Source organism: Ascaphus truei, chromosome 3 (genome assembly GCF_040206685.1).
Source record: "Ascaphus truei isolate aAscTru1 chromosome 3, aAscTru1.hap1, whole genome shotgun sequence".
Taxonomy (NCBI): domain Eukaryota; kingdom Metazoa; phylum Chordata; class Amphibia; order Anura; family Ascaphidae; genus Ascaphus; species Ascaphus truei.
The window spans coordinates 340,570,678-340,642,766 of NC_134485.1; the positions used below are offsets into that span (position 1 = coordinate 340,570,678).

Below are 72,089 nucleotides of genomic sequence, written 5' to 3' on the forward strand. Positions count from 1 at the left end.
AAATATATATATATATGTACAAATGAGTAATCGAGCACGTATCTAGGATTAAGAAGGGGGAAGAAGAGGGGGGAACATTTTAGTACTTGTTGCGATGACGCTGCAAAGATTACAGTCATCAATCCTTGCACCTGGAGACAAATCTCAATCAAAAAAGAAAAGAAAAAAGTATATGGGCATGTATGAATTGTTCCTCTCTCTCTCTTTACACAAACGCTGCAATATCTAAATCAACATTCAGACCGTGGGGGGTTGTATTGTATTGTATTGAATGTCTTTATTTATATAGCGCCATTAATGTACATAACGCTTCACAGCAGTAATACATGTGGTAATCAAATAAATAACAGATAATATAAATAACAGATCATGGGAATAAGTGCTTTAGACATTAAGGAAGAGGAGTCCCTGCTCCGAGGAGCTTACTGTCTAATTGGTAGGTAGGGAGAACGTACAGAGACAGTAGGAGGGAGTTCTGGTAAGTGCGTCTGCAGGGGGCCAAGCTTTATGTATCATGTGTTCAGAATAGCCACAGTGCTATTCATATGCTTCTTTAAGCAAGTGTGTTTTAAGGTGGGTCTTAAAGGTGGATAGAGAGGGTGCTAGTCGGGTACTGAGGGGGAGGGCATTTCAGAGGTGTGGGGCAGTCAGTGAAAAAGGGTTAAGGCGGGAGAGGGCTTTAGTGTCAGGAATCGGCGTTCTCCTCGCTTCCCACACAAAGCACTCCCTCTCCGCAAGGAGTCCCTGGACACACAAAATAATCCTGCCTTACCGGTCTCCACGGCTCCTCGCCCCTGCCGCCGTCGCAGGATCACTCCCCTCGGCGATAATCTCTGCTCAGCGCCGGGCGCGCCCACGCCCTCCTACACGCACGCCAGCCCCAGACGTTATGCATTCTCAGTTTACAGAGCACACGCCTAACAGAGCACTTTTAACCACTGCTTCTGCAGCGAGGCGTCGCCCCCAAGCATCACACAGTTCAAGGCAAATCAATGATTACACTCAGGAGAGAGGTGTTACAGCCCAGCTATCAGGGAGGACTCCTTGCAGTCCTCCAGGCCTGCCTCCTTTTCCCATTGGCCTGCCCAGCTTTATTATGCCTGTGCTTCCCATCACTCGTCGCTCGACATAGTTCTGTATGGAAGCATTTGACTATTCTCTCAGTAAATCCTCAGGTATTGACGCGGATTGGACGACTACCCCCTCTGGCTCTCGACTTTGGCTCTACTTGGACTTCGTGACTTCTGGCATCCCTGACCTTGGCAACGGCAATAACTACTCCTTCTCTACTACCGGTACCGGCAAGTATTGTCTTCACTACTATACCTGGCCTGGCAACAATAACACCACACTCCGGACACGCTCCCTTTGCTGCGGGTGCGTGTATCCCTACGTCCCACCTCAGCACAGGGGACGGGTCTGGTCTGCGGGCAGCACCGGCATAACATTATGTCGAGCCCACAAGACGCAGACCAAACCGAACTACAGCAGTTTCTCTCTAATCTGCTTCAGCATAACCAGGCCATGGCGGATCAAATTGTGGCACTTACACGCCAGGTCGCAGTACTCTCAGACAGGGTACCGACCGCGACCCCGCCAGATGTAAGCCCCCACTCCGCAAGCGCAGTTAGCAGCTCAGATGTATGCAGGTGAACCGCAAGATTGTAGGGGTTTCCTAAACCAGTATGAGGTGCAGTTTGAAATGGCTCCCCATCTCTACAATACTAATCGCAAGAAAGTAGCCTACATTTATATCCTCCTCACTGGCAGCGCCCTGGCTTGGGCTTCCCCGGTTTGGGAGCGACGTTCTGACCTTACCCAAGATTACCCAGCATTTAAAGCCGAGTTTCAACGGGTATTCGATTCCCCCGCTCGTTGGGAGATGGCATCTGTTTCTCTCCTCCAGATCACGCAGGGACGGCGAACGGTGACGCAGTATGCTGTGGAATTCCGCACTCTAGCAGCTGAGACTAACTGGGGACAAGAGGCTCTCGTCTCCGTATTCTGGCAAGGCCTGGCACATCCCATCAAGGACGAACTCTCTCGCCAATCCAGGCCAGATCAACTGGAGGTCCTGATTGATTTGGCCATCCGAGTGGATCAACGCATTCAGGTACGCCGCTCAGAGCGTCAGCGCGCTCGCTTCCATAACTTTCAAGTTCCGTTTTCCAGTACTTTCAGCAGCACTCCTGCTCCCTCCAGTGCTACCACACCTCTTCGTCCTGCACTGGATTTGCCAGAGCCAATGCAATTGGGGGTACAACGCATCCGCACACCGATACGGCAGTTCCGCCACGCCGGGGGATTGTGTTTCTACTGCGGATCCATGGAACATTGGGTTCGGGAGTGTCCATTGTGTCCAGGAAATGGGAACACCCAGTGAGTACAGAGGGGCTCTCTCTGGGTGTAATGTCTCCCCGTCCCCTTCTTAAAGGTGAACTCCCTAAGAAACTTACATTTCCAGTCTTCCTTTCAGGCGATAAGTTCAAGACTTCTACCGCCGCTTTCATTGACTCAAGAGCTGGAGGAAACTTCGTGGATCTAGAATTCGGCAGGGTTAAACGCATACCACTAGTGAGAAAGAAGGTTCCCATTGCACTCGTTGGTATCGATGGACGTCCTCTTACCCCGGCCCACATCTCCTTAGAGACGGCTCCCTTGCTTCTGTCTTCACATCTACACAAGGAGACCTTAGTTCTCGATGCCATTCACGCTCCTGGGATACCCATCACCCTTGGTCTTCCTTGGCTACAGCTTAACAATCCTCTCATTGACTGGACTTCCTCCGCTCCCATTTCCTGGAGGCCGAGGTCAGGCGAGACTCATCAACTGCTGGCCAATACCTCTGTTCCCGAAGTTATTCTACCTTCCGTTTACCATCAATTCCGGGACGTTTTCAATAAGGTACAGTCAGACCTCTTGCCGCCACACAGGACTTACGATTGTCCAATCGATCTAGTTCCTGGTTAGGAGAATCTCAAGAAAGGCTTTATTCGTCACTCCAATTCCCCAGCAGTGGCTGGGTTTTTCTTCGTCAAGAAAAAGGATGGGTCGTTGAGGCCTTGCATCGACTACAGGGGTTTAAACCACATCACTATTAAAAATCGTTACCCCCTTCCCCTTATTACCGAACTGTTCGATAAATTACAGGGGGCCAAGATTTTTTCCAAGTTGGATCTACGTGGTGCCTATAACCTGGTGCGCATCAGGAAGGGGGATGAATGGAAGACGGCCTTCAACACGCGTAGTGGACACTACGAATATCTGGTAATGCTTTTCGGCTTATGTAATGCTCCCGCTGTCTTCCAGGATTTCATCAACGACGTCTTTCGTAAGGTACTCAATATTTTTGTTATTGTATACTTGGATGATATCCTGATTTTTTCCAAAGATCTCCAGGACCATATACGCCACACTTCCTACGTCCTTTCCCGTCTCCGTGAACACCATTTATACGCTAAACTGGAGAAGTGCACCTTTCATACGACTTCTACTCCGTTTCTGGGGTATATAATTTCAGATGAGGGGTTTATGATGGACTCCGGTAAACTTCAAGCGGTCACTGAATGGCCAAGACCCAATTCTCTCAAGGCCATACAACGTTTTTTAGGCTGCGCTAATTATTATCGTAAGTTTATACGGAGTTTTTCCACCATTGTGGCACCCCTTACTGCGCTCACGAAAAAAGGAGCTGATCCTTCTGCTTGGTCATCCGAGGCCATCTCCTCCTTCGAGACACTCAAGGAAGCCTTTATATCCGCACCTATTCTCCGGCATCCCGACATTGAACTTCCCTTTGTACTGGAGGTCGACACTTCTGATTGCGGCGCTGGTGCCGTTCTGTCTCAGAGACCCACGTCCCAAGATAAGTTACATCCCTGTGCATTTTTTTCCAAGAAATTCTCGTCTGCTGAGAGGAACTATGACGTGGGTAATAGGGAACTTCTGGCCGTGAAGATGGCTCTTCAAGAGTGGAGACACCTGCTGGAGGGGTCGAAAGAGCCGTTTACTATTCTCACGGACCACAAGAACCTTCTTTACATAGAGAATGCTCGACGCCTTGGTCCACAACAGGCTCGTTGGGCTCTTTTTTTTTCTCGATTCGGTTTTCACCTGTCCTATATCCCCGGGACCAAGAACGTAAAGGCAGACGCACTCTCCCGAATACATTCTTCTGAGGAGAGGCCAGAGGAATCGTTGGAGACTATCCTTCCACATGAGAGGATTCTCGCCACGTCTACTTTCAAGAATCTTGACAAGATTTTGCACTCCCAGAGACGCATTCCCAAGGACTTGGTCGTTCCCGACAACAAACTCTTTGTACCATCCAAATTTGTTCCAGAAGTCCTGTCTTGGGGTCACTCCTCTAAATCTGCAGGTCATCCAGGTTTTAAGAAGGTTACTGATCTCATTCGTCGGAATTTCTGGTGGCCAAGGATGTCTCAAGATATTCTGGAATTTACCCGCGCATGCCCCACGTGCGCTCAAAGCAAGACTCTCCGTCAAAAGCCTCAGGGTTTTCTGTTACCCCTTCCAGTTCCCGACCGCCCCTGGTCCCACATTTCTATGGACTTCATCGTGGAGTTGCCCAGGTCCAGAGGAATGAACACTATCTTGGTGGTCGTGGACAGGTTCTCGAAGATGTCCCATTTCATTCCATTTAAAGGATTACCCACCTCCCCCGCCCTTGCTGATATCTTTACGGAGCAGATTTTCCGGATTCATGGGATTCCTTCGTCCATTGTTTCTGACAGAGGTTCTCAGTTCGTATTCAAATTTTGGAGAGCTTTCACGAAGAGATTGGACATCTCTTCTTCCTTCTCTTCCGCCTATCATACTAAGTCCAATGGACAAACTGAGAGAATCAATCAATCCCTGGAGAAGTACCTGAGATGTTTTATATCCGATTTCCAGGATGATTGGGCTCAACTCCTCTCTTGGGCAGAGTATGCCGTCAATTCTGCAAAAAACGAGTCCACCCGGGAGTCTCCCTTCTTTATAAATTATGGGTTCCACCCTCCCTGTCTTCCCATCCCCAACATTCCTTCTGGAGTACCAGCCGTAGATGAACGCATTTCTTCCCTCCAAACCGCATGGTCCAGGATTCAGTCTACCCTTCTCAACTCCTCCCGCAGATCGAAACTACAGGCCGATCGTCGTCGTCGTTCGGCGCCCAGGTACAAACCAGGGGATTTGGTATGGCTCTCCTCTAGGAATATCCACCTCAAGGTACCATCTCCTAAACTGGCACCTAAGTTCCTCGGTCCCTTCCCTATTTGTGAACAAATCAATCCTGTGGCATTCCGGCTCCAACTACCACCCAGTATGAAGATTCCCAATGTCTTCCATGTATCCCTCTTAAAACCATTTATCTCCAGTCACTTCTTTCCGTATCAGACTCGTAGACCGGATCCCATTACTGTACAAAATAACGAGGAATACGAAGTTCACTCTCTTTTGGATTCTCGCCTATCCAGGGGTCAGCTTCACTTCTTGGTGCAGTGGAAGGGCTTTGGCCCTGAAGAGAGATCCTGGGTACCTTCAAAGGACATTCATGCCCCGGCCCTTCTTAAGTCCTTCAGGAAAAAGTTTCCAGAGAAACCGTTCTTGGACCGTCCTGAGGCATTCCTGAAGAGGGGGGTACTGTCAGGAATCGGCGTTCTCCTCGCTTCCCACACAAAGCACTCCCTCTCCACAAGGAGTCCCTGGACACACAAAATAATCCTGCCTTACCGGTCTCCACGGCTCCTCGCCCCTGCCGCCGTCGCAGGATCACTCCCCTCGGCGATTCCTCTGCTCAGCGCCGGGCGCGCCCACGCCCTCCTACACGCACGCCAGCCCCAGACATTATGTGCATGCATTCTCAGTTTACAGAGCACACGCCTAACAGAGCACTTTTAACCACTGCTTCTGCAGCGAGGCATCGCCCCAAAGCATCACACAGTTCAAGGCAAATCAATGATTACACTCAGCTGGGCTGTAACACCTCTCTCCTATCAGGGAGGACTCCTTGCAGTCCTCCAGGCCTGCCTCCTTTTCCCATTGGCCTGCCCAGCTTTATTATGCCTGTGCTTCCCATCACTCGTCGCTCGACATAGTTCTGTATGGAAGCATTTGACTATTCTCTCAGTAATTCCTCAGGTATTGACGCGGATTGGACGACTACCCCCTCTGGCTCTCGACTTTGGCTCTACTTGGACTTCGTGACTTCTGGCATCCCTGACCTTGGCAACGGCAATAACTACTCCTTCTCTACTACCGGTACCGGCAAGTATTGTCTTCACTACTAGACCTGGCCTGGCAACAATAACACCACACTCCAGACACGCTCCCTTCGCTGCGGGTGCATGTAACCCTACGTCCCACCTCAGCACAGGGGACGGGTCTGGTCTGTGGGCAGCACCGGCGTAACAATTAGATACAAAGGGGGTAGAAAGAAGACATCCTTGAGAAGAACGCAAGAGTCTGGATGGTGCATAACGAGAAATTAGTGCTGAGATGTAAGGAGGGGCAGAAGAGTGTAAAGCTTTAAAAGTGAGGAGTGTGGGATTTGATCGGAAGCCAGGAGAGGGATTTCATGAGGGGAGATGCTGAGACAGATCTCGGAAAGAGTAGAGTGATTCTGGCAGCAGCGTTTAGGATAGATTGTAGGGGAGACAGGTGAGAGGCAGGAAGGCCGGACAGCAGGAGGTTACAGTAATCAAGACGGGAGAGAATGAGGGCCTGAGCAAGAGTTTTAGCAGTCGAGCAACAGAGGAAAGGGCGTATCTTTGTTATATTGCGGAGGAAAAAGCGACAGGTTTTAGAAATGTTTTGAATGTGAGGGGCGAATGTGAGAGAGGAGTTCAGTGTGACCCCAAAGCAGCGTGCTTGGGCTACTCGGTGAATGATCGTAGTTCCAACAGTAATGTGGAAGGAGGTAGTAGGGCCAGGTTTGGGAGGAAGTATGAGGAGCTCTGTTTTAGCCATGTTGAGTTTAAGGCGGCGGAGGGCCATCCAGGATGATATAGCAGAGAGACATTCAGAAACTTTGGTTTGTACAGCAGGTGTAAGGTCGGTGTTGAGAAATATATTTGTGTGTCGTCAGCATAGAGGTGATAATTAAACCCAAAAGATGTTATTAGGTCACCTAGAGTGTATACAGAGAAAAGAGAAGAGGTCCCAGGACAGAGCCCTGGGGTACCCCCACAGAGAGATCAATAGAGAAGGAGGAGGTGTTAGCAGAAAAGACACTGAAAGTACGATGGGAGAGGTAGGATGAGATCCAGGATAGAGCTTTGTTCCGAATGCCAAGAGTATGGAGGATGTGAAGGAGAAGAGGGTGGTCCACGGTGTCAAATGCTGCAGAGAGGTCGAGTAATATGAGCAGAGTGTAATGACCTCTGTCTTTGGCAGCATGGAGGTCGTCAGTTATTTTAGTGAGGGCTGTTTCCGTGGAGTGAGCAGTGCAGAAGCCAGATTGTAGAGGGTCTAGGAGAGAATAGGTGTTGAGAAAATGGAGCAAGCGAATTTTGTTTTCAGAAGGTTAGCTTATATATAAAGTTATATAACTTTCTCTTAAATAACAGCTGCCATCACCCTAGATGGATAAAGAATATACCTTATGGCCAACTTCGTCGCATTAGGCGTAACTGCACGGAGGTAGAGGTGTTTAATGAACAAGCTAACCTTCTGAAAACAAAATTCAAGGAGAGGGATTACCAGCCAGAGATCATTGAGGAAGCTTTATTGAGGACATTGGAGTTAACAAAGGAAGACCTTATGAAGACAAAAGCTAAGATTAGGAATACAGAGTATATAGTACCGTTTATTACACGCTATAACCGTGAAGCTTGTAAAATAAGCAACATCCTGAAAAAACATTGGCATGTTCTATGCAAGGACATAGTATTACGGGACAATTTACCAGAAGCCCCGCGTGTAATCTTTAAAAGGGCTGAGAACATCAAAACACAACTGGTACCAAGCGTGTATAGGAAGGAGATTAAAACATCGAGTACCAACTGGTTGCCTAAACCAGCAGGCTTTTTTAACTGTTTTAACTGTGAGGCCTGTAAACATGCAGCAAAGGACAAATTGAATTTTAGATCTAATGTTACCAAGAAATCTTTTAAAACAAAACAATTTATTGACTGCCAAACGACCTTTGTCGTGTATCTCCTGGAGTGCCCGTGTGGTCTCCAGTATGTGGGCCGGACCTCAAGAAGTCTAAGAGTCCGCATATTGGAACACATAGGCAACATCAGGAGAAAATTGACCACTCACAGTGTCCCCCTACACGTTAGTCAAATGCATGGAGGTGACCCCTCAGGATTATCATACAGGGGAGTGGAACTGGTTGTAGAGAATTGGAGGGGGGGGGGGGGAATAGACTCAGATGTCTCCGACAAAGGGAGACGTTCTGGATCTACCAGCTGAAAACATTAACCCCCCACGGTCTGAATGTTGATTTAGATATTGCAGCGTTTGTGTAAAGAGAGAGAGAGGAACAATTCATACATGCCCATATACACCTGTACTTTTTTCTTTTCTTTTTTGATTGAGATTTGTCTCCAGGTGCAAGGATTGATGACTGTAATCTTTGCAGCGTCATCACAACAAGTACTAACATTTTCCCCTCTTCTTCCCCCTTCTTTATCCTAGATACGTGCTCGATTACTCATTTGTACATATATATATATATATTTTTGCTGTTAATTGTGTTTTACGGTCAAAAGTACAGCATGTAGATGTTTCAGGGTTCATTTCTTTTCTAGAATGGTCTGAATGTCATTAAAATGTTTTTAAAATATTTTTAACTAAGTTGAGTTTTAGTAACTGTTTGTATTATTAGGTTTTAACTGTTCAGATTATTATGTTTTTTGGAATTTGTAATGTATTAATTTTGTAATGTCCAAAGAATGCATAGGTTTGAATAATAGGTTTGACTATTTAGGATTAAAAGTTTATAGGTTTTTTATAACTTTTAATAATTTTTTGTGAACTTGTAGAGGGATATAAAGCCCCCTAAACAAGTTATTTTTAGAATATGAATTTTTCCATAATTAGAGATGTACCATGAAGGTGATAATGTCTGAACCATCATTATGATGGATATGAATTGACTAAAACTGGAGCGTTTAACAATTAACATGAGAAGTGGCATCATTTAAGTCATAGAACATACTTTAGAGTGGGAAGCAGCCCCATTGTGTACTGGTTGGGCAGTATGACCACCAGTGCAAACGGGATGATTATATGCAATAATCTCCCCTAATTACCATTAATATGCTTTACAAGGGTCTATATAAACTGCTAAGACCCCTTCCACCATACTTTTTGAGCCTGAGGAAGCCGTTTTCACGGCGAAACGCGTTGCTCTAATTCACTGTATGTTTTTAGACCACGGAGGCTTCCGTAGCTAGTGGAAGCAGTCCAAGTCACAGCTGAGCCGGATAGGAGTTACCATCTCTCCCCACTCCGGACGCGGAGAGCAGGCTGCCTGTGAAGTGATCTGTGACCCATGCTGCGGTGGCGGGCTAGGGATCCGTTGTATTTGTGAGTGTATTTGTGGTTGCCTTCTATTTGTCCTTTATTTGTAATAAACGCATTTTTTACTTTAGCGCTGACAACCTGCTGATATCTTGCCTCACTTACCCCTAACTGCTGTACTGGAGAGGAAAGTGCTTTAACGTGAGCACTGTGAAGGGGAATTCCCATGAGAAAACCTTACCGGTCAACAACTACCTGTGCCCTGTTTTTGGAACCGGCCTGGATGGGTTAACAGTCTGTACCCTACAGAAACCATTCTATACCCTTGTTTACACTCGGCCGTGTATGTACTATATTATTATTATTATTGCCATATATACTACCACTCCTCATCTGACCACCAATTTGGAAGGGCCAGATTCAACCTTACAAGATACCAATATATATTTTTACTCACACAGGGCCGTGTGAGTATTTTATTATTATCTTGTCCCCCGTTCCCCTCAGAGGCCTTTTTGGCCCCTTGCAAATTGTACACTATTGTCAACTGTGTATGTGTTTTAACCCCTTGCTTCCCCTGTTTCTTCTGTTTAAGGTGGTATACATCCCCATTATTAATTGCCAGATTCTGCCCGGGTTATTCCCCGACTTACCCCAAGGGCTGCGGGGAGAACGCGTCGTTCTTACACATGTGGTGGTCTTGCCAGAGAACCCAATGTCTCTGGAAGTGGCTAAATGGTCCCAGAGGATCTTGGGCACGTCCATCAGGCCAGATCCATACTCAATAGGCCTATGCAGACTTTGTCTAGAGTGGAGAATAAGTTACTCACTATATATATATATATATATATATATATATATATATATATATATATATATATATATATATATACATACATATATATATATACAGCCACTAGATGCGAGATGGCCTTTATATGGAAATAAGAGAGAATACCGTCCATATCAAATATCAAACAGAGAATCTGGTTTATTTGCGAAATGGATGACAGGTTTTCTGAATGATTCTTGCGCAAAATTCCAGAGGGTGTGGCAACCCTGGTTAAAATACATAGGTGGCTCTACACTGACCTTGAACACAGTCATGCTTTGATTGAAGACTGTAGGGTGTTACTATATTGTTGACAAAGCTAATCTGCAGTAATTTCTCTCTACACACTAGTTATTATGTATATTCAACCGACTCCTGGTCCTCCCTTTCTTTTGTATCCCCAATCCCTTCCCTCATCATTGTAAATTTGAAAATGTCAATAAAAATATGTTGAAAATAAAACCCAGAAAGTTTGTCAAGTAGCGCACTAGCTGACTGGGCGGGGTTTTATAACCAAACTAAGTTGGCCGCCAGCCTCATGGACTGTACTAGTTCATACCGGCCCAGAGTCTAAACCTAACTCCTCTGTGCACCCCTACAGGTCTGAGAAGAGTACTGCGGGAGGGAATCATGACACAGGATTAAGCACTTGATCCACCCTCAGAGGATCGAACAACGCTTGTCCATGCCCTCGAGTCTTCACACTTTAACTACTGCAATTCATTCTACCCGAGTCTTTCAGAAAAAGAGCTGAACAGAAACGAAGAGGTTGTGACACCACCAAAAATTAAGGTCCTACTTTGATGTTTAGGTAATGTTGCTTTTCCTGGTCTGTATACATTAGTGAAAGTATAGATAGTATTCTTTATCGTACCTTTTGTCAAAATGTATCTGCCCTCTGGGTCCGCTTTTAGGTCTTTTATCACAAAGGGGAGGTTCTTACTTCACAAAATGCCAACATTTTTTTTTTTTTTTTTTTTTTTAAACATTAGCCAAGTTTGTGTAAACCTGTGATAATCTTATCATTTGCGAATTTTGGCATGTCCGACTTTTAAAAATTAGTTTATTGCACAGAAAACATCTTTCCGCCGCATCTTTTACATTTTATAAACTACAACCTCCTTTTTCTAGAAGAGTTGGCCCCCTTTATGTTAAGGGAAATCAGTTTAAATTACATATAAAGACATTGAGCAAAATAAGTTAGGATTCTACAGTGGCCCATTTTTGGTACCCCGAGACCAATAATGAAGGGAGTGTTATTGTTATGATCTGGCATATTATAACTGTGAGTCCATACGTTAAAAAAAAAAAAAAATGCAAAAAATATAAAAGTACAACTAAAAGCAAAAACTACATTGTGGGTTGTTTTTATAACCATCTATCACGAGAGCCTCCATTCCCTAATACTACAGCGAAAAAGGGAAAGATTTAAAGTGGATAGGACCCAGCAAACTTTTCAGCAAAAAAGTTTCGTTTCCAAACTATATAATCTGCTGGGTAAAGTAATGATTCTCCTCCAAAGCAGCTCCAATACACTAAAATAGATTTTAGTGTAACTTAATTTACATAGGGATCTGTTGCCAAATAGGTGTCCCAAGTGAAAAAAACTCATATAAACACTTAGATCATGATGTCTAATAAAAAAATCAACATTAGGTAATTAACCTAGATAACTGTGAGCTTGAGGGGCAACCTCATCATACGTGGTGGACAGTTCTCCCCACGCTTAAGCCCCACCCAGCAAAGCCTGAGTTAGAAGGTTTAACTCTGTTTATAGCAGACTAACACAGGTCAACTAGGTCCATTCACGCGAGTGTCTGCCGAAAGGAGGTGTTATCCCCCAACCCTTACCCCTGATCGGCCATGGTCTTGGTAGCACCCAACTGACCTGGTTTGGATAGATGGCTGGATATCCCTCTCCCAAGACTTGGGTTACCAGTTGGTACGAAAGTGGCCTGAAGGGGTAGGTGGGTGAGTAGGCCAACCCATTCCTCCCCTAAAATACACTGTGTGAGGATGTGAGGCCCCTGGGAAGGCAGCACTCATCTTGGCGGCATTAATTTAGGCATCTATAGCAGTAACCATATACATTACATACCATTGATTTACTCTTAACCCTGCGGAGCACATGCAGTGTCTTTGTAGGCTGTCAGGGGGAGGGAGAAGAGGTCAGGAAGTACCTTCATTCGCTTCGAAGCCCCTGCTGCTCAATCTGGGATTCCGGCTGTCTCAACCCCTCCACGGGAGGGCACCCCCCTTAGCAGAGCTGGGACACAGCCCCGTTCTTTGTCTACTAGGTTTCATCTTTCTCTGCAAGGTAGTGGGCCCACTCTGCTATGGGACAACCCGCCGGTCGGTTCTCCTGCAACATCGGCGGCAAGTCGACTCTCCCAGAGCGGAGGTGCATCTCCCAGGGCCATCAGGACACGTATCCTTCCCTGGAAAGTGGCGATGAAGTTAAAGGAGAGTCCTCATATGTATTTCAGTCCGCATTTTTGTAGGTAGTCAGTGACTAGTTTTGTTTTTCAGCTGCTGCATGGGCCATATGGGTAGGGAGGGTTCTAGGATTGGAATGCGATTTGAATAGATCTTAGGTAAGGTATTGAGATACTTAGGCATCAAGGTAAAAAGAGAAATAAAGTGCATTTTAATAGAGCACAAGAGTAAAGAGACACCAGAGGAAATTGTTGCGGACTTTACGTTTCAAATGACATATTAAAGTATCAGAGTTGCTATAATAATTTTTGGACAAAATTTGCGTGCTAAAAGTGGGAAAACCAGGGATTCTAGGTATCAAAAATGTATTGGCAGAATGAGCAGATAGCTCCGAGACTCTCCCGGAACTTACTACAGATGTAGCAGGATACCGTTTCACCCTGCGCGTCACTTGGAGTTGGTAGACAGCGGCCAGCGCGATCACAGCCCAGTGCAGGGAGAATGGGGGTCCTTGCTTCTAAATGGGACTGTAACAGGGGAGTTATCCCTGTTCAGGTAATGTGCCTCTAATCCAGCAGTGTGGTGGTTAACTGCTGGTAGTCAATTAACAAACACCACCTGCCTGATTGCTTAGAAAAGCCTGTATTTTGAGACAGGAAGTGAGACTCCTTAGCTCACACCTGAGCTGAACTTGGAGACAGAGCAGAGATTCCTTAGTCCACAACTGGGCTGAACCAAGGAAGGGCAGATGTCTTGAGCGACAAGCTGACCACAAGACAAAGGGGACAAGATTCTAACCTGGAGCCTGACATTTCCTGTGCACACAAGGGTGCGGTTCCAAGAGAGCAGAGAAGCTTCCCCTACAGCAGCCCAGCTAACAGATAAGACTTTCATTTATAAGACTTTTTATATCTGTTAATTTCATGCTATATGTTTGGGGCTGGGAGACATGCTTATCTAAAGGGAGTGGTGGATTGCATAGTATTTCACTAGAAATACTGCCAAGTGAATAGAAGCTTTGTTTTCCCCTTGTTTGGATGGTTTCCTGATGTTAAGGAAACAGGCGAAATAAAAGCCTTATTTAATTTCACCATAACCAGTCTCCCTTGCATACCTCTGTGAGCGTCCGCCTACAGGGACCCACTGCGTTAATTCTACCAGGCTGTACCAGTCTGGAAGAGCTGCTCAGAGAGTGCAGAGAGAAGTGGTCTCTCTCTATGTCTACCCCACACAGCTCTTTCAAATTTAATTTTTATTTGTAGTACATACAGTAGGATTGAAGCAGAGGGACTCCGGAGCTGAATCACATTACTTTCAGATCTGGGGTGCCTACATCTCCTGCAAGTTTAAATGTCCCAGGCACGTGTTGGTATAATTTGCTAAAAAAGGAGATGTTGATTTATTTTCCATATGTGGGTTTCCTGAAAGAGAACCATGTCTCCATGTAATATTTTAACTTCTTTGTGGGCCGTGAAGGGATAGGGTAGGCTGAAATAAAGGCCTCAGGCCTTCAACTACTCCAGTCAGGGCATTATTGGCTAGTAATGCCCTGTTCTTTGGGGATTATTACTCAATTATTGTGCTAATTACGGAGACCAAATTTCTGGATTTGAGGTGGAAGCACAAACATTCAGTTCTAATGCGTATTGCAAACCATTGTACAATATTTTAAAGTGTTTTAACAGTCAATATCTCAATGAACCACTAGCAAAAAGGCAGCTGAAATGGAACTCCCCCCTAAAATGAATCAAGCTTGATATGTGAATAATATATCCGAGAGCAAAAATTAAAAAACACGATTAACTTTATTTCTACCTATTAAAGCCATCAATCTTACATTTACAAACCATACAAGATTTTTCTTTTTTACCATAAACAGAAATAAGGATAATATAAAAAAAAAAGTCCCCAAACATTTCTGGTGTGATTGGTTTAACAATGGCAGTAAACATCTACTTTTTGTAGAACGCCTAAAAGTAATGAAAAAAAAAAAACATAAAAATACTAACGAGCCCAAAGGGATATTTCCAAAATTACACATACAAGCATGAATGCACTACAAGCATAAACATGAAAATGAATATAAAAATAGAAACAAAGATACAAATAATGTAGGCACAAATAAACACACAGGAAAAAAAATACTTCAAATGTTCTTGGCAAGAATTAATGTACAGTATGGGAAAGACCTTAAATGCTGCTCCTATATGGCGAGTGGTCTTCCTACCACCGCAAAGAAATGTGCAACTGCAAAGAAAAGAAGCGCACGTTTGTGAGGGTCCATTTTGGAGTTTTGTGTGTTGATTTATACATTATAAAGACATACTTCACCATAGGAGCTTGTTTTCTGTGCTTTTCTTTACAGTTATCTATATATCTATATATATATCTACAGTGTTCGACAAACCTATACATTTGCTCGCCCCGGGCGAGTGGATTTAACCCCCGGACGAGTAAATATTGGCCCAAGCAGCACACGTTTGGTACTAGGTGGCGAGTAGATTTTTTTGTGTGGCGAGTAGATTTTTTGGTGATTTGTCAACCACTGTATATCTATATATATATAAATATATATATATAGATATATATATATAAAAATAATAATAATGTATATATGAAAAACTAAATTCGTGCAACAATCACCTTACTAGGCCCACATGCACTAAAGGGAGATACATTTTAGCACACTCTAAGGCTAAGGCCCCGTTGCACGCGGCGGCAGCACGCCTTGCGTCCTGGAGGCGCGTGCACGGCGCTTCACAGCGATCTGCAAGGAGCTGTTTTCAGGTGCGGGGGGTGTGTGGCCAAAACGGGTTGGCTGGGCGTGGCAATGACTTAGTATTACTGGCGAAAAACAGAAAGTACATTGAAATTATCACAAATTACCACACCGGTATAGCTGAGAGAATGCATGATACAGAAGGACACGTGCAGGCATACCCCGGTTTAAGGACACTCATTTTAAGTACACTCGCGAATAAGGACATATCGCCCAATAGGCAAACGGCAGCTCACGCATGCGCCTGTCAGCACATCCTGAACAGCAATACCGGCTCCCTACCTGTACCGAAGCGGTGCGCAAGCGGGGAGACTATAGAGCCTGGTACAAATGCGTTATTTACATCAGTTACGCACGTATATGACGATTGCAGTATAGTACATGCAACGATAAGTGAAGAAAAGGTAGTGCTTCACTTTAAGTAAATTTTCGCTTTACATACATGCTCCGGTCCCATTGCGTACGTTAATGCGGGGTATGCCTGTAATTAACCCGCCCCCTTATACAAAAAGGAATGTCCGAGATTCTGTAAAACTATCCACAGAGGAGATTTTGAAGTCTTCAACTGTGTAGAGCGTAACCGAGACCCGTTTTTACAAGGGAACATCAGTGCATGCATTTATTTTACAGAAAGAAGTTAAACAGTTAATCATCCATGTGATCTTTACATGTGATAGTGTCGTCATCCCCCTCGCCCTGATTGCAATTATGCGGGAAGGAATTTGGCTCTGGCGATCTCCCCTCTTCATTGGCTCCCTGCCACACCACGTGACTCGTCGCCGCATGGGATCACAATCCTGTTGTAGCCCCTGCTGGCTGATGCGTCACAGTGCGCAGTGAGCCTGGGAGCGAGGAGGGACCAGGGACAGCCAGGTAGAAGGCAAGGGGCTGCCGACTGCAGCAGGGACCTAGCCTAACTCTCATTCAAATGAATGGGAGTTAAGACATGCTAAAGCTCAGCACCCTTCAGTGAAGATGGGCCAGTAAGTAACTAAAAATAAAAGACCTTTCAAAACCCTTATCTGCTCTTGCTGAGTCACAACATCCTACTTTATTTAATTCCTCAAGATTAAAGTGGTGATGGTAAACTTAGATCTTAGCGCTACCACATCTGAGGCATTAAAGAGTTCTTCACATGCCAAGTTCATTACGGCAAAAATGCAAAGGTTAATTTAAAAAGAGGGATATGAAGCCTTTTTGGCCAATTCTAAAACAACACTATGAATGGAAAACGGAAAATATTTAGGAATGTTTTCGTATGAGAACCACAGCAGCCCAAAAATTAAACTGCGTTATTTTCAGCTCCGGGTACCAACTGGTTCCAAAGATACTTACATTTAAATGGTTTAGCCCCCTCTAAAAAAATCCCTCGGAGGAGGTCTCACCAACAAAAGTCAAGAAAAATGCAAACAGCGCACTGGGGATCAGTGATTGAATTTTTTTAAAAACATTTAATATAAAAACAAGAATTCACTATATTCACATAGGACCACAATATTTATAAAAGCATCTACGGATTGGCATAGCTTGGGTCGAATCTCATGCCCGTGGCTGTTCCACAGATCTGCAAATAATAATTCTTATCAAATAAAAAATTACTATGCGTTAATATTGTATTGGTTGGGTTTCTTGTGCTGTTGCATTTGTGTGGTGTGTTTAGAATACCCATATGTGTGCTCACATGCTTTAGTGCACTATTAGGGGTGACTAATAAGTAGAGTGGGTTTATATATTTTTAATTTTTGTCATGTGGCGCTACTTTGTTTGTACATATATCATACACATTTTAAGTCATGGTGGGTGAAAAAGGCGACAAAAACCCTCCACCGTTAGCATATAGCCAAAAAAGAATATCACTTGTGAGCACATTAACATGTCTTAAACAATTATCACCTAGCATACAGTGCTCCCACTGCAGCAATGGATTCTGGAAAATGATATGCAAATGAGCACACAATGTGTCACCTTTTGCCTGAAATATCCATTCACATGGAACCTATATAAGCAAATGCAATGCTGTTCACACAGCTTTTAAGCACAGCATGGGATTACTTTACAGAGCTAGTCAAACCACTCACAGACATGTTTCAACCTTGATGGGTGTCATCAGTGTGAGTTTGGTTGTACTAGCTTTGCAATTTTCAAGCTGGGTAGGTTTACCATACACATGTTAAGTTATGGTGGGTGAAAAAGGCGACAATAAACCTCCACTGTAGGCATATAGCCAATAAAGAATATCACTTGTGGGCACATTCACATGTCTTAGACAGGTCTGAACCCCTGCCTTTCAACCAAGTGATATTCTTCTTGGCTTATGATGCTTTGGCCAAAGGATCCAACTAAATAACTAAGAAAATATTATTATTGAAGTATTTAACTTTATACTTATTACCATATATGTTTTGTCAATTGGATGTAGCATTGGGCACCCCTGTCTTTTGCGGTACAGTATACATTTGTCACGCTCACTACCACTCTTTTTGACAGAAATATATATTCATGATGTGGTGGGTGTTGGAGTTTGAGCTTTATGGGAATATGTGTGATATATATATATATATATATATATATATATATATATATATATATACACACACACACACACACACACACAACCGAGAAAGCAAGAAACAGCACTCAAAAGGTAAGTCAAACAACTGTAATAGTAAAATACAAAAGCAACACTTAAATCCAACTTTTCGGCCCCCTTGCACCCCCACGTGACACCCGACATCGTAGCTTAGTGTCATTGATTCCCCCAAGTATACATTAGTTCTCCTGTAACCAGCTGCCCACACATCTGGAAGCATTGTTTTTATTCCCATATATTTCTCTCACTGGTATTCCCCCACTTGTTTTGTTTATAGGGAAATTCCATGTCGTTGAGGGCACTCGCGCTTATAGTGCTGAGCCGGCGAATCCCGACTGGCTGCGCTGGGGTACGTGCATGCGCGATGTTCACCACAATTGATTTCCATGGCAACTGGCCGCTTAGCTCGCGCTACCTGGCAACGGAGGATGCCATCATTCCCTACTAGAGAAGGACACCCTCCTCCCACAAGCATGCGCACAAGGACTGTATGTTATATAACGTTGACTTACCTCTGCCAATCAAGATGGCCGCCGCGCACCTGTGATTTGCTTGCTGCCTTGGATCTCCTTGAATGCTCAATTAGCTCCCTCGAATTGTTTTCACTTACCTTTTGAGTGCTGTCTTGCTTTCTCGCCTGGAAAGCATTGGTTGTCTTATTGATACTTATGGAACATGCACCTTGATTTACATTATTTGCTTGGAGTGCCAGCTGTTTTTGTGTGTGTGTGTGTGTGTGTGTGTGTGTGTGTACACATACACAATACTTTATACGGTATATATTTAATGCACTGTATTTTGCAAGTGTAGGTTCGTATATTTTGTGCTTTGTGGCCTTTTGGCCATCTTATTTAAGCATCTAGTTTATTGATTTTATAAATATCATTGTGTTTTTAAAATTGGGTTTCATTTGGTTCTATGTGGGACATAGTGAATTCTTGTTTTTATATTAAATGAGTAAATTGTTTCAATCACTGATCCCCGGTGCGCTGTTTGCATTTTTCTTGTCATTTGGCATATGAATATTTTCAAAAGCCATACCTGAAAAGAAGTAGTAGTTTAAAAGTTAAAAAACAAGTCGTAACTCTGTTCCCAATGCCCCAACACAAAAAAAGGGTAACAACCGACCTGTGCCTGGTACATCAAAAGTGTAAAGGAATTCCATGCTATCAGCATTGTAAAACCCTACCCATTCCTCATCCATGTTCAAAAACACCCCAATCCTCACAGGCGGTTCCACATCATTCAACACAGTATCTGGATTAGTTAATGCGAGATAGTTATCCATACCAAGTAAGCCTATCGCCCATATACCACCCTTTGGCTCAACTTTAAAAGATCCTTTCCTTTGTACAGACTGCATAGCAACTCCGACGGACCAATATGCCCCACGACCCACTTCTACCTCCCAATAGCGTTTCCCTGATTTGTATCCTGTGTTACCCAAGACAAAGGGTTTCATATTAAATCTCTCTGGATATGGGATTAGATCTCTTGGATGTGTCTCATATTTGATGATTTTCTTGTTGCCAGAGATCGACAGATTCGGATTAGCAGTTCTATGGTTCACGGTGACAGAGACTAAAGAAGAAAGAAAAAAACTGTTATATTTTCTACAGATTAGGTCTCTCTAAACATCTAAATCCAACTCCCTTTCCAGACTTTACCAGTGAACTGCATCAGGTAATCCCTGGTACTTGAATCCAAGTTTCCAGAGTGTATACCCTTCGTGGGCATGGGAGATTGTAACACTTGCGCATGACTGAAAGAAAAAGGTAAGTAAACTGGTGAATACAGAGAGCAAAATGGTACATAGCGTTTATTTTCCACCACCACAGTCAGAACATCCATGACCTAGATATTTTTTCTCCTTTACCATAGCTTTCTTCTGACTACATAATTTACACGGTTAATTCACCAATGGTTTTTTTTTGGTGATCCCAGGTCTCCTTTCCAATACTAAAATGTTATCCTTCATAATGTGTGACCTCTTTCTATAAGTCTTTACTTCTATTCATGACAAAGGCACATTTTCCTCCTAGTTATCCTCCGACCCAGTATACTGTATTGTTTTCTGCCGTTCTCATTTATTTCAACTTTAAGTGTCTGAGCCAAAAAACAAATTACCTTCTCACTGTTCCACTTGGTTTCTGTGGAAGAAAAAGAAAAATCTTATGTTTTAAATATAAAAAAATAAAGGAATACAGGCAGTCCTCGTTTTACAACGCTTCGTTTTACAATGAATGGCTTATCCAACACTATGCAATGCATATCTATATTCTTTTTTACAACGCCAAAATGGCTTATCCAACGCTCTTATGATGCTTTGCAACGTTGTGTGTGCGCAGTCTTGTGGATTCGGCCCCATCTGTCGCCCCCCCCCCCTCCCTCCCATCGGGCCATCTGTCGCCCCCCCCTCACTTCCATCGGGCCATCTGTCGCCCTCTCATCGGGCCATCTGTCCCCACCTCCCTCCCATCTGACCATCTGTGCCCCCCCCTCCCATCGGGGCATCCGCCCCCCCCACCCCAATCTCTCCCGGCCTCCGTGACCCCGCGTGACAGCTCGGATCAGCCCGTCGTGAGAAGATGGTCTCCTCCTTCACCATCTTCAGCCACTGAGCTGAGGCTGCCGCTGCCCTCATGTCCCGGCCGCATCACTAGCCCCCCCACTCCTCTCTCCCGTGTCAGGATCCTTCACTGCCACCCGGTGACCCGCGTGACAGCCGCCGAGGGCGACACCCGGGCTGCCGGTTCCTCGCCTGTCACAGAGACCGGAGACCACAGCGATCCACGGTGAGTAAGGGGGGGGGGAGAGAGTGTGTTTGTGTGTGTGTGTTGGTGTGTGTGTGTAGGGGGGAGTGTGTGTGTGTGTGTAGGGGGGAGTGTGTGTGTGTGTGTGTGTGTGGGGGAGGGGGGAGAGAGAGACCACAAGTAGTCAGTCACCCACCCAGTCAGTCACCTACCTACCCAACCACACACCCACCCACCCAGTCACCTACCTACCCAACCACCCAGTCAGTCAGTCACCCACCCAACAAGTCAGTCACCTACCCACCCACCCAAGTCAGTCACCTACCCACCCACCCACGTCAGTCACCTACCAACCCACCCAACAAGTCAGTCACCTACCAAGTCTGTCAGTCAGTCAGTCACCTACCCAGTCTGTCAGTCCGTCAGTCAGTCACCTACCCAGTCAGTTAGTCACCTACCCAGTCAGTCAGTCACCTACCCACCCAGTCAGTCACCTACCCAGTCAGTCAGTCAAGTCAGTCACCTACCCAGTCAGTCAGTCTCCCTCTCTCCCCCACTCTCTCCCTCACTCTCTCCCCACCCTCTCCCCCACTCTCTCCCTCTCCCCCACACTCTATCCCTCTCTCCCCCACACTCTCTCCCTCTCTCCCCCACACTCTCTCCCTCTCTCCCCCACACTCTCTCCCTCTCTCCCCCACACTCTCTCCCTCTCTCCCTCTCTCCCCACACTTTCTCCCTCTCTCCTCCACTCTCTCCCTCTCTCCTCCACTCTCTCTCCCCCCCCACTCTCTCCCTCTCCCCCACTTTCTCCCACACTCTCTCCCCCAGTCTCTCCCTCTCCCCCCCACACGCTCCCTCTCCCCCTCTCTCCCCCAGTCTCTCCCCCACACTCTCCCTCTCCCCCAGTCTCTCCCCCAGTCTCCCTCTCTCCCCCACTCCCCCACTCTCTCCCTCTCTTCCCCACTCTCTCCCTCTCCCACACTCTCTCCCCCAGTCTCTCCCTCTCCCCCCCACACGCTCCCTCTCCCCCTCTCTCCCCCAGTCTCTCCCCCACACTCTCCCTCTCCCCCAGTCTCTCCCCCAGTCTCCCTCTCTCCCCCACTCTCTCCCTCTCTCCCTCTCACCCCCACTCTCTCCCTCTCACCCCCACTCTCTCCCTCTCACCCCCACTCTCTCCCTCTCTCCCCCACTCTCTCCCCCACTCTCTCCCTCTCCCGCGCTCTCCCCCACTCTCTCTCCCCCACTCTCTCCCTCTCACCCCCACTCTCTCCCTCTCACCCCCACTCTCCCTCTCTCCCCCTCCCTCTCTTCTCTCTCCCCCTCCCTCTCTCCCCCTCTCTCCCCCACTCTCTCCCTCTCACTCCCACTCTCTCCCTCTCACCCCCACTCTCTCCCTCTCCCCCCCACTCTCTCCCTCTCTCCCCCTCCCTCTCTCCCCCCCAGTCTCTCTTCTCTCTCCCCCTCCCTCTCTCCCCCACTCTCTCCCTCTCTCTCCCCCACTCTTTCCCTCTCTCCCCCACTCTCTCCCCCCCACTCTCTCCCTCTCTCCCCCCCACTCTCCCTCTCTCCCCCCCACTCTCTCTCTCTCGCCCCCACACTCTGGATCTGGATATCTTATTTACCCTATATATCTTAACTGCCCTATACTACACCGAAATAACCTATACTGCTGTCTTCCAGATCTGACTCAAGCTTCACACGGAAGACATCAGAAGACAGGTAGGGAACACTTCCCCTCCAATGTATAACATTGCGGGAATGATGGTACCTGGACATTGAGGGACTGCGGATCAGGTAAGATTCCAGGCGGGATTGCTGCTTCAGATATTGTGAAGTGGGGACGTCCAGACACTGGTTATGGGGTTCAGGAAACTAGTCATTCACACCTGGCTTTTATTTCTAGATCCGACATTTACACAAACACACACACACACGTAACAAGAACTAATTGTAGTATAATGTAATACAATAAATACATTTATGTCAAAAACGTATGTTGTTATGACTAGGAATTTATTAAATGTATTTTAATTATATATTTTATTTTAAAGCGGGGTTGGAGGCGGGACTAGGGTTGGGGGCGGGACTAGGGGTGGGGTTGGGGGCGGGAGGGACTAGGTGGCGAGTAGATTTTTTGGTTGGGCGAGTAGATTTTTGGGTGATTTGTCGAACACTGTATATATATATATATATATATATATATATATATATATATATATATATATATATATATATATATATATATATATATATATATATATATATATATAAGCATTGGCTTGAGGATTGGCTTGTGTAATACGAGCTTGAGACAAAAGGTGGCACTGAGTGCTCATTTGCATGTCATTTCCCAGAATCCCTTGCTGCAGTGGAAGAGCTGTATGCTGGGTGACAATGGGGAAAGACAGGGTTGCAGACCTGTCTAAGACATGCAAATAAACATACAGTAATATTTACAGTTGCTTTATGCTTTACTGTGGAGGCTTTTTGTCACTTTTTTTACCCACCATAACCTTAATGACAGTGGTGATTACCTAGTCTAGTCTCAAACCTGCTCTAGCCATTAAGACCAGCCTCACACTGATGATACCCATCAAGGTTGAAACATGTATGTGAGTAGGTCTAATGGCTTTGCATCTCATCCCAGCCTCTGTTTAAACGCTGTGTTTAAAACAGCATGCATTGGCTTGAGGATTGGCTTGTGTAATACGAGCTTGAGACAAAAGGTGGCACTGAGTGCTCATTTGCATGTCATTTCCCAGAATCCCTTGCTGCAGTGGAAGAGCTGTATGCTGGGTGACAATGGGGAAAGACAGGGTTGCAGACCTGTCTAAGACATGCAAATGAACATACAGTAATATTTACAGTTGCTATATATATATATATATATATATATATATATATATATATATATATATATATATATATATATATACACACACACATACATACATATAAAAGAAAGAACCCCGAATCCACAAGACTGCACGATATAGGTAACCAATAGACTGACAGAGACATATATTCTGAGTAAGTATGTCAGTGGTGCTAAATAGGGCCAATTAATATTTGAACAAAAAAAGAAGCCCAAAAGGATAGCACTCAGGTATACCAAAAGCAATTTCAAAACTACATTTTATTAGTTGGATGTCACAAAACAAAATAAAAGATAGCACAGAATTTTAAAACATGGCATGGATCCTCTGTGCGCAAACCTGAGCAATAAGCTGACTAACATGTCTGTCTATCTAATAGAGACACTGTAGGAAGCCCGGCTGATGAATATATAATATCTCAGGCTATAAATACAGTTCCCAGAGAAAAATGAAAAATCTCCTGGAAAAACTCCCCGAAGAAGACCGTTTTAGTCGAAACGCGTTGGAGTGGGAGTCTGTGGAGGGGAACCCCTGCCTCTTTCCAGTACAGGAGGCTCTTGCCATTCGTATTTTGGTCCTTAACATCTACGCTTATTTGGTGATGTATCTGCAGCTTTAAATATTGTGATGCAATGTTCTTATTCCTCACTCTGCAATCACCTTAGGCATCATTGCCTTTACTTTACATTCATTGCTTCAACATAGACAATCTTTTACGTCTTGTGCACAAGTCTGCAGTTTGTGTAACTAGACAGATACATGCCTGCAATAAAGCCACCATTGTTTGTGTGTCTATATATCCTGGGTGTTTATGTTGATAACCCTTGGTGATTATTTTGACCTTTTTATGTGCTTTTGCCTCATGGAATACATGTATTGGTAGTTGTGAGTCCCCCTCCTCTTTTAATCCTTCTCCCCTTGTTTTTATCTCTATACTAATAAATTTTGTTTTGTTATCATTCTCTTGGAATGCCCGTGTGCTTTACTACAAGGATGCTTTTCTGTTGCGTTATAATATATATATATATATATATATTATATAATATATTATTTATTATGTTATATATAATACAGTATATACACTATATAATTTATGTGTGCGCTGCATATCTTATTGCCTGCGTAAAATATTTGGTGTTTTTTAGTGTTAAAAATGCCTTCAGGAACGGAACCTTTAATTTAAATAGTGTTCCTATGGGAAAACGTGTTTCGCTTTACAACATCTCGCTATCCAACGCCATTTTGAGTAACGCATTGTGTCGGATATCCGAGGACTGCCTGTATTTAAAATATATTCCAGCCTGGTCATTAAGAAAGCACATTAACCTTTTTGTTGCCATTATCAAAAAATCACATGCCAGTTTTGTGATGTATCCTAGTAACCCATATACCATTATTTATTTTTCACACAATATAAAAACGGTCAATTTGTCTACATTAAAGAAAATATAACATTCAATGCATTTCCTTTTTATTTAGTTAATGTAACATTAGACAGATTTTGACGCACTGCAAATTTCTAATGTAATTACAGTAACTAAACAATGATGCACCCAGACACGGCTTATATTTTCAGAAAGACAACCAGCGTATCTTGTGATGGATAACTTTGAACTGTCATACAAAGGCTGGCTATGTACCGTCCATTAGCCCAGTCTAGGACCATTACATTGAAATATTTGTCAGATCTTGTTGCTCCAGATTAGGGGTGCACTTTGACGTCATACAAATATGAGCATACCTTAAATGAGTGAGAGCGCAAGTAAAAAGGTGCCTGTGGGACCTTGTGAAATAGAAAGTGTTCAAACAATGTAAATGTACATTTATATGCCACTTGTGTTTAGGGAGTTGATTTTCATAAGACCTCATGAACAATGACTTACTGAAATATGGAAATACACTTGATTGATGAGGACTTTGCCCTCCATCAATCATGGATGACCATATAAATTTTGTAGGAACAAAATTGTGTTTTTGAGCCCTTAAATTTGAAAATCTGATCATTTCACCACCTCCTTTGGCACATAGCACACTTAGTGCAATGAGGAGGGGAGGAGGGAGGAGAGGGGAGCGGGTTATCTCATTGCTATGAGCAGATATACAAGTTACCCAAATCAAACTAAGGAATGACCCTTTATTTATTTTGGGGATTACCCTGGCAACATCATCCGTGTAATCTTTACATGTGATAGTGTTGTCGCCCCCCTCGCCCTGATTTTTTATGAATTGGGTACTGTCCATGATCACCACTTGATCATAGGAGGTATAATTACCCGCTTCTCCCCCTCCCCCAAATAAAAATCAAGGTGTGGCATAATCCCTTTTGATTTTGGGGGTGTATCGACAAAAACTGTATACACACACATTTAGAAAAAAAAAAGAGAGAACAGCGCACAACCATAGTGCATTACCACAAAATTGGATTTATTATAAAAAGTAGAGGGGAAGACAATGCCCACTTACAAGATGGATTAAAATAGAAATCACAAAGGTTTCTTTATAACTGTGTGGCGGTAACACTTCAAAATGCCCACCACCAGCTGAGGGAACCTCCGGATAGATTTTCTTAATAAGGTTCTTTCATTCTGCCCTAGTGCTACTTCTGATTCTATTGGAGTCTTTGTGGACCTCAGTAGATTTGTCCGTAAACTCACATTAAAAATACATTTTCTTTTGAAAATTAAAAATATGAATAATGATATATTACCTATTTTTCAAACTGGTACAAGTGTTCTGCCGGACACTTCTACTTCATTATGGACAGAATCAGATGTAGATCAGTATTCTCTGCATGAGACTTCATCAATGGGTTCTCAATTAACACCTGCAGACCTAGGAACTGAGATTTGTTCCATTATTAAGACCCCATTTAAACCCTGGTCTTGTTCTTTCCCATATCAGTCCAAAGGAAGCGTCATTGAAACATTTTACTCCTTAGTCCACAGAGATTTACCAAAACTGTGTTCAGAACCTAAAACACAATAATAACTCATCTCGGGCGAAATTATTGCCCTTCAGGAACTTAAAGAGTGGAAATCTCATGATAAGACAAGCTGACAAGGGCGGAGACATTGTCTTACAGGATAAGAATGTTTTTATTATGGAGGCTGATTGTCTACTATCTGAGCTAGTATCATATATTACACGCCCACGGGATCCGACTAAGGAATACCAGGCCGATCTACACTGTCTCTTGAGCAATGCATTGTCTAGTCATTTGATCCCTGAGGTTGAGTTTACATTTTCACATATTCGGGACACCTTGCTCGTCATCGATGCCATCTCAGATATTGTTTGGAAATCATCTTATGTATGGGCCACGTGACGTACAGTCACTGTATACCTGAATTGCACATGACATGGGCTTGTTAGCGGTTCAACATTATTTTGATCATGACACTAAAATGGCCGACACTCAAGGTGCTTTTATTTTATTGATCAAATGTATTCTCACTCATAACTATTTTTTGTTCCAGTCACAGTATTATTTACAGATCTGTGGAATGGTCAGGGACACCAGGTTCGCCCCCCAGTTATGCCAACACGAAGGCTCAGGTATCCCTGCTCCCTGCCAGTGAAACAGCCGATCCAGTCTGGATCCTGACTGCAGAGACGCCAGTGTGACCGCTCTCCGGTTCCAGTAATCATCTCCCCGCTATTACAGCCGAATATCTGACGCAAGAGGAGTTTTGCCAGGTGCTGGGTCATTACCATCTGGAGATCTACGTTCATAACCCACAGAAGGGGATAGCATTCTACATGGCAGGGACTGCAGCGTCGGAGCAGTGGGGCTGCTTGTGTCCCCCCCCCCCTTCTACTCACCCCTCTGCCGCAGGTTCCCGGTCGGTAAATCGTGAGTAAGGATGGCGACATGACTGTGCTTTTATGAGTTAGCCAGTTGCCACAGAAGTTACACTTTCATTGCTATATATTATCAACAGGGGGTGAGGAATTACGTTGTTATATTTTACACTGAGTCTCTAGCCAAAAAATGTATGCTGTTCATGTGAGCTCCGAGTTTTTGGCTGACAACAGTCCTGCTGCTTTTTGAGTTATGCAAACGTATTTATGTTTTTTGGGGAGGAAAGCTTTGTCTGGACCAACAACCCCCTGGGGCTGAACCTGTTGTACTATGGCCATTTCATAGATGATATTTTGATTATTTGGGACTCAGAGTTTGGAAATATTTTGGATTTGCACATTTTAATCGTAATAATTTTGGCCTGCTGTTCACTTCAGTTGTAGATCCTGTGAGGATAGCGTTTTTAGAATTGAAAATAAAAATTGATTCTGATTTGACAGATACAAACGGATGTTCAAATCAAATAAGTATCTGTCACTAGTTACATTCACGCCAAAAGCAGCCACCATCTTAAGTGGTTATCCAATATTCCATGTAGCCAGTTCAGCAGGTTGAGTCACAACTGCTCAGCTGAGCTGGACTTTGTGATGCAGTCAGAATTACTCAATGAGAGGTTCCTTTCTAAGGGTTATGACAAGACCGTAGTAGAGGATTCCTTTCTTAGAGCAGCGGGGTCAGATAGGGCCGATCTTTACATAGTTTCTAAAAATAAACGGACCGGTACTTTTAAGGACAAAAGGACGCACAGTGTTTTCTACCAAATATAGTGATTCCTCTCGATCTTTGGAGGCTAGTATTAGGAAACATTGGGCGGTTCTTTTAGGCGATCCAGTTCTGGTAGATAATTTGGAAGACAGACCTACAATTGTCTATAGAAGGGCCAATAGTACCAAGAATGTACTTGCTCCGACTAAGATTAGAACAGAATCCAAATTGACTTTCAAACCAGAGGGTAACTTTAAGTGTGGTTGAGGAAGATTTATTACATGTTCTTTTATGAATTGTAAGAAAGCATTTTCTGCTTCCCTCCTTGGCAGTCCCTCTTATAAAGTTAAGTGATTTGTGAACTGCCTGACCACCCATGTCGTGTACTTACTGACCTGTGGTTGTGGCCTACATTATGTGGGGAGGACCACCAGGCCACCAAGTACACGCTTTTTGTAACACAGACGGAACATTATTAATGGCGTCACCAACCTTATGTATCAAAATATTTTCAAATGGTTTATGATAAACGATGGTCTAAAAATAATGGGATTGGAGGTGATACAACCCTCCATGTTAGAAGGTGAACGTTTCAAACTTCTTTCCATGAAAGAAAGTTACTGGATTTTCAAATTAATTTGTTTGGTACCGTTTGGTCTCAAAGAGAACTTAGACATTAGTACTATAGTTTAGTCTTTTTTGTTCACATTTGTAGTTTCCATATTTCCAGCAGTGAGTAATTTATCCCCATTTTCCGATTTCCTTCCCCCTTTTCTTTCCTCCCCTTTCTATTTCCCATTCCATTCCCATATTCCCCTCCCCTCTCCCCCACCATTTTCTTTCCCCCCTCTTTTTTCCCTTCCTTCCCCTCCTCCTTTTCCTTAACATTCATTTTTTTTAGTTTAGCCTATAGATCAGATATCTCTCAATGTTTATTCTATTCTTTTGATCTGGTTATATTAACCTTTAATCTCACGTTTGAGATTTAATTCTTGTCATTTTATTGTTTATCGTATTTTATTAACCATGGTCAATTGTGTATATATATACACATTTTTTTTGCATTAGTATCGCGTTGTATGCTCCATTAATTATGCTCACTGTGTCTTATTTTAATATTTGTATTTTTATTATTTATTTCTATCTTCATTTGTGTCCCAAATTGCCTTTTAATATTGATATTTTTAAGTACTTTATATACTAAAAGCATCTGCGGTAACCAATTAGATTGGCGTTACAAACTGCTGACCAATGATATTCCAATAGAATTGCCTATAAAATGTTAGTATTGTAGGACATCTGGCTACCCCTGACGAAGTCAGCTGATGCTGACAAAACGCGTTGGGAGTGACGTCATTACGCTATACTGAGGCGCGACTTGTGTATCGAAGGGATTCTTCTCTGAATATGCTGCTTGTGAGCCGGAGAGGAACGGGTTGATCTGCACCACCATTGCTTTTTACACCGGGCATTGCTGCTGTTGGTGCTGGTGTCGGAGGACTCTTGCTGCCCGCAGTGGCATGCACTCAGGCAGGTGATGTCTTGGGCTACGATCCGGAGGTTCAGGCATTTGAAGCGTTATCGCCACACAGTTATAAAGAAACATTTATGTGATTTCTATTATAATGCATCTTGTAAGTGGGCATGGTCTTCCTCTCTACTTTTTATAATAAATCCAATTTTTGTGGTAATGCACAAGGGTTGTGCGCTGTTCTTTTGTTTTTTTTCCACGCAGATTCTTCTTGGGGAGTGATTCTTCCCGGATACAGCAGCCCCCATACCTGCGTTTGTGGCTTAATAATACCATTTGTGTATTGGACTGTCTACATTTTTTGCACCTCCTGGACTGGACTTGTAACTATATTTGATTATAATTTTTTTGATTATTTATCAACTATATGATTGCATCAGTTGTGTGTGTATAAAATATGAGAGAGAGAGAGAGAGAGAGAGAGAGAGAGAGAGAATGTTATTGGGGTTTGGGGGAGGTGGGAGAGACCCTACCAGCATAGCTGCCCCCAATAGCTCCACCAGTCCCTAACCTGCTCCTGTGTTCTGTAGTGTCCAGTGGGGAGGTATCCACTTTGCAACCTCCTGCTCTTGGTTTGATACTTTCAGTAGCCACGCCCCTGGCCATCCATACACCCCCTGCTGAGAAATGCTTTGAAGATCGGTCTCCTGTGTACAGAAAGTTGTCACAGGGTCTATATTTTACACCCAAGTCTCCAGACATTGTCCTTATCTCGACTCTACCAGCCATATACCCTAGGCCTGCAAAAAGGTGTTAACATACTGTACAATAAACCCTCTCTTTGTACTTTTCACACCCAACTTCAATCAAGCCCTTTTGAAGCCCACACAGATTCCCGACAAGAAAGACCACAAATTTTGTATTTTAAACTCAAACTATAGCTCATTAACCCCTTAAGCACCAGAGAGATTAAAATACCTAATATCTCATGATATTGTCATTTACAAGACGTCCTAAGGGCAGTCTTAGTGTTAAGAATTAGTAAGCAAGTGCATCTCAGTCAGTCAGCAACTCTCACCTGATGTATTTGCCATGTTGAGGGGAAACCATTTTTTTCAATATCTACTATGAGTTTCTGGAGAGAGGACAGTTTCTCATTCAGTCTGGTCATGTTCTCATTTCTTCTCTGCATGATAGTTTTCTCCATCTCACCCAAACGATCAGTGAGGGCTCTCTGACGATCTGCCAAAAGCTGCTGCAGGGCCTCAAATTCTGACGTCAATAATCTGCGCTTTTGTACAACTTTATTCTGCAAAAAACAGCAACAGTATAATAGCATTTTAATGTTAAAGAAAAAATAACATGATATAAAATCAGAACAACCTACACAAAAAAAAAAAACCCAACAACCGAGCACTACACAAAGACCACATTATGTCTGGGGCTTGCACTGTAGCTGTTTATGCCAGATGTGTCCAGTATGTGAACGGGGGCTTGAAAATGCAGTTTCAGACAAAGGGAAGGACATTTTGCTCAGAATATATATATATATATATAAATATATATATATATATATATATATAAATATAAATATATATATATATATATATATATATAAATATAAATATATATAAATAAATAAATATATATATATATATATTAGTATTTATTACTGCTTATATATTATTGGCACATCCATACCTGGAGCAGTTGAGATTTTTCTTCTTCCTCATTTTTTCCCCGAACTATATCTGCAACCTCCTTTTTTAGCAAGTCAAGTCGATTTCCAAGCTTAGCCTAAAAAAAACAATACAAGGAACTATTGTTTATAAGTACCGCACTACTAGTCACCTGAATACCAAATACATAAGACAAGATTTAATTCATCACACTACAGAAATTCCCTTTTCAAATCCCATATCTATACATACATATAAGTGGATGCCACTCTTGCCTGTACTGGTATAATCTGCAAGTAGGTGCTGGTGGAATGTCCAGAGGCTGTCCTCACAGCCTCAGAATAAACAACGTAGGCTGTGGCCTGTTCCATCACACAAAGCAAGTGAAAACATTGCCAAGATTTATTGGGGGAGAAAAAAAAAAAAAAGGCCACAACCCTTCTTCATGTGTGTTGCCAACGAACAGGTCTCCCCATAACAAGGTATGACATTATTTGTTGTGTTCCAGTACAAGATGGGTTAATGTACAACAAGATATGAGGATAGTCCGAGCAAGACATAGGGGCTAAAAAGGGCTTAGGAAAAATCACAAAAGTAGCAGTAAATTTGCAGAGAAGCAGAATGTTCATCTCTGAAGTGTCTCTTGCCCGTTACCAAAGACATCGTTTAGGGACGAGTTATGGACATTAAATACAAGAAAAGGAAAATATTCCCATGTACACATTACGACACAGAGATCCAGGGAAAAAGTAGGTGCTGACAAAGAAGACACAAGGAATGCAGAGACAGACAAAGCCTGAGTGGAGAATACATGTGCAGAGTGGTTGTGAATGTTGTAGGGTACAGTTTTAATATTACTTGTGCTCTGAAAGTAATTCTTTGTCTAGACCTGGGAGCTCCTTAAAGGTGGCCAGCTCTTACACACACAACCAAGCCACCTTGTACTGTATTACCTTGTACTGTTACTATGTCAAATAAACAATTTGCGGTTAGCAAACCTTTACTACGTTCAAGAAACTTCTCTGTGTCAGACTCTCTTTTTCTAGCAATCACCAATAAGTCTCAGTAAATGTCTTGGTTGACTTACTCACCTAGTCTACTAGTGTGCAATGGAAAAGGCTAGAGTCTATGTTGTTTAGAACAAAGACCTGGATTGAATAAGTGCAGCATGCAGAGAAGCATCAATTTAATATAAACTAAGCCTTTGGCTTCATTGTTTATTTCCCTTTACACAGTAGTAAAACGTTGTGCATGCTGAATTCTTACCGTAATTGAAACGGTTACCCTTAGATAGTAATGGGAGATCACATTTCTGTATCAAAGAAATAGAACTAATAAGTCAGGGACGAAACAGCTAAGCGATCTGACCAAACACAAAGACAACCATAAAATGGAAAAAAGGGATGTAGATTAACAAAATTAGTTTTAAACAAGTGTTTATACTGTTTCCAACTAATTTTTGAACGGCAAGCCGCTACTCGTTTGGTCACCTAACACTTTCTGTTCTGTTTTAGAGGTTGACAGCATCCTTTTCCAACAAGATGAAAACCTCTTGATGTGAGATCTCTGGTCACAAGGCCATCCCTTGCTGGTGCGGCCAAACCCCCTGACACGTGACTATCCCCTTAATGTCACCCCCATGGGCTTTGCTACCACTACGCATTGAGTCGTGGAGAACACTGCTGTCTAACAGAATGGCAAGTGACAAATATTTCTGTCCCATTAGGTAAAGTACCATCAGAAAAGTGCAAATTAAGTGCATATATAGTGAAAAACAACAGGCATCGATGTGGACTTCACATTCCACTGTACAAAAAATGGAACAATCATTTTCTATCACTCCACAGGTATAATGATTTTTTTCTTCCTATTTTGTAGAGATATGAGACATCCATATTGATGGATTCATTTACATATTGCAATTACTTGATGGAACAGACATTTTGGGAATATGTTATTTTGATATACAAAAACGTATTGGAGTGCACTATAGCACCTTAATCCATGCCTTACTATACTTTAATAGTTCGTTCTTAAACTTCGATATCTTTTACCCGTTGAGGCAATATACACATACATTAACCAAACCTACAATATGTCTTATTGATCTAGTTTGGAATAAGGGACTGGGCTACAATTTCGAATCTGAATTGTAAATTTCAGTATTTTTGTAATCAAAGGATTTTTATATAACATAGTGGTATCGACTGCCCTCAAAGCTATAAAGAAAGAATGAGGTTAGGTTGTCATTCTTGTTCGTTTCCATTTCTTCTCCTTCACCTTAAATTCGTTGGTCGATTCTTCAACTGGTATCACAGTATGGGTCCTGTGATCCACTGACTCCCGGCATATCAAGCAGATCTCTTTCTTATCCACCTGACAATAGAGTTTCATTGGTTCTTGGTGCTTTTCACACTTCCTCCTCTTATCGCCTTCACTTTTACGATCTGCCTGGAGACGATTTGAAATGTCCACCATATTCTCCAGAACACGGTTGGATCTCAGAAACATCCATTTGGAGGTATTCCGACACTGGGGACAGGGGAAATGATTACGAAGCCCTCTCCAAGTGCGGGAGATGCAGGTCTGGCAAAAACTGTGCCCACACTCGATAGAAACAGGTTCTTTGAAGTAGTCAAGGCAGATAGCACATGTCAGTTCTTCCTGCATGTCTAAAATAGGATTGCTTTTTGCCACAGCCATACTGTAAGAAAAGGGAGAAAAAAGACAATTAGCTCTTCAGGAAGCACAAGTGAAATAATTTATGGAGTACATTTCTGTATGTAAATAAATAGAGTGCGTGGCAGAGCAGAATCTATGAGTAAAATACCTGCAAAGCTGCGGTCTTTATACCAATACGATTTTCTACATAGTGCTAACAATCATTGTTGAATTTGCAAACATAATATTTTCCAGTGCAAAAAATAAATCAATTTAAGGTACCCGTGGACATGACGTATAAAAAAAAAAAAAAAAAAAAAGAAAAAAAACAAGTAGCAGTCGCACGGTTTGGAATTGATTTCTCTTGATGTATTTTGGGTATTACCCAAAGAGACAGGAAAAGGAATGAATGAGTCTGAAAACAAACAAAAAGTCTGTGACATCACACGGGTGAAGAAATTAATTAGGACAGTGGGGCAGGACATATCCCAAGAAGAAATTATCATTGTTGAACAAAGACGAAAAGATGGAGGAGGAAACCAGAAAATATGTTGGAGCAACGTGACCTACAAAATATTGGTAAATACATTTCTTACTGTTATGCATCTTTCTGAGATCCATGACAGCACACAAAATTGGTTTATTCTCCTCCTCCCTGCGTGGTAGAGCGCCTTTGCCAAAGCATTTTAAAAGCTCCTCCCAGAGATCCCCAGTCATACGTTTAGCCTAGCTGCAATGGCTTTCCTCAAACTATCACAACATAAAGCACAAAAACTGTCCTCAAAAAGAACTCTTCGGGACAGGAAAAATTGTGTACGGTTATGGGACTCAGAGAAAGATAAATAATGGTAAGAAATATATACCTTTCTTAATCGACCCCCATGACAGTACACACGGTGGGAATGTAACAAGCAGTTCAAATTAAGGGTGGGAAGAGTCTTGAATGATGGCTTGCCAAACTTTTCTTCCTAGCCTCCTCCGAGGCCAACACATCAAACTTATAATGCCTAATAAACGTATTCCGTAAAGTACATGTAGCAGCTTTAGATATGTATCTTCTAATTAGGCAAGGGCAACATTGGCCCATGGAGTAGCAATAGTATGGAGTAGAATGGGCTTTAATCACTAATGGACAATCCAAGTGACTAAAACTTTATAGACTTTATAGATACACAGCTTGATCAATCTAGCAATGGAAAAAACAGAGGCAGGGAGCATCTTCTGTTACGGAGAACAGTACAATCGTTCTGAACTCCTATAAATCTGAGATTTAACAACGTAATGAGATAAGGTTCCAAATACATCTAAGCAATTAAAATATTCCTCTTTTGTACCCCTGCGACAGAATCAGGGAATAATTATATGCTGGTTCATATTGAAGGTTTATACTACCTTCGGACAGAACTAAAAATACAGGTTTCATAACTATTTTATGCTGGTGAACCCCGAAATAAGGTGCCTTACAAGATAAGGCCTGAAATGCTTCAATTCATCTGGCTGAATTATTAGCTGTAAGGAATACTGCTTTGAGGGTAAGCCATTTAACCAAAAGCTGAATTAATAATTTGAAAGGAGCAGAAGATAGAGCTTCCAAAGCAATATTTAAGTCCCAAGCTGGTAATAAGGGTCGAAGTCGCGTCTTGAGTTTTTAGACTGTTTTGAGGAAACAAAAAACGCCTCTCACTAGCTAAAGAGGTATTGAAGAAAAACGCCTAAGGTTGTAACTAGGACTTTAAGTGAATTAAGGCCAAGGCCTTTATGATATCCATTCAGCAAAATATCTAGTGCATGAGATTTGGCTTCCGCTGTATCTACAATTTGAGAGACACTCCAGTTGGATAAAATATTCCATACCCTATGGAAGGGGTGCGCAAACTGGGGGGTGTGAGATTTTTCTGGGGGGGGGGCGCAGCAGTTAGAGGCACCGCGTTCTTCCCCAATGCATTTAAATTAAATGCTGGGGGAATCGCATGAGACCTCTGCAAGTTCCCTAACCTTGATTTAGACGGCTGGTGTAGCGCGTCGCCATGGCGTCAAATGACGCCACGGGGTCACGTGATGTCACGACCTGCAGCGTCCTTTGACGCTTGATACAAGGTGAGCGGGGGACGGGGCGTGAGCAGTGAGGAAGAGCCGGCATGGGGGCGCAGTTTGCACACCCCTGCCCTATGGTATATTTTAGACGTAGATTGCTTTCTAGCGCAGTGCACAGTCTAGACTACCCTACCTGACAATCCCTTGTTCTTGAAATACCACCTCTCAAACTCCATGTCGTCAAGGCAAGGAATGCTGGATTTGGATGCCTTATTGGGCCCGGTGTGAAGAGATCCGGTAGGAGAGGTAAGCTCCAAAGTGTTTCTATGGACATCTTTAGAAGATCAACAAACCATGGATTTTCTGACCACAATGGGGCTATAACGATTACCTCTACCGTCTCTCCCCTGATCTTTGTCAGAACTCTCTGGATTATTTGGCAGAGCAGGAAAAATATTCCAATGTATTGACAATGCTTCTGCAAAAAGTTGCTCTCAAAATCTCAAACCAACAACAAAAGACCTGGAGTTTTGCATCTTCTCCTGTTGTCGAGGTCGATTGCCAGGATCCTCCAAATGGAGGTCATTTGATTGAACACCTCTTGTTTTAGAGACAACTCTCCTGGGTCCATCTTGTGATGTCTTAAGAAGTCCACAGAGATATTTTGATTACCCCAATATACCACTATGGTAACATGTCCCTAGCATGTACTGCCTGATTTTTTCTGTCCAAGTGTACTTGCGATACTTACTTTACCTGCAATGAGCTAATATAATCCCTTTTAATGCACTATGAATTGTGCACTGTTCCCTTCCCCCCCATTAGTATTTGCGATGCTGGGCCATCTCTACTGAACAGCTGCAGACTCGTGTATTTTCACCAGATTTCTTCTTGATTCGATACACTTTATCACTTTTTGATACTCTTCATGACACTGGTCTATTCATGTTTAATATTTAGTTTATAAATACTTAAGATTGGCTATTGAATACTATTGAGTATTGATATTTGATTGATACTTTATCAACAATATACACTATATTTCTTTGATCACAATTTGGTGCGCATTTATCTTTTTATTCATCCCCGATATATGCGATGCTTTGAGAAAAACATTTTCTGCCCAAGATAGAATATTTGACATTTCTTTGAATGCTCGTAAACTCTTTGTGCCTCCTTTATTGTTTATGTAAGCCCCTGTCGTGGCATTGTCTAAAATGACAGAGAACTGTTCCGTGAAGGAGAGGAGAGAAATGTATTATTACCTTAAAAATTCCCTGATATCTCAAGGACATTTATTGGGAGTAGGCGCTCTACCACAAACCCCTTTCCTTGGGAAAAGGTGTTTTCCAACAATCCACCCAAACCTCTTGAAAATTGGTACAGAGGGTGTGCCAAGTTCTGATCTGTAGGGCTATGCCCTACATGAGACTCAGAAGAGTTTCCCACCATCTCAAAGGAAAGATAGACGATTCTGCGGATCTTTGTCCCAATTTTTTTTTTTTTAATTGGTCTGAAGTGCTCCGATATGGAATTGCACCCATGTCACTGCTTCTATGGCCATGGTGAAGAAACCCAGCAACCTTGTACACAGGCCGGCTGAAATACAGTGGCTCTGACACAGCTCTATTGCTGCCTTGGACATCTTGAGGTCTTTTTCCAGAGGCAAGAAAACTTTGCCCATGCTGGTATTTAACTGCATTCCTCGAAACCTTAGGTTCCTTGAAGAGGATAGCGAACTCTTCTCCATATTTATGAGCCATCCAGAAATGTGGAGTTCTTGTCTTCCAGACTTAGTGGAGCCTGTCCAGTAGGTGGCAATGAGTTGACTGTGGAAAGCGGCGGAATGTCGTCGCATTTTCCATTGGTCAATTTATATGTCCCGCTCACGGGGCATCCCGAGCCGGCTTGACACGCCTCCTCCTCTGACGTCAGCCAAGAGATGAGCCCGTTTCTATTGGCTAGTGGGATAGGGTTCCCACGCTCTGATTGGTCGCTCCTCCTACCTCCATGTTAAGGATAGCTTAGCGGAGTGTATGTCAGGAGATGGTCGAGGCAGAGAACCAGACCTTCCAGTGACTTGTGTCGATGAAGCTAAGGCAGGCTTTTCAAAGTTGCACTGTTACAAATTGCAGAGCAGCCAGCTTCGTTTTGAAGCTAGGAAAGTCTGTTTCGCAGAGACTAAATCCTGTCTTTTGCGACCAAGTTCACAAATCGAATGTAACGGTTGCAGCTAGGACTTCAAGATGAAAAGAGGACCAGGAAAGCCAGGTGGATATCCCGATCAGGGTCATCCCACCGAAGTGGGCGCCCTGTGTCACGGGAGACCAGGTACTTACACATTTAAAACCGGGATCATATCATTGAGCAAAGCCAATAAGTAAAATAAATTGTAATTTATTCCGTAGAAACAGGCAAACACACATTGAATTACAATAGGCAGAAGAAGATACACTTACTGGGGGTCTGGGGTTGACAAACTGACTTTCCTAGTTGAAATAAAGTCTTTAACAGTCCAGTGCTGAAGTGGGGACTTAGAAAATATTCCGGTTTAAAAAGTCCTGCAGCCTTTTTCCTTGCAATCTCCGCAAGGCGTCTCTGGGTCCGGTCAGACCCGTTCTTGCCCTTATGGCAAATTGGCCTTCTGGAATCTCTTGGGAACACAAAAGAGAACAACAGCAGATAGACTTCTGGGATGGCGACTAGCTGTCTTACTATGTGAAGGTGAAAGAAACGGCGCTAACTCTATTAGTGTACACTTAAGCTATATAGTGAATTTTTAACAAAATCAATTGATTTATTCAACAATATTAATTTGCTCAAATGACGTGCAAATAATATTAAAAAGTTCAAACCCCCTGCTCAAACCCGGCGGGTGGGGACTGGGGTTCACTAGTCCCACAAATCGTCACTCTCCAGTTGTAATCCAGGGGGAGCATGGAGGGAAATAGAACAAAAAGACAAAAAACAATCTAAGTGTAGACAGTTTTTAAAGTTGTGTAAAATTCTATGTTTTGTCTTGGCTCGTATGTGATGCCTACTTACAAGATGTAAGTTAAAATCAAGCGGTTTTGACACACAATGGTCTCTGCTAGAAATGTTGTTCTCCACTCAGTGATGGGGTCTCCAATTCTCAGCTCAGCAACAATGTATATGTAAAAGAAATGATACCATAGTGCAGACCAGTACAATATAAAACTCGACTTTATAGGGATAAAAAATGAACACTTACAATAAAAACAAGTAATTTAAGCATGTATCACAATCATTGTGATCAAGGAGAGAAGAGTTTGTTAGCTTCAGGCTCACCCGCCTCCTCCGATGTGACTTAGTGTAGTTCACCTCTCTCTGGGACCGTGTGTCTCCGGCGGTGGACGGCGTCTTTCCGGGCTGTCTCCCCTCGTGGGCTCCCTCTTCTGTGGGTTGTTAGACTCCCATTTAGCAGATGTTCGCAAGTACTGCACTTGGAGCTGCCTCTCGGGTGGATGATTCTGCATCTCTCTCCGCCGGTGCGTCACTTCCGCTCCGTCCCGATACGTCACTTCCGGGCGCGGCTAGGTGAGTATCTGTATGGCAATCTCTCCTCTCTCCTCTCAGGACGGCTACCACTCTACGTGTTTCGCCAAAAAGGGTGTGTGGCTTCCTCAGGAGTGTACCGCCCCTTACTCTAAGGTGTCTTTATATATCCTCCACAATTGGTATTTAATCCTAAACACTTGTAAAAACCACATGGTCTGCACTAATTGCCATCTGTACATCTATATACATGGTGGAGCGCTTTTAATAGGAATCAAATCCTCTGTCTAATTGTTACGGTTTAACCTGTTCCTATCTGTATAGAAACGTGGAATGAGATGATAGGAAAATGTAATCCTATTGCTATTTTGATATGGATAATCCTGTTACATAAAGGGTAATAAAGTGAACTCAAATTTTGTCCACATTATGGAACTCATTAGATAGAAGCAATATGATGTTTTGCGGGTCAATTTTGATTAGATCTGACTTGATCATAATTGTACCTTGCAGGGAATAGGTTTCAACGCATGATTCAAATGTCAAAAAAGGGGGCAGAACAAGGGGAAAAAAGGGGAAAAAAATCTCATTTATGAACCCTAGGGACCTCAGATATGTTATTATTATTAAAATATTTTTACCTCACAATTATCAATGTGAGATATATACAAAAATTACATGGGAGCTCCATCATATATATAAATTCATATAATTTCATTGCATATTATACATTTATATTCAAGAGGGGTTGGTTGTATATTCAATATTCATATTTACAGTATAGACATGGAAGTAAAGACATGGAAGTAAATGCATAACCTTTGGTTGTATATTCGATATACCAAAGGTTATGCATTTCCCACCAGTTTATTTACTTCCATGTCTATACTGTAAATATGAATATTGAATATACAACCAACCCCTCTTGAATATAAATGTATAATATGCAATGAAATTATATGAATTTATATATATATGATGGAGCTCCCGTGTAATTTTTGTATATATCTCACATTGATAATTGTGAGGTAAAAATATTTTAATAATAATAACATATCTGAGGTCCCTAGGGTTCATAAATTAGATTTTTCCCCTTTTTTCCCCTTGTTCTGCCCCCTTTTTTGACATTTGAATCATGCGTTGAAACCTATTCCCTGCAAGGTACAATTATGATCAAGTCAGATCTAATCAAAATTGACCCGCAAAACATCATATTGCTTCTATCTAATGAGTTCCATAATGTGGACAAAATTCGAGTTCACTTTATTACCCTTTATGTAACAGGATTATCCATATCAAAATAGCAATAGGATTAAATTTTACTATCATCTCATTCCACGTTTCTATACAGATAGGAACAGGTTAAACCGTAACAATTAGACAGAGGATTTGATTCCTATTAAAAGCGCTCCACCATGTATATAGATGTACAGATGGCAATTAGTGCAGACCATGTGTTTTTTACAAGTGTTTAGGATTAAATACCAATTGTGGAGGACATATAAAGACACCTTAGAGTAAGGGGCGGTACACTCCTGAGGAAGCCACACACCCTTTTTGGCGAAACGCGTAGAGTGGTAGCCGTCCTGAGAGGAGAGAGGAGAGATTGCCATACAGATACTCACCTAGCCGCGCCCGGAAGTGACGTATCGGGACGGAGCGGAAGTGACGCACCGGCGGAGAGAGAGGCAGAATCATCCACCCGAGAGGCAGCTCCAAGTGCAGTACTTGCGAACATCTGCTAAATGGGAGTCTAACAACCCACAGAAGAGGGAGCCCACGAGGGGAGACAGCCCGGAAAGACGCCGTCCACCGCCGGAGACACACGGTCCCAGAGAGAGGTGAACTACACTAAGTCACATCGGAGGAGGCGGGTGAGCCTGAAGCTAACAAACTCTTCTCTCCTTGATCACAATGATTGTGATACATGCTTAAATTACTTGTTTTTATTGTAAGTGTTCATTTTTTAACCCTATAAAGTCGAGTTTTATATTGTACTGGTCTGCACTATGGTATCATTTCTTTTACATATACATTGTTGCTGAGCTGAGAATTGGAGACCCCATCACTGAGTGGAGAACAACATTTCTAGCAGAGACCATTGTGTGTCAAAACCGCTTGATTTTAACTTACATCTTGTAAGTAGGCATCACATACGAGCCAAGACAAAACATAGAATTTTACACAACTTTAAAAACTGTCTACACTTAGATTGTTTTTTGTCTTTTTGTTCTATTTCCCTCCATGCTCCCCCTGGATTACAACTGGAGAGTGACTAGCTGTTTTATACACTTTGGGACAGGCAGTCCCACAGCTTGTCCTCCAACCTGTGGCATGTGAATTTAATCTCCAACCACTCTCACACTTTGCCAGGTTTGTGAAAGCTGGCACCTTTGGCTTTAGAACAGTGAAAGAGCATGTGCACAAAATGCCATCTTTCCTCATTTACTATTCAAAGCCCCCTGCAGGCTGGGTGCCTCTAAGTCTAGGAAAAGTGACAACTGGCCAGGATAGCCTGTATTTCATCAGGCCACTGGCACTACACACCCCTAGCATCTGGTGTCACTTTGATCTAGTGACCTAGGCGTAGACTGGGCGGCTCCACACTATTAGCCATAAGCCCCTGCCTGAGTTAATGCATAAAGTTTAAACATATTTTAAAAACACAGCTGCTTAATAAAATATACTTTTATACTCTTCTTTATTAAAATGTGCTAAGTCTAATTGGTGTGGGAGATAGTTTTCACTGTTTTTTCCCCACTAGCCATATCGCTGACACTCAAACTTATTTTAATAAAAACCTGCTCAGCCGTATCTTAATAAAACCCTCTCAGTTGTATTAATGACTGTAGCACCCTGAACCCCTATACCAGTGTTAGGGTGACGACTAACATGCTTGATATACTTTATTAAATATATCCTAAGTCTTTTTTGTGTGCGGAATGGAAGGGAAACTAAACTGTTTTCCTTCTCCAGCCTCATCCCTGACACTCTGCGAACACACTTATTTTAATAAAAAACCCTCTGCCTTATTTTGGGGCTTGAGTAAACCCTAAACTCCTTATACCAGAGTTAGGGTGACTTGGGTAAGAACTGGGCAGCCCCTCCCGTTATATTAGGGACCCTTTGACTTTTTCAGTGACCCTTTTCCACCATGTGCCTCCTTTTATCTTTTCTGGTCTGTGCTGAAGCAGGACCTCCTAGTGGTGAATCGCAAGAACGCTTTTCATGGTAGGGTTTTGACCAGATCACTGCGCTTCAATGTAGCCGGGAATCTAACCTGAATCCTGGGTACATTTTTGGGGTCTCCAGTAACTTTGGAACCCCGCTAAATAGACACAATCTGAAAGAAGTTTCTCCGTCAAACGCACAGGCTAGAAATCGCATGGTCCCAGCACCCCAGGAAAGGCATAACACAGAAAAATCTTTGTCGCATAATTTGCACACAGTCACACATGCACAATACATGGGTCCAAGAGCTGACACTCTAGGACCCCCAGGTGGGCTTAACCTGTATTATAAAGCCGGGTTGCCCCCTTCCTGTCACACCCTGCACCCAGAAAAGCCTAGATTTTCCCCCAAGACAGTGTACTTTTAACTGTATATTGTGCCATTCTTCTTGTTGCACGTGGGTTTACCAAAATAAACTACATTTTGTTTCTACTACCGTGTTTTGCCTAATGCATGATGCCGGTACAAATATAAAAGGTGTTAAAAGTTCCTGGTCTTCTGTGACACTGCTTACTGCTAGAGCCTTGGTGAACGTTCTTAGCGCTGTAGCTAGTCCGAAGAGACGTTCAACAAACTTGTAATGAGTTTTTATTACTTAAAAATCATAAGTACTTCAGATGGGATACTCTTATAGGGATATGTAGACATGCGTCCTTTAGATCTATTGATGCCAGGATGATTCCGGATTGAAGAGTGTTGAGTATGGATCTTAGGGATTCCAGCTTCAAGGGACTGACCCTTAAAAAATTGGTTGACGAATTTAAAATCTAGTATGGGCCGGAACCCACCTGAGGCCTTGGGAATCACAAAAAGGTTGGAATAAAACCTCTTCCCTTCTTGGACCCGAGGAACAATAGGAATAATGCGTTGCTGGCACATTCTATGAATCACTTCCACCTATGCTAGCCTTTTGTCGTGTCGTTTGGGACAAGTTGAGATAAGAAAATAATTATTTTGAGGAATTTTGTTGAATTTTAAGACAGCCATTTTTCATGATCTGCAGAACCCATGCATCCCATTACTCTCTTCTGACGCACCTATTTTCATACTGGGAGACTTTACCATAGCTATTGACAATCCCATTGCCATCTCAGCTACCCATGTTCTCTCTCTAACCTCCTTCTATGTTCTCTGCCAGTTGACCACCTTTCCTCCTCACTGAATTGGCCACTCCTTTAACCTGGTTTCCTCCTGGTTCTGCTCTGTATTTAATTCCTCTATCATGCCTTTGTCTCTCTGAGCATCACCGTCTAACTTTTAACCTCACTCTACCCGCCACACACACACACCAATTTTCAACATCCCTACAAGCGATAAATAAAGCTTTTATTAACATTACTTAAAACATATTACTGATTGTGAGTGTAACAGTAATTAAAATAATTATGTGAGACGAACTGCCTATAATCCTTACTAAATAAATAAACACTCAGACATAGTGTACTACTTGTCGGGTGGTAAGGAATAGGAGGCAGATGCAGCACTGGTGAAAATAACCAACTAAGACCAGAACCACAAATCTAAAATGCACCAATAAATAGCATTTGTTTGAAAACCATGGGAGAATGATTGATTAGATCTAATGAGGTGCATTAAATAGTAACCAAAAGCTAGATGTAACCTCTATACCCAAACTGGGAGAAGTGTATACCAGGAACAAAGTACTGCCTTAATTATCCGAGTGTGATGTTTAATACTATAACAAAACTATTGGATTGTTGATATATAATACAACACCAAGTATACATAGGTTCAGATGCATGTATGTGTGATCATACTCAGAGTCACACATACAACTATAGTGCAGCATGGGCTTAAGTAAATCACCCATACAGTCCACTACAAGGTAGTACCAAGTAATAAGCTCCAAGGTATATTATAATATATTCTGTGATGGTTAAGTAAATATTCTGGTCAGCTGCAGTAACATCTAACTAAACTAAAACAGCTCCATGTTGGAGACTCATAACATCACTACGTGCCCAACGCACGTTTCCCTCCAGCTACGGAGCTTCCTCAGAGACATTTTTGCAAATGAGGGGAAGCGAAGCTATTTATAGGCAGACATCTCCATGGCAACGCGATATGAGAGTAGCGCATGCGCGGGCTGATAGAGCTTATTACTCTCAAATACTTACACTGCGCATGCGCTCGTTTCAATTCTAAAAGGATCGCAACATATATTTATTTGTATGTCCAAAGAGTGCCCTCCCAAAGCATATTACAGTCCATCTATAGATTCCATATCCCGTACAGCAGAGGCAGACTTACCTCCTCCGTGGTGCACGCAATGCATCAAGACCTCTCTGATAGCTACTGCCCTCAACCTTGCCAAGCAAACCCACTTCTCTTCACTCATACAAATGTTGTCCTGCAACCCTTATGCCTATTCGCCACCTTTAACACCCTCCAATGCACAACTACACTTACATACCCCTCAACCCTCACAGCCCGCGACATTGATTTAATCTTGTCTAAAGTAGGTGGCAATCAGACATTACATCTCCATGTCAAGCTCCACACACAACACATCTCTTATTGAACACCTAAATTCACGCTCAGCTCATTTCCCACTGTGATCGAGGATTAGGTCTCCGCACTCCTCTCATCATCTCGCCCTACAACCAACCTGCCCCCTTGATCCTATTCCCTCACATCGCCTCAGTACCCTCTCTGGCACACTAAGCCCCACCCTAACTCACCTTTTGAACCTCTCACACCTTCGGCACATTTCCATCTTCAAACAAGCACTCATCACGCCTTTTCTATACAAACCCTCACTTGACTCAACCTCCCCCTTTAATTATCGCCTTCTCTTGTTTCTCCTTTGCCTCCAAGCTACTTGAGTGACTGGTCTACAACTGCCTGACTCCCTTTCTCTCCCCCAACTCCCTGATTGACTCTTTGCAATCTGGTTTCCATTCTCTGCACTCCACTGCGACAGCAAAAAAAAAAGTGGACAATGACATACTCAGCTAAATTTAAAGGTCACTTTTCCCTACTAATTCTCCTGGATCTCTCTACTTCCTTCGACACTGTTGATAATCTCCTCTTGAACATTCTTCATTCCATTAGCCTCAGCGACACAGCCTTCTCGTGGCTCACGTCCTACCTTTCCAACTGCTCCTTCCATGTTTCCTTCTCTGGTGTTTCACCCTCTTTTTCTTTAGGAGCCCCACGAGGCTCTGTCATTAGTCCACTTCTCACTGTACACCTCATCTCTTGGTGATCTTCATTCCTCACAAATTCCTGCTGTCTCCAATCCTTAAATATAACCAAAATACTCCCTTTTCTCACTCATGATGCAAATACAATCCTAATCCTCTAATTTATCATGTCCCGCCTTGATGACAGCAACTTTCTCTTTTGTAGCATTCCCCTTGTCCGCCTATCCAACTCCAATCCATCAAAAATGTGCCTTCCAGACTAATCTACCTCATTCACCGCTCCACTACGCATATCCTACACTGGCTTCCTATAACCTCTAGAATTAATTCAACTGCGGTGTGGCTGGACTAGGGTTGGGGAACACACGTATTCAGTAATATCGAGATAACCTCCCGCAGTTAAAATATGGGAGATTACCATTATGGGATGCCCCTCCCTCTCTTACTCCTGGGGCACCTAACCCATTCCTCTGTCCCCCCTGGAACCCTTAAACCCCCTGCCATTCCTGCATTCCACCATTTCTCATCAATACGGCTTCCTTCACTTTAACATCCCCCTCATCCAATCATTCACACTTTAAAAAAAAAAGTTATTTACTAAAATAGATTTTTTTCAAAAATTCTTAAAAATGTTACCGATTTTTCGACAATTAAAAATTCTTGAAAATCTGTTTGAATAAATGTTTAATATTTTCATAAATGGTGAGTGATGTGATGAGGGGAATGTTAGGGTGATGGGAGCAGTGTAGGTGAGGAAAGGTGAAGTGCAGACATGGAAAGGGTTCGGGAATTAAGGGCCCTACTATAAGCGTATGCGACGGATTCAATCCATTTGTTTTGAAGCGACGTCGCGTCGCTGTCACTATAAGCACGCGTCAGTTGCATAGGCGATCTAGGGCCACAGAATCTGGAGAACATGCGACAGGGAGGCGTGCCCGTGGCATCACGTGAGTGGTTCGCGCTCATTGCCTGAACGAACTACTCACGTGACCCGGCCGTCGTGTGACAAAATGAAATTTTGTCGCGCAGAAAAATCATCCGCACCGTCGCGCTCTATGGCTGTCCTCATTGATGAATGCCCTTTTGTTCTCGTCGCCTGAGCAGTCGCACCAAGTATGGATGCAGTCTAACAGAGGCGTCATCAGACTGCTTTATCCAGGATGCATTTTTAGACCTTCTCAGAGGACGTTGCCGGTATACGTGCCAAAGCACAGTGACCGGATAGAGGCTGGATTAGACCTTACCAGAGGGTGTTGCTTGTATACGTGCCGTAGCGGAGTGAGCAGGTTATCCAGGATGAATTTGCAGACCTTTTCATAGGGTGTTGCTAGTATACACGCTATAGTGGAGTGACCGAATAGTAGGGAGTCCACCCCTGCAACCGCAGGGGCCTGTTAAGACTTCTAAGTTCTTCTTGTATCACTGGAGACTATAAGAATATGAGAAAACCTCGCTCAAAGCCTCTAGGTGAGGTGAGAGGTGAGAGTGTGTACTAAGAGGAGTACACAGAGAGTCCCAAATGGTGGCGCACTGCAGACCAAGATCAAGTTATAACATGGTCAAAATTTACAACTAGATGTGTTGAAATCCTCAAAGAGGTAGTAGCGGAGCACAGCGGAGTGGATGCAGGGGCTGAACACCAGGTAGATAAAAATCCTTTATTCCACGATCAACATCATGGTAGTGGATAGATAGACAAACTTCTCTTCTCAAACAGAGAAGTTTGTCTATCTATCCACTACCATGATGTTGATCGTGGAATAAAGGATTTTTATCTACCTGGTGTTCAGCCCCTGCATCCACTCCGCTGTGCTCCGCTCCTACCTCTTTGAGGATTTCAACATATGCTGATCATTAGCGTGACGCACGCTGAAGGAACATCCACTTCCACAACCGTGAGTACCCCAGCCTGTTCATTACGGCTGGGGGCTAATCCTTATGCACCCATATGCTTCCTAGGGGACTATACACTGTTCTCAGGTAGTCAGACATTTATCACTGACTTCACCTGGAGATACAGGTCCTGCAGACATAGGAAGGGGTTAATCTTATGGATTAAACGGTGTACATGCTATAGAAGATTGTTCCCTCCTGGATGTTAGAACACTATTTTGATACATTATCTGCATATAATTTTGCAAAGATTCCCACCTAGCTGAGCACGGTATTCGGGAGTTTATCTCCTATCTATCACTTACAACTAGATGTGTACAGTTAAAATATTTTATTGAAAACAATTTTTATCTTTATAAAAATACATATACATATATATATATACATATATATATATATATATATATATATACATGTAGAGGTATCAGTACCGTGTTAGCCGAGCTTCAATAATCAAAAAAATAAATAGATGATACCGTTCTGTGGCTAACGAAATGCTTTTATTTGTGCGAGCTTTCGAGATACACTGATCTCTTCTTCCGGCGATGTTACAATGAATGAAGCAAAAGGTAAACTTAAAAACAGTGTCTCTTGGAATGTTATCTGTGCTGTTCCTTCCCCTGGTGTGGATGTGTTTTATGGCTAGAGGTGTCAAAAGGTTACTGTGAATATATATATATATATACATACCTCCTAGTTCAAAAGAACAGGGTATATACAGATGCCCCGAAAAGGGATTTATGTTTATTTCAAAGAGATATCGTTCCTGGTACTAGTCTTTTATGTACATCATCCTTATATATAGTGTAGATGTGATATCAGGGTACTGATGTTGGGAGAAATTCCCTGTGGGTAAATCGTTTGTACCACAACAGTGTTACTGTTAACCTGTAAAATAAATCTACTCAGTGGTGTATGGTACACTGTGCAGTGATTTCAGTCTTATTCATTAACTGCGTTGCTGATTCATAAAAGACTAGTACCAGCAACGATATCTCTTTGAAATAAAACATAAATCCCTTTTAGGGGCATCTGTATATACCCTGTTCTTTTGAACTAGGAGGTATATATAATATTTTAACTGTACACATCTAGTTATAAATTTTGACCATGTTATAACTTGGTCTTGGTATGCAGTGCGCCACCATTTGGGACTCTCTGTGTACTCCTCTTAGTACACACTCAGTTTTATTTTGTATCACTGGAGAGAAATGTCTACACACATCGGGATCTCTGGTGGGAGGAGCATTTTAAATGCTTTGGCAAAAGGAGTTCACGCCTTCCTACCACACAGGAAGGTGGGGCATAAACCCCATTGTGTGTACTGTCATGCAGGACGATAGAGAAAAATATATAAAGTTAGGTCTGGAAATAATTGGACACTGACAATTTTGGCTCTGTACGCCACCACAATGGATTTGAAATGAAACAACCGAGATGCAATAGAAGTGCACTTTCAGCTTTTATTCAAGGGGTTGAACAAAAATATCGTATGAAACGTTTAGGAATTGCAACCATTTTCATACACAGTCCCCTTATTTCAGGGGCTCAAATTAACACAATCATAAATAAAATGTTCATTTTTAATACGTTGTCGAGAATCCTTTGCAGGCAATGACTGCTTGAAGTCTGTAACGTATGGACATCACCAAACGCTGGGTTTCCTCCTTTGTGATGCTTTACCAGGCCTTTACTGCAGCTGTCTTCAGTTGTTGTTTGATCGTGGGTCTTTCTGCCTTAAGTTTTGTCTTCAGCAAGTGAAATGCATGCTCGATCGGGTTGAGATCAGGTGATTGACACGTCCATTGCAGAATATTCAACTTCTTTGACTTAAAAAAACTCCTGGGTTGCTTTCGCAGTATGTTTTGGGTCATTGTCCATCTGTAAAGTGAAGCACCGTCCAATCAACTTCGCTGAATTTGGCCGAATCTGAGCAGACAATATATCCCTATACACTTCAGAATTCATCCAGCTGCTTCTGTCTTCTGTCATATCATCAATATACACTAGTGACCCAGTGCCATTGGAAGCCATGCATGCCCATGCCATCACACTGCCTCCACCATGTTTTACAGATGATGAGGTATGCTTCGGATCATGAGCCGTTCCAAGCCTTCTCCATACTTTTTTCTTCCGATCATTCTGGTGCAGGTTGATCTTAGTTTCATTTTTCCAACGAATGCTGTTCCAGAACTGGGTTGGCTTTTTTGATATTGTTTGGCAAAGTCTAATCTGGTCTTTCTATTCTTGAGGCTTATGAATGGTTTGCACCTTGTGGTGAACACTCTGTATTTGCTCTCGTGAAGTCTTCTCATTATGGTGGACTTGGATAATGATATGCCTACCTCCTGGAGAGTGTTCTTCACTTGGCTGGATGTTGTGAATGGGTTTTCTTTACCATGGAAAGGATCCTACAATCATCCACCACTGTTGTCTTCCGTGGACGTCTAGGCCTTTTTGTGTTGCAGAGTTCACCAGTGCGTTCTTTTTTTCCTCAGAATGTACCAAACGGTTGATTTGGCCACTCCTAATGTTCCTGCTATCTCTCTGATGGATTTTCTTTTTTTTGCAGCCTAAGGATGCCCTATTTCACTTGCATTGAGAGCTCCTTTGACTGCATGTTCTGGGTTCACAGCAACAGCTTCCAAATGCGAAGGCCACACCTGGAATCAACTCCAGTCCTTTTACCTGCTTAATTGATGATGAAATAACGAAGGAATAGGCCACACCTGTCCATGAAACAGCTTGAGTCAATTGTCCAATTACTTTTAGACCCTTGAAAAAGAGGGGGCTAAATATTAAAGAAATGTAATTCCTACAATTTGGATGTGAATACCCTCAAATTAAATCTGATAGACTGCACGTTAAGCCCATATTCATTATTTAACTGTAACTTGAATTTATTTTGGTACACAGCCGAAATAACAAAACTTGTATCAGTGTCCAATTATTTCCGGACCTAACTGTAACATCCTCTTCTTTTTTTAAGACTTCATTAGAAATGCTAAATTAGGCATTCATCACTTAAACTTCATCCTATTGACGTCTAGTGGGAAAATAAACGCCATCTTAATTTCAGTAATAGCCTCAAAAATAGACTTCTCCAGATTGCAATATCACAAAAAAAAAACCGGAAGAAAATATCACATTAAAAAGCACAAGGAATACTGTCAAATGGCTACAGTATCTGGGACTGCACATTTAATTGTCTAATAAATAAACTGCCATCCTTATATAGGTTCAATTGCCCTTATACTAACATTACTTATTTGCTCCTGCTGAAACATAAATGTGTTTCTACTTATGTCTGGCTGATGGGCAGCATGATTATTGAAAACAAAGCAACTAATGTAGAAATGTACAGATTAACAATTTGCTGATAGACTTTAGTTTTATTACAAACAGCAAGGATGTAGAGGAGCACAGCAGCGTTTCCCAGCAGCATACCAGCTAGTAGATCGCCAAAAAATGAGGGTAACTCCAAACAGGGATAAGTATTAAAAAGGGATTTAATGGTGAGTTACAAGAAACAAACAATGGTAGGAACGCACCTACGCGTTTCGTCCGTAAAGGACTTTCTCAAGGTGACTTTCTTTAGTTTTATTACAAATTAAGAATTTGCAAAGCATTAATTTACTATGAAGACATTGAAAATTTAGATTGTTTTTATAATTGTGTCAATTATCCACATTTAAAGCAGCAGTCCGGACCAATAGCCTTTTTTCCATTTAAAAAAAAAATAAACTTTTAGAAATTTCTTCTTGCCTTTTCCAACACTGTCTATTACTAAAATCCAATGTGCAATGTGCCTGAGAGAAACAATTCGGGGCAGAAAACAAACATATGACCAGTGCAGAAAACCTGCCAAGGAGCAGTTCTGATAACTATCAAGTGAGTTATCATATCTGGAGACATTAAAGTGATCAATCACTGTAACTAAACTGCAAAAGTCAGGCTGTATGTAGGAGGTAGCCCGATTGAAATTGAAGCGGAGCCCCCTCGCCTTATAGGCTGCGCTTATAGTGCCGGTGATGGCGACAGCGACATTGCGTCAAAACAAATGCATCGTCGCCGTCGCGTGCGCTTATAGTAAGCGCGGCGGCTTGGACGGGATCACTGGAACTCATCTCAATTTGATTTTTTCAGCGGACGTAGCCTGACGTCACCGGTACTATAAGCGTAGCCTAAACGTTTCCTACATCCTGGCACCAGTCGCACCTTGTTCAACTTTGCGAGTCAAATTTCTTGGTCATTTGAATTTTTTTAAACAGCCGATGAGTGTTGTAAATGGTGTCTGTAGAAAAGTTCAATCACCTCAAACAGTCATACGTATTTTCTATTTTGGAGATTAAAGCAGCAGTCCCCCTTATACGACTTTCTTTTCTGGAGGTTTGGGAACCATGGGGATCTGAGAGCTGAAACTATTTTCAGCCCCGGGCAGACCCCGATTTCCAATATACTCAAATCATAAAGTAGCACGTCCCGGTCCCCTCCAAGTGAAAGAAATGGCGTTTAAATCATGCGGGCCAAATAAAAATACCAGGATGAACTGGCGCGGCCTGCACTTATGATGTAAAACTAGGTGGTCCCAGAAGCTGAAATGAATGTGATTTAGCTCTGGGGTCCCCGTTTCTTACCTTGGTTGGGAAAAAGGGGGAGTTTGGGATGGGAAATGCTGCTTTAAACATCTGCATAGTTTAACAAATTGGTCCCAAAGGGATAAAAAAAAAAAAGACCCTCCAATTGCATGCACTATTTGATAGTGTATGGTTGATAAAGGTAAGTAATAGCAGTAAATATGGCTCTTACCGGATAAGTAGGGTCTTGATAAAATAAAAAATAATAACATTTTATTACATCAAATTTCATATATGTGACAATGTGAGAAAATAAAAAACATTTGTTTTTAAATCCCGTAGAGGAGTAGCAGTATGGGTTTTCTTAATACCGAAAATTAGTAGGTAATTAAAGTTTATATATTTTTAACCTAATAGGTTAGATCCCAATACTACTGCGACATCAGCAGACAACTGTTATATCCTATTGGAATCTGGGAATATCTTTAGTTGCAGTTCAGGATAATATGGCACTGTATTGGTGCAAAGATCAAAGTGACTCAATTGTATATTCTTTATACCAGATAGCAATAAAGCTCAAATGTTAAGTTAAATACTTAATCATATGGTGTCTCATAGTTTGCAATAGCATAAAGTATAGCTCCTTACTTCTAGTCTATAGCATAGATAGTATACAACACAAAATATTCTATTTTGACAAACAGTAGTAGTATCTCTTGTTTAGAGATGTTTTGTGCATTTAACCCTCTGATTGTCTATCTTCATGTGGAGTTGCACAAGTGTGTCTGAATATTTATTGAGTGTAATTATGGAGAAACTTTGTTGGTAAAGAGTCCACCAGAGCAAACACATCCCCAAATCTTGTAAGGTTTGGATGATATTGATATAGGAGTCATATGTGTAGTAGTACTTCCCCCTAGTGTCACATAAATTACCTGCCTGATAGAGGTTACTTCAAATCTCCAGATAAATCGTTAGTATCAAAATAACACCATTGATATTCAATTATGACAATAGTTCACTACGTTAAATGGTAAAGTGTCTAAACCTTTAATAGGTGACACTTCCGTGTGTGTGTGTAGAGAATACATGTGTCTCAGAATAGGTGTAAGATATCTAGCTAAGAGAAGAAGTTTGCTGTAATTCAGACCAATCTATACAAGCATATGTAACCGCTCTGCCACGGCGGGTCAGAGACAGAGGGGGCAAGCATACAGGCAATGTTCCCAGTAGCTGATGTCGCACTCCGATGACGTCACAGGTCGTGACGCTCTACTTCATCGACGCACATTTCACGACTCCTCCCCACCTGAAGCGAGTAAACCTTGCGAAACGTGCATTTATTGCTATCTGGTATAAAGAATATACAATTGAGTCACTTTGACCTTAGCACGAATACAGTGCCATATTATCCTGAACTGCCATTAAGGATATTCCCAGATTCCAATAGGATATAACAGTTGTCTGCTGATGTCGCAGTAGTATTAGGATCTAACCTATTAGGTTAAAAATATATAAACCGCTCCTAACGGCTGCCATTCCCCCCACACGTCCGCTGCCATGCCGCTCGTGCGCACTACTAATGGCGACGCTTACGGACTTCTGCACATGCGCAGAAGCGGCTGGCAGCGGCGCCGTTCCCCCAACATGTCCGCTGCCATGCCATGCTCCCCCTCAAAATTTAATCGCCGCCGCCGCCACTCCTAACGCTCCCCCACACCGGACGCCATGGCTCGGAGACCCGGTGCCGGACCGCAGCCCGAGGAGATACAGCCACTCCTGACTGCCGCCGTTCCCCGCCCATTGACATGCCACGCATGCACGGTAGTAATGGCGACGCTCAAGACGCCATGGCTCTCCTCACAGGGACACTGCAGCCCACACTGCTCCCCGGGGCCCTATGCAGGCCCTGATCTCCCGCGGCCTCTCCTCCCGGTGCATGCCCGTGTCCCTGCAGGCCTCCCCCGGCCGAGGCATGGAACGGCTCCTGCTCCGGTAACAGGGGGTTTGAGTGCGCTGCGTCCCCCACAGCACCGTCAGAAGGGGCATCGCTGCAGCGCTCCCCTCCGAGCCGGCTCCAGCTGACGATGACGCGCTGCCCCCCTCCACCCGCCGCCTCTGCCTCCATCGCCTCTGTGCCGCGATCTGGTAGGAATGGGGGGGGGAGGGGACTGCAGAAAGGGGCTGAGGGGAGGACAAGGGTGCTGGGGGCAGGAAAAGGGTGCTGGGGGCAGGACAAGGGTGCTGCAGGGAAAGGATAAGGGTGCTGCAGGGAAAGGACAAGGGTGCTGCAGGGAAAGGACAAGGGTGCTGGGGGGAGGACAAGTGTGCTGGGGTGAGTCAGGAGAGAGGGGGGCAGGACACCCAGACACACATTGACTGACTGACTGACACACACACACAGACTGACACACAGACTGACACACACAGACAGACACACACACACACACAGACTGACACACATTCACACACAGACTGACACACACAGACTGACACACACACACACAGACTGACACACATACACACAGACTGACACACATACAGACTGACACACACACACACAGACTGACACAAATACACACACGCACACACTGACACACGCACACTGACTGACACACATACACACACTCACTGACACACATACACACACAGACTGACACACACACACAGACTGACTGACACACAAACACACACGCACACACTGACTGACACACGCACACTGACTGACACACACCCACCCCAGTGATGCGCCGAACACCGCCCCTGAATAATGTGCCTACCCCCCCCACTCAACATCCATGATGCTGGTACTGCTGCCAATAAACATGACCCCGCCAATCAAATTTACTCATGCTCTAAGCAGTAATAATATTATTGTTACTTTATATGTTGCTGACAACACACAAAGAAGTTTCACTTAATATGCGCGTGCACAGCACACACAGCTTTTTTTTTTATCCCCTTGGGACCAATTTGTTAAACTATGCATATGTAATTTTCCTCTATTGCACCTTGATTTATATAACACTTATGTAATGGGAGAGCAGAATAGAATATTTCTTTTGTTTGCTTTAAACATCATGAAACACACAGAACCCCAGCAAGCTCATTTTGGGAACACCTGAGCACCCACAAAATATATATGTATATAAGTGTCAAAAAGGAGAGCTATTGAGCGTGGCAAATGTATACAACAAGCGACAGAGAAGCCCAAGGCTTACAATGCTTTGGCCAAAGGGTTAAACTAAATGACCCTTTTTCAAGAGAATATAGAAGTATTTTACTGCGTATTTTTGTCATATTGGATGTAGCATTGGGCTTCTCTGTCGCTTGCTTTAAAGATGATGTCTGTTTTTTGGGGGTTTTTTTTTTAAGTCAGTAAGCAACATTTTACCTATAAAACATGCCACGGTCCTTAGTTCACTTGTCCAATGAGGAACAGACCGTTTGGGGCATAAACCACTCTCCCAATTCAAGTAGACAAATCCCGACAGGAACATAATCTACAGCGCTCTGCAAAATAACAAAGCTCCCCCCCCTCCCCGTCTGCAACTACAATAGAGAATGATAAAGTAAGCACAGCCCCAGTGTCCGTCCCCCAACAGTCACACACAGATCAGCGTCCCCCCTCCTGCACAGTCCTCTGCCATTAAACAGCTGGTTACTGCGCATGTCCTGCGGTGTCCGGGCTGCTTAATTATTCGCCGTTACACTCTCCCTCGTGGTTTGGTGACCTCGTCTGGTAGTTAACCCTTTCGCTGACAGAGCAACTGAGTGTAATGTGTTGCGGGTCCACCGGGCAACACAAGGGGTTAAAGGGACACTTTTAAAGCCAGCAATCCCACCTGGTACTCGCCGAGCCGCCGTGTCGGTGTCCTCGGATGGGTGTGGGTGCGCTGGAGTGATGTGGCCGAGGTGCGCAGTGATGTGGCCGAGGTGCGCAGGTCTCCGCTGAGAAGTGATAATCACACGCCTCACTATGTGGAATCAAACCGCGTGACCCCCTCTGTACGGTGCCCTTGAAGGGACAGTTCGAAGCGTCGGTGACGTCGACATTATTATTTTTGGCCAGTCCACTTGACAGCGCTATAAAAACTATGTTGTGTTTTGTAACGGGTATCTCAGCTCACATCCTCCTTCACACCACAGATAGAGGGAATGGAGGGTCTGCAGTGCTCGTTAATTATACACCCAGTGACTACAGTACCTTGTTTAAAGGTGCAATTCCTCCCACATACACTTATTTTATTTTTTAAAGAAACGCAGGAATGTAATTATTCAGCACTCTGTTTTTGTTATTTATTTAATTTGTCCATAAAATTGACGTTATAATCACAAACCAGATAGGGAGGAATTGACATTCATTTTGTTCTGTCCCATAAAATCTAAACTGACTGCAGTCACACACTGAAGCTCCACATACTCAGATGGCAGAAGTTAGGGGGTTTATGGACTAAAAAGTTCCAATGATTACCCATACTTTAAAAAAAAGTTAAATTTTTGAGGCTTACCTAGTAAGCAGTTGATTGTCAAGGTGAATGATCTTTACGCTATATGGGTAGCATTGGGCTATCTGTACGATCCGAACTACTTTGAAGCTGTCTTTCATCCCGAAGAAGCATACCCTCCAATTGTATCTATTTACAAGATACTGTGCTTATTTTCTACCCTGTGCCTATTAAAATTCCGTCCGGCTCCTGGGGTCTGGGCTTGCGACAAATTTCGCTGCGCAACAGCTTCATCAGGAGTCAATCCTGATGAAGCTGATGGGCAGCGAAACGTGTTGATTCTGGACCCCAGGAGCAGGGTGTGTTTCATCCCGTAGTTTAGGATGGAACCGGAAGTTGTGACCCGATCAGCACATGAGACGCTAGCAAACAGCAGAGGCGCCATTACCAACGGAGGCGGTGAGATCGCAGCTCGTTTGCGGCACGGGAGTTACTGAAAAGAATGTACGCTACAGCTTTTACATTTTATAAAGTATTTGTTACACAACCTACCCTATGAGGTTCTACATTTTTATCTTTTAAGATTATCCACACGGAACGATCTACATATACAAAGAAAGTAGCCACAGTTTGGATATGCAATTATTAATTTAACAACAAAGAGTAGACATTTCGGAAGAGCCAAGATCTCAGCCTATATAAACATTTGTTAAATGTTAGAAAAAGACTAATGATAGACAGCACTGATACGCAAATTGCAGGGTGCAAACTCAAGGAACAAAAAGAAGGACCCAGTTCCTCCTAGATAATTACAAAACAGTAATAATAGTTCCAGCATTCACTGACTGATGAAATAAAATCTAAAAAAAAGGTAAATGCCAAATCAAAGAAGTATTTAATATCTACACAAGTTAAATACACAGAGTGATGTGACCCATACAAGATAATCTGAAATGCACAATACACACAAAAGTAGTACAAAAAAACGGTGATAAAGAATGCAAAAGCAAAAATAGGGAAAAAACACAGGGGGGCACAAAATGGTGATAAACAGGGGGGCAACATTTCGGGGACAAACCACTTCCTCAGGCCCGTTCCCTCAAGTCCCCAAGGGGACACTGAGGTACTTCCCTTGCCCCAATGCCCCAAAAGGCAGTTACCCTTGCAGCAGGAGAGAAGTGCTTGAGATTATGAGTGACATATACCCTGTGGTTTGATTCTACACTTGTTATTCTCTCTAGTGCTATATCAGATTCTAGCATTTATTACCTTAAGTTTGTTCATGCACTAAGATTGTTAGGGTTACTGTCTTGCGTTTTTGGGGCATTGGGGCAAGGGAAGTACCTCAGTGAGTCCTGGAACTATTATTACTGAGTTGTTAAATGTTATTGCACTATATTTGTGTATTTTTATTTATTTCCTCTTTTGTGCCTTCTGATTGGTCCCCTTAGCCATGGAGAGAAAATATTTGAAACTTGTTCCAGATCACAGATGAATTTACAATGCATCTAATCTCAGATGCACTATTAGAGAAGGTTGGTGTTCTTTACATCTAATCTCAAAAGTGCTCTTAGAGAGGGCTGGGGCTTCGCTGAATTTCACGAGGGGGATTTAATACCACTTCTATTGTATGTATAAAAATATATAAGAGAAGGAGCCGTGTACACCAATGAGAGATGCAAGAAAAACTTAGTGCAAAAAAATAATTTTAATGACTGGGCACAGTCATATAATATCCAACATTTCGGTGCCTAACACCTTCTTCCCTGATTAAGTTTTTCTTGCATCTCTTATTGGTGTGCACGGCTCCCTCTCTTGTATTACATGTAGTTACCCTGACTAGGTCCTTTGCCTGTAGCACCCAATTCCTGACCTCATTTTTTGGGGGGTATCCCAAGTTGCATATATCCTGATTTCTTTGTGTTTAGCTATAAAAAAAATTTATACAAATGAATCCATAAACATTTTATTGATATGATTTTTCCATATAGTACATTTTACATTATTGTGCCTACTTTGGAGAAGCTGCACACAAAAGAAAGGGGGGGCGCACAGCTAAGTAGTAAGAGTGAGGTGCTCTTCTAGGTAGGATACAATGGCATAGACTGGGAGAAAAAGAAACCTAGTGAATGAGCACTCAGTCACAGAATCAGTATGAATTATATTAAAATAATTTATTATCATTAACAAATATAAAATAAAGGGATTTAAAATAAACAGCATATAAAGTAACTCTGATCAAAATAACATTGCTGTAAGCTATGTTGACATGCATATGGAAGATATAACAGTCATGCAGTGCAATAACAGCTTGTTGGGATTAGGGGTTAATATTATTCACTGCTGTATTATAACTGCCTATTTGGCCAGTGATGTATGTGGGTGAGGTATATCCAACTAGTACAAATAAAGAAACTGGCCTACTGATAACCTAACTAATAGTAGGTATATAGAATATATCAAGCAGAGATTATTATCTCCAAGGGGGCACGTAGCTACCAGTCCTTCAGTGGAGATAAAATACTGCATAGATATAAGGTAACAAGGCAGTTAAAAAGGGTTTCACAAAGGGATCTGCTGTGATCACCTATTTTTGTTAGATTAATAGGTGTCTTGTATATCGGGTCCCTGGATAAGGAAGTGTGTGTCAATTACATATGTCAGTAACACAGCAGCCGTAGGAAAGAGCAGCTATGCTGTAAGTGAGGGATAGACGTCACCCGTCCGGTAGCAGAATTACAGCAGACCAAGGTACATAGGCTGCTGCACTGGGGAGTGAATGGTGAGTATACCCTATCACCCGATCAATCCCAAACAAGAACAGTAGCACTGTATGAGTACACTGCTAATTTGAGAGATAGATGGTGATAATTGGGTCACAGTGGTATAGTTACCCACAGTAAATGGGTCGTTGTACTGGGAGATTGACGGTGAATTGATCCAATCACCCAATCAATCCCACATGACTGTTTGTGCAGATTTAACAGTAAATAGATGATGCCATAGATCAGGGGTGAGCAAACTTTTTATGCCGAGCCCCCCTTTTCATTTATGAAATTTCTCGGGCCCCCCTGCCTAATGTAATCAAAATCACATGACGTCAGTGCACATGAGCTGGTTCAGCCAATGAGGGCGCACCAGCTTTGTGACGCGTCCGCCACGCGTCTACAATCTCCTGCAGCCAAGTTCACAAATCGCTTGGGCTGCAGGTGTGCGCGCAGGCAGTATACTGGTATTGGATCACTGTTTATTTCATTGTTTGCTGGCATCTGGTAATATGTTTTTTTCTGGTGCACAAAGGCAATACATTTGAGGGGGCATTCATCCACCTCTTTGCTACATCCCTTCCCTCTCCCGCACCCCTTTTTTTCCTTCTCCCATTTGCTTTCCCCAGTGTCATCCACTCCTACCTACCAGTTTTATTTATTATTTATTTATTCCCGTTTTAAATGTTGCCCAGGGATCAGGGACCCCCATAACCAAACTCAAGGGGAGTACTGATGAATCTCCCCTGCTGATCAATACTCCAAAGTGACCCCCCTGACCCAAAGAAGATGACTCAGCCCCCCAAAACTCATCCTCCCAAGCCCCTCAATTCTGCCATCTCTGCTTGACCTTCATCCCTCTGTTTAGCCATTGTGTCTCTCCCTCCCCCCAGTGTCTCTCTCTCACCTTCCCCCCAGTCTCTCTCTCACCTTCCCCCCAGTGTCTCTCTCACCTTCCCCCCAGTGTCTCTCTCCCCCTCCCCCAATATGTCTCCCACCTCTATGTCTCTCCCTCCCCTCAATATGTCTCCCACCTCTCCATATCTCTCCCCCCAATATTTCTCCCACCTCTCCATGTCTCTCTCCCCCTCCCCCAATATGTCTCCCACCTCTATGTCTCTCCCTCCCCTCAATATGTCTCCCACCTCTCCCCCCAATATTTCTCCCACCTCTCCATGTCTCTCTCCCCCTCCCCCCAATGTCTTCCACCTCTCCATGTCTCTCTCCCCTCCCCCCAATGTCTCCCACCTCTCCATGTCTCTCTCCCCTCCCCCCAATGTCTCCCACCTCTCCATTGCTCTCTCTCCCCCTCCCCCCAATATGTCTCCCACCTCTCCATGGCTTTCTTTATTCCCCCCCAATATGTCTCCCACCTCTCCATGGCTCTCTTTCTGTCTCCCACCTCTCCATGGCTCTCTTTCTGTCTCCCACCTCTCCATGGCTCTTTTTATCTCCCCCCAATATGTCTCCCACCTCTCCATGGCTCTCTTTCTCTCCCACCAATATGTCTCCCACCTCTCCATGGCTCTCTTTCTCTCCCCCTCCCCCATATGTCTCCCACCTCTCCATGGCTCTCTTTCTCTCTCCCTGCCCCCAATATGTCTCCCACCTCTACACACACAACACACAAATACTTACTTTCACTTTTAAGCCTGCTTCAGTCCCCCATGTACGCTGAAAACTGGGACAGAAGGAGGAGGGGATGTCTGTGTGCAGTGAGAAGCCCCGCTTCTGTCCCCGCCCCAGCTCTGCCCGCCCCCAGGTTTCCCTGCAAGCAGCCCGCGCCCCCCCTACATAATCTAAATAACAGTTTGCGCACCGCTGCTAGATGTACTGATCGGCTTCTCCTGCACAGACCACAAGGATGTTACACCAGAATAAACACTGTTGCAATAGTAGCAGAGTAAAATGTATCAAGCATTCAATACCAGCGCTAACATAGCCTAGAAAGTAATTGACACTGACTGTGCATGCATTATCCCCTACATACACACTGATCATGGATATATCAGTGCTGATGTGCTCGAGGATAAGCCTAGAATACTGTAAGCAATGAAAAATAGCATTCCCTATTAACCATGGAGAGCCTGCAGTGTATAAGGATATATGCAGGATCGTATTAATAAAGGTAGACGCCGGGACTCCGCAACTGAGATAAAACGTAAGTAAATGTTGCAGCCGCTATGGTAGCGTCCCGCGTGTGTGGGGGAGTGTGGCCAACGCTCGTGTTTCAGGTAAGAACGCTTATTAATACGATCCTGCATATATCCTTAAGGCCTCGGCCATGTTTACCACTTGCTGGCGGAAGCGTGCTGACGCGCGCTCCCGCTGAGCACTGAGCCCCTACAGCCGCAATTAGAGCGGCTTTAGTAGGGGCTCACCTGCGCTTCCGCGCGCTTGCGGAAGTGCAGGTCTGAGGCCTCGTTCAGGGTGCCAGAGGCAGGAGTTGGAGGGCGGGCGTTCACGAGGGCGGGCGGCAGTCTGCTGGGCGATGTGTGTTCATCTTCCCCAGCAGACTTTTTCAGGAGTTGAGGAGGCGGGGAGTGGGCGGGACTACAGACCTGAGGTTAGGGATCCAAGTTGCAATCTTGAAATCATTCTCAAGAATGATTTCATTGGCTGCCGAGGTCCCAGTGACACTGCTGCAGCTTCAAAAAACGACTTGGTTTGTTTATTGAAACTGTAGCCAGCGTCAACTGCGTACTTCGGAGACAGGGCAGCTGCTACCCTGACAACCAGTATTCAATTTGAATACATTGTGTCCCACGGCAGCTCGCACGTCAGATGGCCCGCTGACAGCGCGTGCAGTAAGCACCCGCTTTCCCTGAGCCTCAGCGCGCCTCAGCGAGCAAGCAGGGAGCCTGGCCGAGGCCTTATACACTGCAGGCTCTCCATGGTTAATAGGGAATGCTATTTTTCATTGCTTACAGTATTCTAGGCTTATCCTCGAGCACATCAGCACTGATATATCCATGATCAGTGTGTATGTAGGGGATAATGCATGCATAGTCAGTGTCAGTATCAATTACTTTCTAGGGTATGTTAGCGCTGGTATTGAATGCTTGATACATTTTACTCTGCTACTATTGCAACAGTGTTTATTCTGGTGTAACATCCTTGTGGTCTGTGCAGGAGAAGCCGATCAGTACATCTATCTACCACAAGGATGTTACACCAGAATAAACACTTTTGCAATAGTAGCAGAGTAAAATGTATCAAGCATTCAATACCAGCGCTAACATAGCCTAGAAAGTAATTGACACTGACTGTGCATGCATTATCCCCTACATACACACTGATCATGGATATATCAGTGCTGATGTGCTCGAGGATAAGCCTAGAATACTGTAAGCAATGAAAAATTGCATTCCCTATTAACCATGGAGAGCCTGCAGTGTATAAGGATATATGCAGGATCGTATTAATAAAGGTAGACGCCGGGACTCCGCAACTGAGATAAAATGTAAGTAAATGTTGCAGCCGCAATGGTAGCGTCCCGCGTGTGTGGGGGAGTGTGGCCAACGCGCGTGTTTCAGGTAAGAACGCTTATTAATTCGATCCTGCATATATCCTTAAGGCCTCGGCCATGTTTACCACTTGCTGGCGGAAACGTGCTGACGCGCGCTCCCGCTGAGCACTGAGCCCCTACAGCCACAATTAGAGCGGCTTTAGTAGGGGCTCATCTGCGCTTCCGCAAGCGCAGGTCTGAGGCCTCGTTCAGGGTGCCAGAGGCAGGAGTTAGAGGGCGGGCGTTCGCGAGGGCGGGCGTTTGCGAGGGCGGGCGGCAGTCTGCTGGGCGATGTGTGTTCATCCTCCCCAGCAGACTTTTTCAGGAGTTGAGGAGGCGGGGAGGGGGCGGGACTACAGACCTGAGGTTAGGGATCCAAGTTGCAGTCTTGAAATCATTCTCAAGAATGATTTCATTGGCTGCTGAGGTCCCAGTGACGCTGCTGCAGCTTCAAAAAACGACTTGGTTTGTTTATTGAAACTGTAGCCAGCGTCAACTGCGTACTTCAGAGACAGGGCAGCTGCTACCCTGACAACCAGTATTCAATTTGAATACATTGTGTCCCACGACAGCTCGCACGTCAGATGGCCCGCTGACAGCGCGTGCGGTAAGCACCCGCTTTCCCTGAGCCTCAGCGCGCCTCAGCGAGCAAGCAGGGAGCCTGGCAGAGGCCTTATACACTGCAGGCTCTCCATGGTTAATAGGGAATGCTATTTTTCATTGCTTACAGTATTCTAGGCTTATCCTCGAGCACATCAGCACTGATATATCCATGATCAGTGTGTATGTAGGGGATAATGCATAGTCAGTGTCAGTATCAATTACTTTCTAGGCTTTGTTAGCGCTGGTATTGAATGCTTGATACATTTTACTCTGCTACTATTGCAACAGTGTTTATTCTGGTGTAACATCCTTGTGGTCTGTGCAGGAGAAGCCAATCAGTACATCTATCTATGGCATCATCTATTTACTGTTAAATCTGCACAAACTGTCATGTGGGATTGATTGGATCAATTCATCGTCAATCTCCCAGTACAACAACCCATTTACTGTGGGTAACTATACCACTATGACCCAATTATCACCATCTATCACTCAAATTAGCAGTGTACTCATACAGCGCTACTGTTCTTGTTTGGGATTGATCGGGTGATAGGGTATACTCACCATTCACTCCCCAGTGCAGCAGCCTATGTACCTTGGTCTGCTGTAATTCTGCTACCGGACCCGGGTGACGTCTATCCCTCACTTACAGCATAGCTGCTCTTTCCTACGGCTGCTGTGTTACTGACATATGTAATTGACACTCACTTCCTTATCCAGGGACCCGATATACAAGACACCTATTGAGCTAACAACAATAGGTGATCACAGCAGATCCCTTTGTGTAACCCTTTTTAACTGCCTTGTTACCTTATATCTATGCAGTATTTTATCTCCACTGAAGGACTGGTAGCTACGTGCCCCCTTGGAGATAATAATCTCTGCTTGATATATTCTATATACCTATTATTAGTTAGGTTATCAGTAGGCCAGTTTCTTTATTTGTACTAGTTGGGTATACCTCACCCACATACATCACTGGCCAAATAGGCAGTTATAATACAGCAGTGAATAATATTAACCCCTAATCCCAACAAGCTGTTATTTCACAGCACGATATTTTGACCTACTGTACTGTTATATCTTCCATATGCATATCAACATAGCTTACAGCAATGTTATTTTGATCAGAGTTACTTTATATGCTGTTTATTTGAAATCCCTTTATTTTATATTTGTTGATGATAATAAATTATTTTAATATAATTCATACTCATTCTGTGACTGAGTGCTCATTCACTAGGTTTCTTTTTCTCTCAGTCTATGCCTACTTTGGAGAAGTAATTTACCGGGAAGCTCCGATATCCAACATTGGCATAAAAATATTTATTTGCTATGTGCCAAATGTTGGAGGATCTGAAGAAGAGTTTTGTTCCAGTCACAAGTATAGCTCAACCCCGTTATAACGCGGATCCGTTTATAACACGGTCTGAGCGTGGCTCCTGTTTTAAATTTCGTTTTGTTTTTATTTGCAAACTTAAATAACATCACAGGTACCAGCAGACTCGTTAACGGCTTCCACCAGCTTCTCCTGCACTGCTGGGAGAGCATGCTTGAGATTCTCCCCCACAAACAGACACACACAAACACACCTAGCAGATATTCCATCCCCTGTGCAGACTTGATAACGTCTGTGCACACAACGAAGGAGGATAATCTCTGGCAATAATGTAAATTTGCGAGAAAGAAATCGCTTTTTAGAGCTATTGATACAGTTCCCATCATCTGTTGCCCCCCCGCACTCCCCATCATCTGTTCCCCCCTCACAGCGCTCGTATACACCCTCAGTATACTACAGCACCCTTGGTATAATAATAGTTACCTTAACTATGAGACTCGGCCTGCTGAGGGGGCCCTGCAAACCGTAAGGACCTCTGGGGTTCCACTGACCGCTGCTGCACGCTATCTGAGGCCGCGGGCCAATCAGAATCTTTGGCGACGCGCTCAATCAACCAATCAGCTGTAACGATCCGGGAGTCACGCCGCCCTCGGCGTGCTCTCCACTTACCCGCTGTTCCGCCGGGTCCTCCCGCGCCTCCCTCCAGGACGCCGATCGCCATCTTGCCTAGGCGCGCGCGCGCACGTCAGCATTCCCCTTCTAGTGCCAGGTCTGGGCATGTGCCTGGTCACGCGCCCGCAGGTGCGGCCACACGGAGGCGCGGCCACACGGAGGCGCTCCAGCCTCTTAAAGGCACATCTCCACTTTTCAATGCTGCAATCAAATGTACCCTTTCTTCTAGGATCTATAGCCCCTCCTCCAGGAGCTCCTCTGGACCTATCCCTGTCACAGCCTGGCCCATCCACACCCCCCCACCTTGCTACTCTGCCATTGGACCCTCTTACCTATATATACCCTGCAGCTTCATTGACTCGTCGGCTGAGCATAGAACCAGTTGTTCTCATCACTCTCTGCCTCCCTAGTCCTGTCCTGTCCTGTCTTGTTTTGCAGTCTTCCTCGTGTACCGAACCGGCTTCCTCTACGACTCTCCGCACCTCTGGCACCCCGAACTTGGCATACGGCAATACGACTCTCCGCACCTCTGGCACCTCGAACCCGGCAAACGGTAAAACGATTACGTCTCTCTCTCTAACCCCGGACTTGGCTAACAGCACCCTCTACCATCCGTACCTCTCCTGCCCCGACTCGGACTCCCAGACCACTCTACTCTCAAGACGTGCCCTTGTGGCTGTGGGTGGCGTTATATCCTATCCCACCTCAGCACCGCGGTCCCGCCTCGTTTGTGGTGAGCTCGTCCTGACATTATGCTCAGCCCAACAAACATGGACCCCGCTGAGGTGGAGCATACTTTAAATTCTCACACGAATCTCTTCACCAGGCTAGAGACTTATCTGGAACAAAATGATAGGCGGATGGATTTGCTTCAGCAGATCCTTCATTCCCTTACCGTTCAAGCCCGAGCTTCAAGTCTGGGACCTTCACCCATGGCCTCTACAGCCTCCGCAACAGTCTTTGCATCTCCTCCGTCTGCTATGGAACCCCGAATTCCTGCCCCTAACCACTATGCTGGGGATCCCCAAGGATGTAGGGGTTTCCTTAATCAATGTTTCATCCAATTCCAACTCTCACCCTCTCGTTTTGTTTCTTCCATTTCTAAAGTCGGCTATATCGTGGCTCTTCTCTCCGACGAGGCGCTGGCCTGGGCCTCTCCCATTTGGGAACAACAAGCACCCATCACACAGGACATCGACCTCTTCGCCCATGAGTTCCGAACGGTCTTCGACACACCTGCGCGGCAATTAACGGCAGCTTCCTCTCTCCATCACATAACCCAGGCAGATCGTTCTGTCGCCCGGTACGCTGTGGAGTTCCGCACCCTTGCTGCTGAGACGGGATGGAACAATGAATCACTATCTTCGGCGTTTTGGCAGGGTCTGTCAGAATCCCTAAAGGATGAGCTTGCGGCGCGGGAACGTCCTACTGACCTAGAGGATTTGATCGGCCTGTGCATTCGGGTGGACCAGCATCTGCAGGAGCGGAGGACTGAACGTTCTCGTTACCGTCAACGGGTTTCAAGGTCTCTCGCCCCATCGTTCGTGTCTCCAACACCCCCATCTTTGGACGTCCCGGAACCAATGCAATTGGGAGGGAATAAGCTGTCCTCTGCCGAGAAACAACGCCGGCGCAGTGCCGGTCTCTGTATGTACTGTGGCAATTCCGGTCACTTAGTGCTCCAGTGTCCCCACAAGCCGGGAAAGCCAAGTCCCAATGAGATCCCGGAGAGTCTCGTTGGGAACACTGCCTCTCTCCCCCATCATCAAGGACGTCCTTCCCACCAGGATCCTGCTGCCAGTGACGCTGTCTGGAGAGGGGTTTCATACTCAAGCACTGGCATTCGTGGACTCCGGTTCCGCAGGCAATTTCATCGATCAAACCTTTCCTAGACGGAACAATATTCAACTTATCAGCAAGAGGATGCCAGTGGGTCTGGAGGCCATTGATGGTCGACCTCTACAGCCGGCCTTCATCACGCTACAGATGGTGCCTCTTCTACTGCAGTTCATCGATGCTCATACGGAGATCATTACCCTCGATGTTATCCACACTCCCTCCGTTGAGTTGATTCTGGGTCTTCCTTGGCTCCAAGTCCACAATCCTCACATCGACTGGACCAACCGGGAACACATCCAGTGGGGTGCTCAATGTGCCAAGACCTGTACAAGGCTGTTCCAGAAGGTTGGTGGTTTGTGTACCCTGCCAGAGAAGGTCGACTCCTTGCCTACTGTATATTTGGAATTCCGCGATGTGTTCGACAAAGCACGATCCGAAGTTCTACCTCCGCACCGACCTTTCGACTGTCCAATCGACCTGCTGCCCGGGGCAGTTCTTCCCAAGGGACGTTACTACCCACTCTCTCTCCCAGAGACTAAAGCCATGAACACTTACATTGCAGAGAATTTAGAGAGGGGTTTCATCCGAAAGTCCTCCTCCCCAGTCGGAGCAGGCTTCTTTTTTGTAAAGAAGAAGGACGGGTCTCTTCGTCCATGCATCGATTACCGGGGTTTGAATAACATCACGTGCAAAAACCGCTACCCGCTACCTTTGATTTCGGAGCTCTTCGACCGCCTTCAAGGAGCAACTGTTTTTTCTAAACTGGACCTAAGGGGCGCCTACAATTTGGTAAGGATACGCGAGGGGGACGAGTGGAAGACTGCTTTTAACACCCATGACGGCCATTATGAATACCTGGTCATGCCGTTTGGCCTGTGCAACGTACCAGCAGTCTTTCAGGACTTTGTCAACGAGATTTTCCGGGACATTCTTAACAAATTCCTTATCGTTTACTTAGACATCCTAATCTTTTCTAAATCCACCCAAGAACACATCAAACACGTTCAACAGGTGCTGTTACGCCTCCGGGAAAACCATCTCTTTGCAAAATTGGAGAAATGCCAGTTCCATCTGACGTCCGTAGCATTCCTGGAATACATTATCTCTGACTCCGGGTTCAATATGGATCCAGCGAAACTAAAGGCCATTCTGGACTGGCCCCGTCGGACCACCCTTAAAGCTGTGCAACGCTTTCTAGGTTTTGCAAACTATTACCGTCGCTTCATTCGCAATTTTTCCACCACGGTATCTCCCATCACCGCTCTAACTAAGAAAGGTGCAGATCCCTCGCCATGGTCCGAATCCGCCATGCGGGCATTTAATCTTCTCAAAAAGGCTTTCGTGTCTGCCCGTATCCTCACCCACCCAGACCCTAAACTCCCATTTACCCTGGAAGTGGATGCCTCTGACGTTGGGGCTGGCTCTGTCCTGTCCCAAAGGACTTCCCCCTTAGCCAGACTACACCCATGTGCCTTCTTTTCGAAGAAATTTTCTTCCGCAGAACGGAATTACGATGTCGGTAACCGGGAGCTCTTGGCAATCAAGTTGGCATTAGAGGAATGGAGACACCTCTTAAAGGGCACGGAGACTCCCATAACCATCCTCACAGACCATAAGAACCTCCTCTACTTAGAAGGGGCACGTCGATTGAGCGCGCGACAAGCCCGCTGGGCATTATTCTTCTCACGGTTCAATTACTTCATCTCCTTCGTTCCTGGCTCCAAAAACCTGAAGGCGGATGCCCTGTCTCGACAGTTCCTTGCAGAAGATAGGTCTGAAGAGCAGCTAGAGACGATAATTCCCTCTAAATTTATTGTATCCGCCAACTCTTTTGATATCATGGACAAGATTCGATCCAAGCAATCACAGGCTCCTATGGGGTTCAATGTTCCGGAGGGAAGGCTCTACACGGCACCGCAACATCGCAAGAGAGTCCTCGAGTGGTGCCATTCCTCTAAATCGGCAGGATACCCAGGGATACGGAAAACTAACGACCTTGTCCAGCGAACCTTCTGGTGGCCAGAGAGGTCTAAAGATGTGGAGGAGTTTGTAAAAGCGTGTGGCACATGTGCTCGCAACAAAGTTCCCCGGGTCAGACCAGCAGGTCTTCTTCTTCCTTTACCCATCCCAGACCGGCCTTGGAACCATATTTCTATGGATTTTATCGTAGAGCTCCCAACCTCCAAAGGGATGAATACTATTCTTGTGGTAATTGATCGTTTTTCTAAACAGACGCACCTTGTTCCCTTGAGGGGTCTTCCGAATTCCTCCAGGCTTGCGGATGTTTTCGTCCAGGAAATCTTTCGTCTCCATGGAGTGCCCTCGACCATCGTTTCAGATCGAGGGTCTCAATTCGTGTCAAGATTTTGATGAGCCTTTTCTCGAAAATTGGGCATTTCATTACAATTCTCCTCTGGATACCACCCACAGACCAATGGGCAGACGGAGAAAGCCAACCAAAACCTGGAACAATACCTTCGATGTTTTATAACCGATACACAGGATGACTGGGTGGATCTGCTTCCTTGGGCCGAGTTTGCTCTCAACTCCCTTCGTAATGACTCCACTCAAGAATCTCCCTTCTTTATAAATTTTGGCTTTCATCCTTCCTGCTTACCCTTCTATCCCCTATCCTCAGGAGTACCAGCGGTTGACAAGCGTATCTCCCGGCTGAAAGACTTATGGAGGAGGATTCAGGAGAACTTAAAGGTGGCCACTGGGAGACAGAAACTCCAGGCAGACCGCCTTCGACGCCAGGTTCCGGAGTTCGCTCCAGGAGACAGGGTATGGCTTTCGTCCAGGAATATACGACTAAAGGTCCCTACTATGAAGCTGGCACCCAAGTTCCTCTGTCCCTTTCCCGTGGTCAGGAGGATTAATCCTGTGGCTTATCGTCTGCGCCTTCCACCCTCGATGAGGATTCCTCCAGTCTTTCATGTATCTTTGCTAAAACCAGCATTTTCAAGACCACTTCTCCTCCACTCACTCTTCTGATCCAAGGTCAACAGGAGTACGAGGTCCAGTCTATCCTGGATTCTAGGGTCTCCAGAGGAGGAGTACAATACCTGGTCCACTGGAGGGGGTTCGGACCAGAGGAACGCTCATGGATTCCCCATCTCCACGCGCCTCGACTCGTCCAGGCTTTCCATCGTAGGAATCCCTCCAAGCCATGTCATGGACGCCCGGAGGTCGCCCCTGAAGGGGGGGTACTGTAACGATCCGGGAGTCATGCCGCCCTCGGCATGCTCTCCACTTACCCGCGGTTCCTCCGGGTCCTCCCGCGCCTCGCAGAGATCCTCCCTCCAGGACGCCGATCGCCATCTTGCCTAGGCGCGCGCACGTCAGCGTTCCCCTTCTAGTGCCGGGTCTGGGCGTGTGCCCGGTCACACGCCCGCAGGTGCGGCCACACGGAGGCGCGGCTACACGGAGGCGCTCCAGCTCCAGCCTCTTAAAGGCACATCTCCACTTTTCAATGCTGCAATGAAATGTACCCTTTCTTCTAGGATCTATAGCCCCTCCTCCAGGAGCTCCTCTGGACCTATCCCTGTCACAGCCTGGCCCATCCACACCCCCCCACCTTGCTACTCTGCCATTGGACCCTCTTACCTATATATACCCTGCAGCTTCATTGACTCGTCGGCTGAGCATAGAACCAGTTGTTCTCATCACTCTCTGCCTCCCTAGTCCTGTCCTGTCTTGTTTTGCAGTCTTCCTCATGTACCGAACCGGCTTCCTCTACGACTCTCCGCACCTCTGGCACCCCGAACTTGGCATACGGCAATACGACTCTCCACACCTCTGGCACCCCGAACCCGGCAAACGGTAAAACGATTACGTCTCTCTCTCTAACCCCGGACTTGGCTAACAGCACCCTCTACCATCCGTGCCTCTCCTGCCCCGACTCGGACTCCCAGACCACTCTACTCTCAAGACGTGCCCTTGTGGCTGTGGGTGGCGTTATATCCTATCCCACCTCCGCACCGCGGTCCCGCCTCGTTTGTGGTGAGCTCGTCCTGACATCAGCAACCCTAAAAATTTTGATTTGCCAGTGGTCGAGCGACGAGCTTGTATACAAACACACATACACACACACAGTCTCTTTAAGGGACAGCTCTCGCTATTGCGCTGATCTGTCAACCAGAAGCTGACAGAAGCAGGGAGAGATAGAGCTGACAGCTGACTGCTGCAGATGCCGGGTAAGTGCTGTGTGGGTCTGACGCTGCGATGCCGGGCTCAGGGAGAGCTGGGTGAGTTATACCAGCTCTCCCCCTCCGGCGAACGCGGAGTCACTGATCACGACGGCCATTTTTTTTTTTATCGCGATTCCGGTTATAACACGGTCGGATCGGGTGGACCCCGAGGACACGTTATAACTCGGTTCA

At 44.2% G+C, this 72,089-nt stretch overlaps 1 protein-coding gene across 1 annotated transcript; it reads right to left on the reverse strand.

Annotated features, from left to right (window-relative positions):
• Positions 1-14,525: 14,525 nt before the first annotated feature.
• On the reverse strand, positions 14,526-56,529 carry LOC142489976 (E3 ubiquitin-protein ligase TRIM39-like). The gene is given in 9 exon segments (XM_075591669.1): positions 14,526-19,227; positions 19,229-19,689; positions 19,776-19,870; positions 20,236-20,258; positions 30,854-31,084; positions 31,477-31,572; positions 33,735-34,158; positions 46,009-46,160; positions 56,379-56,529. Coding segments are annotated over 8 exon segments (1,497 nt in total). The 5' UTR covers positions 46,116-46,160; positions 56,379-56,529; the 3' UTR covers positions 14,526-19,167.
• Positions 56,530-72,089: the final 15,560 nt, after the last annotated feature.